Here is a 72,089-nt window from a genome sequence, read left to right as displayed (position 1 = left end):
GCAGAAAACCCATGCCAAAGTGGAACTGCTTACCTGTTGAGTAAGACAGTTCAGATCTTTCTGGTTGTATGAGAAACCAGGAACAGCAAACTGCTGAACAGTGCAGAGGAAGGACTGTACTAATGACCTACAGGATGTATACTGGAATGCAGCGCCAACCTTTCATCATCCTCTTCTTTGACCTTCCTCCTCTCTGATACTATGAGTAGAAAACAAATACCCTAATGTGGGAATATACAAGGGTTGTTTGGCTAATATTCAGCGATCTAGTTAACAGCTAGGGCAGTGAGTTGGCTCCTACCTTAAACTATGTTCCTGATGGGTTGCTAGCTTGGAATTATGGATGTGTGATAAAGTTTCACATTTTTCTAAGTGCTTGTGGCCTCATCCTCAGCCTAGCAAGCCCCCTGACATTTCATCTGTGATTCATTCTCACACGAAATGTTGGTTTTTTTGATGTTGCTAGTGACGGATGAAAGTGGCATGAAAAAAAACTAACCCAAAAACCTAAGAATCATTCAAATAGACTGAGCAAGAGAGGATTAGAAACGACCAGCCAGCTGAAATTTAATTGGCAGTCTTTGGTCAATAGAAGTAAACTTGCCAAGATTTAGTCTTCTGTTAGGTCATCTGTTTCCTCCTAACTAAACATATCTTGGATATTTATAGACATAAATGAATTATTATTCCTTACCATCTCCAAAACTTGTCATTTCTGGTATTTAAATGTCAGTCATGAGTGAAAATAAGGAAAACTCAAATGTAATCTCCTGACATCCGATGGAAAAATGTGAAGGGAAAACATTTTCTGTTTTGCTTTTCCAGAGGAAAATAAAGTTTAACAACCTTCCTTCCTATTTTACATTAAAAAAAACCAACCCCAAAAACCTTTACAGAGACATATTTCACGCTGTTAAATGTTAATGAGGTATTATGCATTGCTAAACTCAGCTGTATGAAAATATGTTGTGTCAGTACAGAAAAATCTGTAGTGGGGGAAGTTGCTTGCTTTACTTGGGCTGAAGGAAAATCTACCTAAGTGCTACTTACTTACAGAAGAAAGCTTATAGTCTTGTTCTGTTTCCAGTCTGCAGGTTAAATATGCTAAGCAAACAGTTATTTTTACTGTACTCATTCTTGTGGAACATTTGGACCATTTGAATCATTTGCTTTTTGTCCAGATCCAGCTTCTAGTCTTTTATGAGTAGAGGCCCAATAAAGCAAGCAAGGGTTTTGCCAATGAATTTAATGGTTGCCAAATTAATTTCATATACTGAATCATACTGGTTATGCCGTATTAAATTACACTGGTTATTCTTTACATTGGCTATATTGAAGACCATTAGAAATTACTAGTCAATTCATTGAGAGTTTGGTCATCTTTATTGTTTTAAATAAATATATAACTGGTTAAAGTTGATCAGTTACAATTAAATTGGGGGCAGGACGTCCCTTCTGTTGTAGTGTTCATTGGAATATGTGACTACAGTAAATATGCCAAACTACAAACCTTTCATAAGAATCATTCATGTTTTTCTTTATTTTCTTCCCTATCCACTCCAAAGTTTACCCATTTCTTTCTTTGGAGGACCCACATGAGAGTCTTAGGAGTATTCCCTGATATCTTAATGCATTTTGCTTTCTTGCTGTGGTGCTGTTCTTAAAGTTGCACTCCATTTCTGTACAGGAGACAAACAGGCACACTACTGAAAACAGTTCCCTTCCTCTAGTACCTTATGTTGCCTAGAATCAGAACATTATCTACCAACAAAATGTATATTATGAATTGCAAAGCTTTAATATATGAAGGTATGTAAATAATATTGCAGCTTTCTGTCTTAGATGCTTTAGGGCCTTGCAGGTAAGTTAAGGGTATATTAGCCTCAGTCGAAGGACAGTTTCAAGGTACTTAAAGACTTCTCGTAGAAATTATCCTGGCCATTAGTTCTCAAAAATACTGAAATTGAAACCTGAACGTGGAGTGGTGTCTGAGACTTTCTTCTGTGTGCTGGCCGTTTGTAACATATGTTTAATGGGTTTTACAAAATGTGTAAACAGCTACACTGACCTTTGCAGGAGGGAGGGACAGATGAAAGCGGAATATTAGGCCAAATATTTATCCTGTCAGTGTTGCTACATGTCCCTTTTATAATGAACCGAACTTGCTTAAGTTTAGGATAACAAATGACCATACAAACCAACAGAGGTCAAATGAAAAAAAAAAAAGATTCAGATATTCTGGTAAATAAGGTATTGCCTGTAAGGTATTCCTTTACTTATCTTGGAGCAGCTTCTCTTTCTTCTTTTGATTTATTCTCAGCATCATATCTGTGCACAATGTTTCTGCACCAACAGACAGAACAGTGGCCCAGACTGCACCTCTATTGATTACTGTCCTCCTAGCCTCAGGAGAACCGCTTGTCACCTTGTACAGACTATGATGTTTACTGCTGCAGAGGAAAAAATCTCAGCTGTTGCAAAACAGTTTCCATTGATTTAAGGCTATAGCATTCTAGCAGCTCACTGTTAAATTAACTGTGGGGCTTTTCCCTTTGAATTTTCAGGATGTGCTCCCAAATTATCGGTATACAGTACAGACCCCTTCTCTTAACCATTTCTCGTTTTGCTGGCTTTGCTGGTGACATTACCAGAGAAGAAGACTTGTCATACTGCTGGAACAGCACTGCCATTTCTACCCAATGAAAGCTACAGTCCTTCTTTAAATGGATAGCGTTTCAGATGCTGTCAGCAAGAGAGGTGGTGTTTGCTTGTTTGTACATGTGCTGTTAAGTCCACCACCATTGAGTCCTACTGTTCTCTACAAAGACTGAAATTTAAAAAGAGGCAAGAAGTAACAATTCCTCCCACCCTCACCCTGAAAACTCACCAAAAAAAAAAAAAAAATATACACCCCTTCCAGCTTTAAAAGTACAGTTCTGTACTGGAAACAAACAATTCTCCCCCTTCGTGTTTCTCTAACGAAAAGAAACATTACATGTTTGAGTAGATAAAAAGAGGTACTGTTAAAATACAGAAAATTGAAAACTGAGACTGCAATAAAATTGCAGACACAGGGGAATTAGTAATAGCTTCTCCATGTTTTAGTAGAATACTTCCTTTTTATTCACCCAGCAAACAGTGTTCACAAACAACAGTGAAGAACAAAAGCTGTGATTTATATATATATGGACAGGTATACACGCACCCCTGACCTCCTGCCACCTTCCTCGCCCTCAGCACCAGAAGCAATTTATGGAGACCAGTCTAAATAAACATTAAAGAGTCAAGGCCACAAACTGACAGCAAGGAAAATCAATGGCTCCAGAAACCAGCTAGTAGGATCAATAAAAGAGATTAGGCACCACAAGCTAGTGTGGGGCACTTACAGGTAAATGTGCCTTACACTTCATCTGACAGGGCTCTCTCAGCATCGGGATAAAAACTGTCATAGAAACAGAAGCACCCTGAGTAGCCAGTGGAAGCTGCTCCTTAGCTGCAAACACTAAATGCTGACCTCTGAATGAAAGGGATTTATACTGAGGCCACAGGGAATTTCCAATTGCTTTTCCAGAGTCATCTCACACACCTGTGCCTTTGCCCATAGGAATTGTTTCAGATATACGTTTGGAGAAATCTCCAGTTTTTCTTCGTTTATTTTGCTTTCCTGGATTGTTTTTCAAAACCTTTCCTTGCAACCCCTCAGTGAGTTCCATCTCCCTCCATAACCTGCACAGTTCCAGGCTATGCTAGGGTAGGAAGCTTCAGCTGAAATCAGTTCAATGCCTTCAGTTTCTACAGCTCTAGCTCGGGATCCTGAAATCTCTCATAGCATTGTGCAGCTCTGGACTCAGCAGTGGCATCTTTCACCTCAGTCTACTTTCTGTCTCAGCTGTATTGGGTGCATAGCTGGACCTAGATGAATGCAGAGACATCCTTCTCATCATCAAGCCAGAGCATGGCTACTTTTTCATGCTCTGGGGTACTGCCTTTTAGCAGACCATAAATGTTAATGTTTTATTATCTATGATCATTCAGTCACCAGCATGAATCTAAAGCTGATTGATAGCAGCAGCCTGTGTTCTTTTATTCTATAAAGACCTCTGACCACAACAGTATTTAATATTGTGCTCAAGGCTCCCAGCTTATGCCAAGTTTTGTCTGACTTTCCTTTCTAGGTATTTTACAAATGGGTACACACTTTCTGTTTCTTCAGAAACCCACTATGAAACCTTTAGTTTAGTTTTAGTAAACTTTATGCTACCTCTGAAAGGTAACCATGAAGAGACTGTAGAAGCTGCCTCAGACCAATTTGAATGTAGACTTCCAGGTTAGGCTACAAAGGCTATCTAAACTACTTGCTCTCCCTAATAAAAAGGTGGGGGGAGGGGGAAGAGAGGAGACACCCTTTCCACCAAATCTTCCTACCTTCCTTACTCCCTCCCATCCTCCCTTCCTCCCTTCCTTCCTTCCTCCCTCCCTCCCTCCCTCCCTCCCTTCCTCCCTTCCTTCCTTCCTTCCTTCCTTCCTTCCTTCCTTCCTTCCTTCCTTCCTTCCTTCCTTCCTACCTTCCTTCCTTCCTTCCTTCCTTCCAAAAACTTCTAGGCTCCAAAACACCCAGAACCATGCATTCTAATAGAACAAAATAAGGTACTACAGGTCAAAAAAAGTCTTAAGCTTCGTTTAGATTCAATCATCCATCAGTGTCACTCATAGGTCAATGACTGTCAGGGACGTAACATCACTTCACAAATAGGTAGATTCTGCACCAGCTTCAGTTTGAATTTGATATAAGATAGCCTCCTATGGGATGCATTGTAAGTGGCTTGTTGTGAAATGAGAAAGATACAGATGACATTAACAGGTGCCAAGTCAGAAAACACAGCCATTGCTCCGATATAAAGTATTACGTGCAGCTTATGATAGGACCACATAAAAAACCTGGGAGCTCAGTAACAAGTAGGGTGCACATATCTTTGTATTATAGAGGACCTGTATAATCTTTCCTACCTGTCACTTTTTCCAATCTGTTAGGATTGCTTGTATTTTATCTGGTTTAGTTTTCACCATCCAGATCCCAACTTATACTATACTTCAACATGTTTGACATTTGAAAGGAAATGTGTGTGCATTTCCTCTGTTAAGAAGAGTGACCTGACAAACATGTCTTCATGCCTCTTAGCAGCATGTCAAAAATAAGCTCACTGAGACCACAGTGCATCCATTCTGTCATATTAATGAAATCCCCAATAGTATCAATCTTCATCTTTGGCTTAGATTCAAAGGAAATAAATAACTCACAAGAGAAGAGAAAGACGCACATCCTTATTATGATTTGGTATCTCCATCGAGGTTATGTATGCCAGTCACAATGAACTTTTCAGTGCTGGAGGAACTGGAAAACAATAGGAATTTAGTGTCTAATTACTCTGGAAGATCTGCATCATAGTTGCTACTTCAAGATGAGAGTAGTATTTAGTTTTCTTGAGTCACATTTAAGTGAGCTGCCACAAGAATTAGTAGCAGCCTTGCTATGATAACATGGCCCTCTGCACAAGTTAGCTCCTCATCCAAGTGGTTATCCTCCCCGATGACATTTGCAGGCCTTCCTGGATTCCCTGCTGCTGTGACTGTAGGGATAATACTGTTTGAAAAAATAGTGCACGTTTTCACCCTGTACCATACATGACAATAAAATCTGGGACATTTTTATGTTATGTGATGATAATTACAGGAAACAAGACTCTAAAGTAAAGACCAATAGACCTTAATGAGAAGGCAAGGTGACAGGTGCCACCACTGACCTATCCTTATAGTAAGGTTTGGGACAATTTAACAAAAATTGGTTTTGGTGTACAAAGTTTATGATAGGACATACAGAAGGGGAAAGAAGAGAAAGACAGGGGAGGACTGAGTCAGTAAACCATTCAGGAGTTAGGGCAATGAGGAAAGCATTTCAAAGACAGTAGAGCTATGGAAGGGTGGAATTCAGTGTTCCTGCAGCAGCGTGGAGAAGAAACTAGCTGTAACTGCAATTTGAAGTTATTTTCTCTATCTCTGTCTAGAGTGGTATGTAATTTTGACTGAGATTTGGCTCTATTTTGATAACAAATTATTTAGTCAATTTTTACAGTAGCATGGTTGAAAAAGGTGTAAGAATTGTGCAAGACATTACACTGACTTTGGAACAGGATTCAGACTCATTCAAGGAAACTCTTTCCACTAGATGCCAGAGGACAGTGTCTTTGTCAAAGCTCTCTTTTTATTTTGCTACAGCGACATCGCTGCCAGCAAAGTGAGACCATGCACTACAAACTGGAGCAGAGAAGCAGAAATGAATTTATCCTTGATTTCTCCTTGACTGCCATTAAGTCTATGGTTCCATCTTAATTGTCTGGTACCTCGGTTGCTCAAATACAAGTACTTATTATTCTGTGCTGAATGCCAGATTGGTTAAAAAATTATCTCTCTGCACTGGAGAATGATGACACAATGAGAGGGGCAGCATGAGGTGGAAGTGAGTAATTGGGACAGAGAGGGAAACAGATGTTTTAAGCCGTATTTCTTTTAAACTAAGAAAATTAACAACTATTGCCTGAGTTTACTTCTCAGTGAGGTTTAGACTGAAGAAATTAAAACTGTAGATTAAGCCCAGATAGAAAAAAAAAAAAAAAAAAAAAAAAGGCTTACGAGAAAGAGACTCTCTTGGAGTAGTGATAGCCTTCATCTGCAGAACTCAGTGGCCTGATTCATATTTAAGTATTTAAAGCACGGAGGCAGAGCAGAAGTATGACTGAGTCTTTGATATTTAGGCAAGTGATCTGACTACTGGGCTTTTTCTTACTCAAGGGTATTGGTTTCCCTTGAACTTTCATCTAGTTTTGTAAAATTTGTCTTCTGGTCAAAACTGCTATGTTAACACTGATTTTTTTTCCATTTCAGTGAGTCAGCAATTTCCTAACAAAACCTTCTTCTCTTGACTCAGATCTGTTCTGGATCCCAGAGCAGCAGGCAATTTGTACTTGACGCTGGAGAGCTGATCATAACACTGACCCACTGAACAGCAAACAGTTCATTCCTGTCATTGGAAGCCAATCACTAACACCCTGATGGGGTTTTGCTCATTTTATGTAAATAGGCAAATGATTCATTTGAGGAAGGGTGGTTCTCCCCATCATCTGAGGCCTTGAAGTTCAGAGTCAATCCAAAGCTGACCAGTAAGGCTGAGTTTAAATTTAAAATTCTGGGGAAGCATTTGACTAGGAATTTGTTTTTCTTTTAAACACTATTACCTTGTATTTTCATGATTGTTTTAGGTTGATATTGCTACCAAAGAAACAGGCTTTCTTCCTTCCTGTCAATGATTGCTTACTCCTGTTGTCATGCCCCTCCCTCATCTGTTTGAGTACAAATACTGCTGTAGTCTTCAGGCACACTGTTTCAGACTGTTCATCCACATTGAAACTAGACCCTTTTTTTGCTGGCTTAGTTTTAAACTGGATCAGTTTCCCAAGTCACAGTATGATTGATGAGTATGAACAGGGTGTCCCACTGTCTGATGCTTCTCTGTGAGTCTTCCATTCTTCTATTTTCAGTTTCTTCACTAATACAGAAGCCATCAGAATTGTTTGCTTTTGAGATGCTGCCGTCTCTGGCAGCTGCTCGGTTGATGGTCATCTGTGATTCGCTGAAATATCTGCATTTTGAAAAATACATCAAAAACTGAAAATGACCAAGATATTTCATATATCAAAAACTAATATCCACAAAAAGTTGCAGCTACTCTATCTGAGCAACACACAGTCTTAGCACCTTTTCTCTGCAAATGCCTCTGAAGAAAGCCATAAATCAGGGTGAACTCATTAAAGAAAGTTCACTTTGATTCCTTTAAGTGAGAATAAAGGAGTATGCTCTAGGTTTATCAAGATCCTTAAAAAAAAAAAATGCATAGCCTGAGACTGAACTAGAAAAGCAACCCCAAGGATATGTATTAAAAGTGATGTAAGTAGAATTTAAAGCAGGAATTAATATGGATCAGATCTCATCTAAATTTAATATCCATTTGCATTTGCACATTGTTGTAGGGAGAATAAAATGGACTCAAAATGTTCAATTGCCTGATACCTGATATTCTATGGCCATGACTTCTAAGTATCTCTGGTGGTTGCTCATCTCAGCAGCATCAGAGGAGGACTTTACAGTCCTAAAGTCCTAGATGCCTTGACCCTGCTGGAACTATGTAAGGAGGTCATACCTAAGTTGAAGTGATAACGAGGTTATTATTCTATTTATGCCTACATAATATGAGTATGAAGTGCTGCTTAATCAGAATGGTAGAACTGTAAAGCCTCTTAAATGAAGATGTGAGATAAATGCACAATGATCACGCAGTGCAAGATGAAAATGTAAAATGAACATGCAAGATGGGGCATTCGGTATTTCCACAGTGGTATGTGAAGCATAGCCAAACCTAGTTAGGATCATAATGAGAAGAGCTAAACTAAAGTCATAAATATTTCCACACCTCTGAAAGTAGTTTGAATGTGGTTTGATTTTCATTACAGGAGAGTTGAGGATTGCTTCTGTCTTCAGTTGTGAGAGCTGATTCTCCTTTGCATTAAAGGACCATCATACTGATTTGACAGTGAGAGAAATGGGCTGCGTGTGCTTTATGACCACTAAAAAAAACACTGCATTTTTATGACATTTGATGGCTTCTGCTCAGTCTTCCTTGGGCTTTAGAAACAAGACTGCATCTTGAAAATTGTTACTACCCTGAACTTGCCAATAGTTTTGATCTACCTTTGTACAGTATGTGGTGCAATAGAATTTTGGACCATTTCTCTTGTTACTGCAGTACAAAATTTGTCATGATGTGTCTTTGTCTAAAAGGCTAACTTCCGGTTATGACACATTAATGTGGTAACTCTGTTTGCAAATTTGTTTTTCTCCTGTCCCACAGAGAAGATGGGGACAGGGATGCTACTTACTGTGAGAAAAAGAAAAATCATCATTTCACCCTGTTTGAAATTTAATTAAATAAAATATCTCTTTTCACATGTAAATGTTCTAACCTGTGCAAGTGCATCCTGAATTTCTTCCATGCATCTATTTGCATATATTTACAAGTACCAAATCTTATTGCTTGATTGTAAGTAGATTTATTTTCATATGGATCTCTGTGCCCTAACTTCTGAAAATCTACCCGCAAAACCAAATTTCTTTCAGAGGACAGGAAAATATTAAAAAGCTTTGGTTTGTTTTGAAGGTTTTTGTTGTTTTGGTTTTTCTTTTTATTTTAATTCTTTGAAATATACATCTGTTCCAAGATACATAGTAAGTGTAGTGTGTCAGATATATTCCTGTGGCCAGATGCCCTCTGCACAAAATTATGTAGCACTTGTCTTTTCCAAAGGCTAGCTTTTTGATTTCTGCTGTTGGACCTCGATGTGGGTTATTTATTTTGAGACAAGTGTTTGTGCTGAAAGTCCCCTCTATCTTGATGTGTTTGATTACTTGTTTCTGGGGCTTTGATGTTGGTTTTATCCATATGGCTGTCTCTAAAGTGGACATTGTGTAACAAATTATTCACCCTTACAGGTCTATTATGCAGCAAAATAATCAGATCACATGTTTATTACACAAAATTGCAGCCTCATATCCATGTAATAAATATGACAACACTTTAGAGTTATCACCTGGGAAGGCTCTATTCCCATACAAGTTCAGCTGACAAAAGTAGCACAGGTTCAATTATTGCTTGGTAAAGGCCTGGTTTGGAATGGTTCTTGACATCCAGGGGGCTTTGTGGAGATTTACTGGGAGCACTCAGAGCATTCCCATAATGATAAAAATGCAGCTGTGCCACATTGTTGAAACTTTTGCTGGAAAGTGATTGAAACTGTACAATTCAGCACAGCTTTGCGCTTAGTTAAAGCAAGTGAAGCATGGCTAGTTCAAGGCAGCTTTGCTATAAAAGGGAAACTGCCTTTCTTGCTCCAAGAAGGAGCAGAGACCTGATTGCTTCTGGCATAGAAAGAAAGTGAGACAAGAGCTGAGGGAAAGTGAGGGAAAGAGCTTTGGAGAGCAGAGTAAGCAGCTTCTACCTTTGCCTGGGGAAGAACAGAAATATGGAAGACTGTGAAGGCATCTTTGGCAAGGATGCACCACTCTAACATCCTAGACCTTCTCAAAGCCATAACAACACCCAGTCCAGTTTTCCACGGCCCTGGCACAGGAAATGTAAGTAGTGGTGCCAAGGCTATTTTCTGGCCCCTGAATTTTGCGGACATAAGCAACTGCTTACTTAGGTTGTACCTAGAGCCAGTCCTGGAAGGTAGTCCATAAGTTGTAAACTGAACAAAACAAAAATTCCTGCTGCCAGAATTGATATGTTTTAAGTTGTATGTTCATTTGAGGTCTTCAAATGCTGTTGAAATGAATGAGTGTCTCTCTTGCTTCCAGAGCAGCTGGATCAGGCTCTGCTTTGCAGGGGTGTATAAATGATTCGCAAGAAGTGAAGCAGTAACCAGAGAACATTTGGAAATAACCAGAAATGTGTTTAAATACACTTAATTTTTATCGTAATGTGCATACATGGAAATAATGCTTACTCAAAAACTTGTTTTTACCCAAATGATTATAAGGTTTTTATTAAATAATTTGTTTCTATTTTTCCTTCTGTTTTCTTCCTTCCTGTTTCTGAGGAGCTTTTTTCCCCTGCTTGTTCTGTAGGTCGACTTGGGAATTATTTTCTCAGCAGAAAGCAGTGTGTATGTCTCATGCACATTTAGCTTATTATAAATGCACCCCCCTCAGCAGCAGGAAAGCAAATGATCAACATGCACAAATTGAATGGAGAAAATAATGGGAATCCTAACCAAAACCACAGGTAAGACAAAATACTGTAATGCTGAGGCATCCTAAGAAGCTCTGTTAGGAGTGTCCTGATCATTCCCTCAATGTATATCTCTGGCTGCACCTTGTTACAAGATTGCAATAAACTGAACTCAGATTAAGAAGTTTTCCATGTCAGCCCCTTAGGGCAGCTGATTATAGGTTTGACCTTTTGAGATACTGTGTATTTCCCACTTAATCAGTGCTGGAATGAGTTGCCGCTAAGTAGGATCTATGGGAACCCTATGGGAAAAGTGAAACCATCTAAAAATAATGAGTCTCTTTCCCCCTCCATCACCTCCTCTCATTTTGAGCTCTATTAGGCCATGATAACAGTCTTAATCTAGACTACACAAAAGCATAATATGGCATGTGATGTTTGCATTATATTGAGAAAAAGAGGTCTGGGAAGGGCTTTTGGCTGCCTGGAATGTAAATGAAACTTTACAACGTTGTTAAAAAATGCTTCACTTTCCCCTCCCCCACCCCTTTTTTCTTTTTCATGCTAAGATTTGTTTGGTTGAGCTAAGGCCTTGTGAACCTTTTAAAATCCAGTACCTAAGATTTCGACAGAGTAATTGGTTCTTTCTTGCCTGGGCAATAATACAAAATTGAAACCATCTCAATTTTGTCTTGTTACAGTAACACACTTGGTGGTTTAGATATAATCTCACATAGTAGTCAGTTCAGTCATCAGTTCATTTCTCAATAGTTACTGTCTGTGGGTTTTTTTCCTGCCATACACTTTGGTTTCTTCTTCTCCTCCCCCTCTCCCCTGCCCTGGTCCCCCTCCTCCTTTCATGTCCTCCTCCCCTCAATAACCGTCTGTGAAACTGAACAGCATAATAGATGTAATTAGACCTTCAGTAATAGGACTGAATGGAGCAAGCAATGAGACTCCTTCTCGGGAAGCAATCAGTGCATTAGGTCCCCGGGACTGAAACTGCATTTAACAAGGTTTGGGGCTTAGGGATTGTCAGTCTAGGATTCTGCTGCTTCCCCAGGAGAAAGCTCTACCCAGAATGCAAATCTTCATTTATTATTGCTACAAAAGGGAGGAAAAGAACATTAGCCACTTTATTACACACATAATGAAGCAAGCCGTATCTGTTAATATATTTTTTTCCTTAGCAGTAAATCAACTGTTCAAAAGTGTTAGTAAGTATAAATATATATTTCATCTGCGCTTTCAAACCATTTCCTGGGTTTTCCTCATCCATCCTTGGAAGAAGAAAGCTTTGAATAGTGTCAAATCAAAATATACTTTGTCGAACTGACACTAGCATGTTTCCATGCATATTCAAAGATTAGTCTAATAAAGTTATTGAAGACACAGTTACTTTCAAGGGGAATGTAGATGTGGCAAAATTTACATGTGGTCTGTTGATTTCTGTTCCAAACTGTGTAGGTTAGCATTCACAAGAAAAAATTACCTTTTTGAAATTAAATCCTTTCATCGTTCATGTCTTATCACTGTGTAACTGGACCGTCTACCTTCATCCAGTTTCCCTTCCGTAACAAGATGTGGTATGTACTCTCATGTGTGTTCCTCAGTTGTCATTTGTATCAGCTTGTGCTTCCTTATTTCTATCATCTGTTACTCAGACCTTGACATATATGGAGAGTGAGGAGAAGAGTTTGGTCCTCATTCAGGGTCAGATCTTCTGCATGACCTGGCACACTGACAGGGAGAAGGGGATAAAGTCAGAGACATGCAAATGTGGAGGGATGTTTCTGAGGTCACTGTTCACAGAGTGGGAGGAGAGAGAAAGGCTTATAAAACCTGAAGAAACCCTCAGCCCCATATCATGTCACATGTATTGAAGGTAGGTAGAGAAGGTCAGTACACTGCACTGATCTTGACCAGAAACCTTTTGCACATTCAGGAGCCAGAGACCCACAGCACAGCTAACCTGGGCAGGCACTGCACGCCCAGCACGGCCTTCAGGCAGTGCTGTGCCATGCTGTGCTGTACCATGTTGTGCAGCATGCATCCCTTAGCTGTGGGACAGACCCAGCTTGTGCATGGTGCTGGAGGATCCTGACGGCAGCTCCTGCTCGGCACTGTAATTACACCTCCTGCATGGCCTTCCCTTTGTCTAACAGTGAGCTAAGGAGTTCTCATGAGAACATCTTTTAGGAATAGAGTTGTTTTCTTGTGAGGAAATTATACACGACCTCAAACGACTGAAAGGGAGATTTTCTCCATACAGATAGGATCTACTCTGTGCAGCATGTCACGGGAAATTCCATCGGGGCTCCATCTAATGCTGTATGAACACCAGCATCTGAGGGGCTATAAGAAGTTACTCACTATCTATGTTCCTCTTCTCATTCTGTCTTATTAGAGCAGTTATCTTATTAAGCTATTTGTTGTTGGGCCTTTCTTACTGATATCCAGAAAGATCCCTGCACCAGCTCACTCTCATCTCACCTCTCCTCAGCCCCTGCCCCCCTGGTGCAGAATGTACACTTAGTGTTATAATATTTTCCAGTCTTTCCTCCTCTGTGAAAAAAGAGTTGTGAGATATCTTCTGCCAGCAAAGCTGACTTCTTAACCAAAGTCATTTCTTAAACTCATTCCTCTAATGGGTCTTTCCTTCCTCTGACATAGGCTTTTAAAATCTTTGTATTCTTCTACCATGAAACAGTACTTCTCACTTCTCCACCTGCAAATTCCTATTTCCTCTGCATTTCCACAAACCATCTCTTCACACTGCCACACATAATGTGGGCTGTATTTTTTCAGATGATATGTTTTTTTCAGACACAATATTAGCAATTTACAAGCTTTCTTTTTTCTTGCAAATTTTTTTTCAACCCAAGTACATTCTTTAACAGAAGATATTTAGAGATGAATTATTTTATTCGCTCCAAACTTTCACCAGAATTCTGTTAACAGATAGATTCAAAATGACGGTGATTATGTACCTATTATATATAATACATCTTGCATTTACTTCTGGATTAAGTCATGGGTTTAAAGCAATCATTTTTATTTTTTTTTATTTTGGCTAATTCTTAGATTAATTTAATAAATATTTCCCTCCTTTTCTAAGATACTGTCTGTGTAAACTTTAACATTATGTGATACAATGTTTTCAAACCCCATAACAGAACTGTGAAATATTTCAAAGTTTACTCTTACAGTGATGATAAGCAATAATTTAAATGTTAGGTTGCATGCAAATGCAAGACTTAAAGATATTTTTTCTCACCTTTATTTAAAAAGGTCATAAATGTGAGGTTAGAACGAAAAACTGCACAAATTCTTATAGAAGGTGGGCCAGGAAAGGAGATTTTGTGGTGAAATTTTGGGGGAGATCTTGATAATTCAAAATAGCTTTCATATCAGGAGTCACAAAATAATCTCAGCCCAATGTCTTCCCATTTTTCTACAGTACTTCCATTAGGCTCTTAGATCAATACAAACTAGCTGTGCTTCTTTGACACAAAATCAGGTTTCAAACCTTGCATGTATTTTTAGGTCTTAACTATGGGGTTATTTCGTGGTTATCTTTGATCCTTCTCAGTCACTGAGTAAATCCACAGCTGGCTAAGTTTGAAGCTCTACTGATCAACCCATCCTTGTGATACCCTGCAAAACTAACTTGAAAGTTATCTTATATCTATACAGCAACTTGCCTGGGCCCCATGGGTGCAGAGGCCTAATTGAAAGGAAGGGGATAATCAAACCATTGGCTTTGACTACAGATAATGAGCAGTGCTATGGGAGAAAATCTATTACCAAACTAATCCCGAGAGGTTTGAAACAGAGTAGCCTCATTTTACACAATTAAAAGCTTTTTTCAGATCCAGAGGACACATCTCATCCAGACATGTCAGAATTACAAAGGTACTTCTAAAGCTATGGTCAGTCAACAACACTGATATTAAGTCCCTGAATGTATGTTGCCTGTATGAAATTAATCTTTACAGGATCAAAGAGAGAAATGCTTTCCAAATTACTAAACCATTGAAATATCAGCTTTTGTAGTGAAGCAAGATCTCAAATACTACAAAAATTTCAAATACTACATAAAGCTCATAGTTGAAGATGCAAGTATTTTTATATGAGTTCAGAGCGATAGTTCACCTTTTGCTTGTTGACAGCCAATATTGAATACTTGAGGAATCTGGGAAACTACATCATAGGTCATCCTCTCAGCTACTGAAATATGAGTTGACAATATCAGAATTGCTAGTTGTTTGCAATCAGAGCTAACTAATGTGCAATTGAGACTTTCCCTGCCCTCCTCTCTTAGCCTTCCCTTAAATTTTGTGAACCTGGATTAAAATCCAGAGTTTTAGTCTTTTTTTTTTTTAAATACATATATAGAAACAACATGCTTCCAAGAATGAAAATTTAATCCAATGCTGGATGCAATGACCAAAGGGAGCCTCATTTTAGCTCTGGGACAGAGTCTGTTTGTGAACAGCCGGATTTTATTTTCTCTTCCAGGTGAATTGTGAATGTGCCTTGAGTTTTTTGTGCGATGGTGAACTATACTTATTGGTTAAATCTGTTATAAGCATCACTTTATTGCATTTTTAGATTACATGTATGGTGTCTTACATATGACATGATTCAATATTTCCATGTGGATCACTTTACAGACATGTTAAGGATGTTCATGTCATCACAATAACAATTCAATGTACCTTCAAGTGCAGAAATCTGGCATAACATTACATCTGGCAGTAATTTTCAAATACAACTGTGATGGATTCACCTTGGCTGGCTGTCAGGTGCCCACCAAGCTGATTTATCACTCCCCCTCCTCAGCAGGACAGGGGCAGAAAATACAATGAAAGGCTCGTGAGCTGAGATAAGCACAGGGAGATCACTCACCAATTACCATCACAGGCAAAACAGACTCAACTTGGGGAAAATAATTTAATTCATTGCCAGTCAAATCAGAGTAGGGTAATGAGATATAAGAATAAATCTAAAAAATACCTTCCCCCACCCCTACCTTCGTCCCAGGCTCAACTTCACTCCTGACCTCTCTACCTCCTGCCCCCAAGTGACGCAGGGGGAGAGGAGTTGGGGTTGTGGTCAGTTCATCACATGTTGTCTCTGCTGCTCCCTGCTCCTCACATTCTTCCTCTGCTCCAGCGTGGGGTCCCTCCCACAGGATACAGTCCTTCAAGAACTTCTCCAATGTGGGTCCTCCCACTGGCTGCAGTTCTTCATACACTGCTCCAGTGTGTGTCCCTTCCACAGGGTGCAGTTCTTCAGGAACAGACTGCTCCAGCATGGGTCCTTTCCACAAGGTGCAGCCCTTCAGGAATGGATTGCTGCAGCCTGGGTTTCCTGCGGGTCCATAGCTCCTGCCAGTAGCCTGCTCCAGCATGGGGTCTCCACAAGGTTACAGCTTCCTTCAGGGCACATCCACGTGCTCCAGCATGGGGTCCTCCGCACTCTGCAGTGTGGATATCTGCTCCACCATGGTGCACCATGGTGGAGGTTCCCCCTCCTGCAGGGGGACAACCTACCTCACCATGGTCTTCACCATGGGCTGCAGAGGAATCTCTGCTCCAGCGCCTGGAGCACCTCCTCCCCTTCTGTCTTCACTGACCTTGGTGTCTGCAGGGCTGTTTCTCTCATTCTCACTCCTTTCTCCCAGCTGCTGTTGCAGAGCAGTTTTTACCCTTTCTTAAATATGTTGTCACAAAGGCACTACCAACATCACTGATTGGTGCAGGTTTAGCCAGCAGCAGGTCCATGTTGGAGCTGACTCCATCTGACATGGCTGAAACTTCTGGCATCTTCTCACAGAAGCCACCCCTGCAGCCTCCCCAGCTATGAAAACCTTGTCACATGAACCAAATACAACAACAAAATCTCAAACTTCTTTCTGAGATCTATGAATGTACTTTTATCTAGGGCTTTTCCATAGTTGGGCAAGAATTACTGGGACATTATTAATGAAATCATTATACTGTAAATTTGCCTACCTACTACTTAAAGTTATAGAGTGAACCAGTCTCTTATTTATAATAGATAAAATTAAAAGTAAGTCACAACTCTTTTGTGTACCTGCTGTATTATTTTCAGAGGATTTGTCTGAAGAAAAGAGTAAATAGAACAATTATCATAAAAGGTCATGTTCACTTGACTTCTATAGTTGTTAGAAATGAAATTGTTCTGCCCTTCAGCAGATCTCTGCTTTGTCCAAATGTGTCTGACTTTTCATTGTACGTAAAGACTTACACTAGATAATATATTTTATGTGTCAAAATAACAATGTAGTTTCAGAGCTGAGATCTGGAAAAATTTATCACCTAAAAAAAAGGCAAAGCCTTTTGGTCAAACTTTGAGCAGTACATTTGCTACATTTCACTGGTTTAATAAACATTCATAAAGCTTTTCTTTACAGGTGTTTGCACTTCTCAGGCTGGGTTTAAAAACCTGAGGCTTAATTGTGGACACAAATTTGTGTACCTAAGCCTGTAAATGCACCGCTGCCAGAATCAAGTGTTATCTAGCCAGACTTGCTAGAATTTGTAGTACAATTGAACATAAATGTTCAGATAGGCATTTCATTAAATTTTCACAGAAAACCAGGAATTTCAGCCCTCCTCCTAGCTTTGAGGTAAAGACATGTTAAAAATGTCTTTAACTGGATTTGTACTTTCTAAGTTTATATTGATCCAGTGTTGTTAGCACTTTTTCACTCACTCTGGGCTTTTTGTTCATACAGTCTATAACCCAGAAAAAATTTACTCTTGCAGAATATGCTGAGGCTTGCAATGAAGCTTTAAGTAATAACTTTAAGTTCTATGTAATAAACCCTATTCTTGTGCTGCTGCTAGCAGCAGCTTTCCACCTGACCTAGAGCGTTTTTTCCATGACTAGAACCACTCTCTGCAGGTGTCTTTCAGTTCCACAGAGCAACTGCAGAACAGCTTCCTGAGATTTGAAAGCTCTCCTGCAAGCTCAGCCTAGCAGAGACAAGGATGTTATCAGAAGTTGCCAGAAAAAAAACAACCCTCAACTCTAAATCGAACTCCAGAACTCTGTTCAGTAACAAGAAAATCTCCAATATTCTGCTGATAAGAGTTCTGCTCATCACATAGTTCAGTTCTATATTTTGAAATATATGTGATTATTCCTTGGCAACCCTACTCAGAATTGTAAGGGAATTGACCACTGTGTGAGGTCAAGGCCACTAAAACAGGCACTTGAAATAGAAAAGCATGCACGTTATTTCTCCTTGTTGTGCCTTGTTACTCCTTCTGACTCACAGCACTGTGACAGGCAGCAACCAACAACAAAGTGGAAGAAAGAGGTACAGGTTCTTCCTGCCACTTGATTATTGGGTTAGAAATCATAAGCTTCAGGAGCAATAATCTGAACAGACAGCAACAATGACTGTAGAGGGAGAATTATATTAATGAGGAAATAGCACAATTAACAGACACCTTAGTGTGTGAAGAGCAGAAGTGGAGAATGCAAGAGGCAGAAGAGATTAGGATGGCAAAAATAAAGGCATGAGAAGAAAAAATTAGAGAGGAATAGGCAAAGGCAAAGAAAAAAACACTGAACATAAGATTACGGAGAAGTCAGTTAATTTGGAAAATAAAAACTCTTGGTTTTAAATTATTTTTAAAAATCAAGAAAATTCTTTTAAGAAAAAGAAGAAAAAAACCATAAGAAATAATCCACAAAAAATTGCATTACAATTTACTGCAGACTTTGTTGAATGCTTAGAACTAAGATTTACCAAGATATTATGTAATGTTATAGCTCACATCAGGGTATCTGAGTGTGGTTTGCCACTTATCTCAGCCTTCACAGTGAAAAATCACTTCTAAAATCAATTCTGATTGTCTTAGTTGTCTTTTAAATATCAACCCTGCAAATTAAAAAGAAGACCTCAGGGTTCCTTAAATAACCACGTTTTATTTCTTATTAACTATATGCAGACATCAAATGCAATTATGCAATTATAAATTGGGTTTGCTTGCTGAGAAAAATAGTACACTGGTACAGTCTGGTGAATTATAACTAGCCAGATCCTGGATCAGCATGTCACTTGCTTCTGATGCCTGTATTTCAAGGGTGCTTTTATGGATTTTACCTGCGTAGATAGACAGGTCTCAACCCTAGACTTGTGCCTACAGTTATGCTGTGAATTACAAGGGGAGTTTATGGTAGGGCTATAGGTGGGAGAGAGGGAGGAAGGACACCTTGAAGATTATTACCTCCCATTCAGGAGACATGGGCATGCTTCTCAGATGAATGAGTAACTTGTGGCTTGTCACTTTCTATTATTTCATGGATACATTCTGAAAAACTACCAGACTTGCACCATGTTTTCCTTAACTGGGTGGCATTCAAACACAGAGCAGAAGAAGCCTCGCATGTAGTTACCATGCTGCTGTGTGAAGAGTGGGGATCTGAGCCAACAATCAATCAAGCGGTAGGCTGGGTAGACAGCTTGAAGGTTTTCAATCCCTAAGAACTTCACTGAAGGCAGAAGTGCAGTGTTCTTCCAGCATTTGCTGGATGTTGGGGAAATGCTCCCTTATGAGGACTCTGTGGGTTGTGCCTCAGTGCTCATCTTTGCACACTGAGACAGTGGATAACATTCAGAACCTACCAGAGTTAATTGGAAATTTGTCATTGATGTCAAGAAAGGCTGGATTACTGCCATGATTTCCACTTGTTTACTGAGCTTTTGTGGTTGGTAAGGCTGCAAAGTACCAGACGCTTTTGTGGAAGAACTGTATTTTGCCCAGAGACAATGAGAGAGTTGTTAACAAGCCTTGCAGCCTCTTGTGTTCCTGGAACAAAAGAGTGCATAAGTTTTCTCTGCAAATGAAGAACAGAAATACCCTTTTATCATTAACAGACTGCAAATGAAAAACCAAAATCCCAGAGTTGCCCCTCTCTTAAATAGTTTTAGTGTTCCCATAAGGTTACATAATATTTCATACACTGGTACTTTTAATAGTTCTCTCAGAACAAAAAAAAAAAGAAAGAATTGTTTGACTTTTTAGAAGCTCTGAAAAGGAAAATGTTCCAAATTGGAATATAAGTTAATTAGTCCAAGGTTCAAAGATTCAGTTTAAATAATGAGCTGCAAATCCTTAAGAAATTAGTGCCACATGCTTTTACTTGTTCTTGTGATCATCTTACTCCAAAACTGCTGATTTTCATCATTAGAAAAACATAATGCTATAAATTCAAATCCCCAAGTAACATTTTGGGCCAGAGCCTCAGTTTCTGTTCATGTCTTGAAGGCGTGCTGTTTACACCAGAAGAAACACTGTTCTTACAAGAGAAATTTTCATCCTATGATTAGATAATATACATTGACAATAGAAGTGTCATTATCCAAAATGTAAACAAGATGTCTGTATTGAATTATGATTTACTTATAGCAAAGGACTTTCCCTAATTAGGTACTATTTAAACAGATAGATTTTTTTAAAAGTTTTAGATATTTTGAGCCATAATTTAATTTAATTCACTTTAATGTTTTTAATTATGTACGTTGCTATATGCAAGTTACTATATCTGTTAATTTTATAGAAAATCAAGAAAACTGCTGCCATTTCCTTATGGTAATGGGTCAGTTTGATAATTTTGTGTCTGGAATAAATGGGGAAAAGATGAGGTAGCAACAGGGACAGCAAGTCAGCAAATAAAGCAGAATCTGCCTGAAAAGCATAGAAGTCTGGGGCAAGCAAATAGAAGACGGCAATATGAAGTTAAAGAATACATAATAAAAAATACAGCTCTTTGGTAAATGTGGTTGATTATGGGTATTACATATATGAATGTTACCAGTGAGTGCTGGTACTATTCACACAGCAAAATGCTTGGATACAGTTGATTCTCACAAGAGACTGTACGAAGCCTTCTGTGTTCAGTGAACAGACTACTTCTTCAGAGTCCTCAAGGATATTCATTTCAGACTCTTAAGAAAGGCTAAACGATGTTTCTAATATAATAGAGTCCATGCAAACTTGTGTATCATTATTCATTTACTAAAATTGTAAAAGTATGAAGAGCTTCCTTAGGTGATAATTTTAAAACTAAGAAAGCAGAGGAAGAAAGTGAAAGAAAGTGCCATAAAGATAACTTTATATAAAGTTTATTTTATCTGTTGTAGTGATAGTATTTCAGCAATCTTTCTCTCTCAATATCAAAGTAAAAAGGAATGTAATAGAGGAAAAGAAAGTAGAAGAAACCAAAGATAATTGATAGATATGGTGATGATGTTTGATGTTTTATCTAATGAATTCACCTTTGCTATTATTTATTTTAAGTCTGTTTTCTACCTTCAACTGAGAACTGTGGGCAAGTTTTTCTCAATGTGGTTATATTAATGCAACCAATGACTGGCGGATGCCAGAACAACGCAGTCTCTCATAGCTTTGTTCTGATTCTTTTTATGGATATAGACATATGTTTTAGAATTCCAGTTCTTCTAAGAAGGGCTTATTGCTTTTTTTTCTTTCTAAGGTGCTCAGTGCAAGAAGTCTTGTTACCAGTGGGGACACTTGATTGCTATTTTAATATAAATAGTTACTAAAATAGCCATTCTAAGCTGTTTATCCTGATCTTTGAACATTGTTATCCTGATTCTTGAAAATCACTTGAAATACCTCCCCAACTTAATGAATATCTGAACATTAAATTCTGCACAGCAAATTCCAGCCTCAGTAGGTGGCCAAGTTTTTATACAACTAAAAACACTATTTACCGACTGAAGAGTTGAGCAGTCTTATGTAATGCCTGCTCTGCTAGTTGTATTAAAAGTTCCCTTTAATTTGATTTGTACAAGACTGGGTGCTGTCAAAACCTCACTGTAATTACTGACAATAAATAGTATTTATTATAAGTATAGGTTTTTGTTTTTGTTTTTTTTTTTTTTAAAAAACACTTCACTGTAAACCATGCTTGCAAATTGTTGTTTGCAAAACTCATGACCTTGACCTTCAACAACTTTAAATGAACAGTTCCATAATTCTCAAACATTCATATGTCTCTGTTTTTAATGGAAAATTTTTTGTGGGGTTTTATTCCCCAGTTCAAATCAAACGTAAAAAGAAAATTCGCCTTTGTAATTTTAGTATGCTGATGATGTGCAGTGAATTGTGTTCATACAAATTTTCGGAGGCTTCAAGTGCACTAGCCTTCTCTACACTTCTGCATTAATCATTATCTGAGTCATTTGTCCTTTGAGATGTGCATACAGATGTTCATGCTATATGATCTCTGGTATCTCAATTACAGCAAGATTTCTTAGTTAGCTATACTGTAACATCAAAACCTAATTTGTGTTTCAGAAGACTGAGGGGTAATTCCATTAGCGTACTTACTCATACCTTTTCAGAGCAAGGAAAATTGTATGGTATTTGTGGCCAAGCATGTCTTACGATTTTAAAAAGCAAATCCATATTTTAGTTATGACTTCAACCTTGACCTCAGAGTTAAACCCAGTGTTTTATCCATTTGCTCTCTGAAGCCTGAAACAGGATGCACATGTGAAATTGGTATTTAGAAGTAGTTTTGTCTGATTTGCATACTGCCATATTTGTAATTATTTTTGTTTGACATGGTACAACTGCAACTAGCATAAAATCAAAGGCAGTAAACCAGTAAATTGTTTTGCTGCTTGCCTGTTAGCAGCATGCTAAGAATGCTAGAGTACATCACTAGGAAAACTAACAAGAATTTTAAGCTCCAAGTCTGAAAACAAATCTTCTTTATTCTCCCCCCTCGCTTTTTTCTTGTTTAATGTAGACACTATATTGCATGCCTTCTTTTTCCTTCTTTGAAATTAGTTGATCCCATTTAATATACTTTGGAAATGGTTTGCTAGCTTGTCAAAAGATTTGTAAGACATGGACAAAAAGTCAAGTCTGTTGACTTCTGCAGCAATTAACAGAATCACAGATAGCCTATTTCTTGACATATTTTCTCAGTCCAGCCATCACTGTAATTATCCACATTAGAAAAATTTTCTCATATAGAAAAGAGGGTCTCAAGTCCAAGAAAGCTAAAGTTCACTTCAGGAAATATAACTGTTTGGTTTTAATGCTTCTTCATCAGCCACTCCCAAGACTATCAGAAAAGGTAGTTTCTGTCAGTATCTTGAAATACTTAAGTATCTTTGTAGTCCTGGAGAAACTCTCAGAAGGGAGTATTTTGGTGTTTAGTATCTACTTTTTAATTTTTAAGCTGCTTGTCCAAAATTAATACAAAACCTAAAACATTCTTTTTCCAACATGCATAGATAGGCTTTTTTGCAGAACGATGTTAACTTTCAGGGGATTTTACTTAATATACCTTTTAATTTCAATATATACTTCCCCACTGAGATAATGTATCCACCATTAGTACTGTAACATTGTCTTAGCTTCACTGCACAATAAACAAGCCTTTTTTATGCTGGGCAAGCAGTCCAATCTACTTTTAGATTAGATTTTTAGATTTTATTTTTTCCCTTTTTCTTCAACTGTGGTAGATCAGCTAGAGGAAAGCTTTAGAGGGCAGAAAGCAAACAAGATTTTTCATTGTTCCTAATAATGGAGTGCAACAAACTTGTGACCAGCTTCAGAAGAATTTGATAGCTTCTTACACAAGTTTCCACTTCATATAACAAGTCTGTTCCTGAAGTTTTAAATGAAGACTGTGCTTAAATCAGACTGAAGATGCTTAAGAATATAACAACTCATATCACTGCTGCTGGGCTCCTTAGGTCATATGTTTCTTAAGTGAGATAATACATTTCAAACAGTAACAATTATTTGCATTAAAAAATAGGGCAGAGTTATAGAGGGGAGTAGGGCTAACTGCTCAAGCCCTCAGTCTTTCTTTTAATATTAAGCCCCTTTTTCTCAGTGAAGATGAAAGGTATGATAAAAGTTGAGGGTAAACTAAATTGTAGTCAAGATTAGCACAGTTCTTAAATTACTAGAGTTAACACATCCATCCAACCTTGGTCATTTAAGTATATAATGTAATATGTACTTAATGAGAGGTTTAATCAGAAATTTAAAAATCTCCTGTTTTCCCAGTTCAAGATGGTGATTTATACTGAACAACAGAAAAGATTGACCATAAACTAGAATGTGACCAAAATAACTCTGGATATTACCTCTTGCCACCTTGCTAAAGAAAACACTATTTGAAGAGACAGTTGAACAGATTCTGGTTTAAGCAAGTTAGGAGATGAAATTATTATAAATTTTCACTAGCATTACTAGTATTTTATATTCACTACCTCTTCCTTGGATCAACATGAACACGTTGCATTTAAAATGCAAATTGAGGTGCATATCAACATTCCACAATTCCTAGTGAAACAGTAACTATTTAAATTTGTGTTGTTTTTGACATAGTTTCCCTCTTCTGTCATCTTCTGAACTCCATCTCATTTTCAATGTCCAGTAGTATAGGTGTTATCCCAAAATGACTTTTTTATTACTATTATTTTATTTTTAATTTGACTGGTAAGAGTCGGTGTGATTTAGCTGCTTCTTTGATCTGCAAATTGAAAACTACAAGTCCATTTCTGAGGATGAATTGGTGAAAAGGTTACTGTGCGTTTCCATATTTTATCATCATTTATTAACAGCAGATTGAATTGACTAATTTGTAAAGTAAGAGAAGTATGTTGTTAATTTCTTTCTATGACAATCTAACTAAGTGGCATTGATCTAGCATTTTTATTATTTAACAACCAAAGATGAAGTGATGATTTCACACATATATCAACTCATACCTGTGGAACTGCACATAAGTGTAACAACTGGCCTAGTTTCAAGAGAGCCATATTACAAAAATAACATGGAGCACATGCATTTGCTTATGGATTAAAGTGAGGATCTAAAAGACATATTTTCCATGTTGTAGAAATTTCACATTTTATTAATTAATAAAATTAATCCATTTTTCCAATCCAAAATGGAAGAAAATGAAGTAGTTCCAAAATTTCACATGAAAAATAATTTTGAAAATAAACACATTTTGTTTTGATCAGATGAAAATTTCTACATAGGTTTTTACCTAAAAAACCAATTTCCTACAATATTTTAAAAAATAAGTAAATCACTTCAAAACAACTGTCAGAACGTTCAATCCATTTTGTTTTTAAATGAAATTTTTTTTAACCTTTGATGACTAGACATTTCCAACTGCACCACAGAAAGTTTAGTGCTAATGAAAGCACCTGAGAATTTCTACCCTAAATGTATTTTCATGGCCTACAGTGGCTTTTCAATAATAGAAATAAAGAAGAAAAATGGGGGAATAAATGTACTGATATTGACTATGACAAAAAAAAACCCACAAATTAACCTCAACAATAGGTTACTATGTTTCAAATGGACTGCATTTGAAGACAATTTTTTTAAAAAACCCGAAACATTACATTTGGACTTGCAATGACAAACACTGTGGCATGTTTATTTCAGTTAACTCTGTTGGTGAGATGTCGTACAGTTTAACTATCTGTAATCTTTGGCCTCTCTACTCATTCAGGGTAAATTAATTATATAAGCCCAGGAACACCTCTAAGACTTTCACACCAACACCAGAGAGCCCCAGTTTCAACAGAAACAGTCTTACTAGTGTGGTTCTCACATTCTTCTGCAAAATATTTCTGTCTAATAAAACAATATAAACTCCCTGAGGTTTATGGGTGATTTAATATTTCTCTCTTATTTGCTACATATTTTTCTCTGCTGAGCACTACCTGTTCACTGACCACTGATGTACTTAGCAGCTGTTATTCTGTGTAGCTCTTCCAGCTGTTCTCCCTGGCACTAGGCTACCATATTGTCATGCCATTTGGAATCCCATTTCTTTGCTGCATTGATAATATACATTTAGTCTTTTTTTTGCTACTGTGAACTGAAAGAATTCATTAAGATCATCTAAAAGAAAGAAAATTACTTTAAATATTCTTCACAAGTTGGAACCACGCTACACACTAGTGTAGACCAAAGAGGTTATATAGATATGTTTTAAAAATAAGATAACATGTTGGTGCATTTTACTTCGTAAATTTCTGCTACATTGAGAAATTCAGGAACACAATCCTGCTTTCTTGGCTTGGCAGAAGACTTGTGTGTTTCAAAGGCAGTGAAAAATGTGCCAGGATGATTTCATTGGAAATAAATTAAATAAGACAGGCCAAAATACAGACCTAAAACCACTGTCACTTATGTCCCTGCTTCAGATTTGTGCAATAATCCAACTGCTTCCTTATAAAACATTAATTTGTATGTATGGCTACACATGCACACAAAGCAGTCAGGTCATCATACAGAGTGATAGGCTGCAGTACAGTTCAGGGTGTCATACATGCATGATAACAATGGTAATAAATACAAAACCAAAAGAAGGATTCATCTGAATGTAATTCAGACAAACTGCATACTTCCAAGGAAAGCTGCAAGGCGGTCCTTTTTTATAAGGTAAAGGAAAGGAAAAGGGAAGGGAAGGGAATGAACAAAGGAAAAATGCTTGGAAATGTTAAGAATCAAGTAAAAGGGATAGAATCCTTACTCTTCTTAAAAAGAAGATTCATGTTTAAGAATATCCAAGACACGACCACCATCTGAAGAAATAGAGAAGCTATCAGCTGTTAGTTATGTCCCTTTAATTATGCCTGTGTTGCTATAGCTTCAGTGGCAAGAAGCTGTGATAACAAGCTACAACTATTTCACTTTTGACTGCAGTTCCAAGAGAATTCACAAGATGACAAAGACTAAAGGGTTCTTTAACCTCCAGATATCTCTTGTTTGCCCTCTTTCAACATACTTTAGAGAACAATGGGATAATTTAGTTTGGAAGAGACAGGAGTAAGATTTGCTTTGATCTCATGATCAGACCATGTCACTCAGAACTTTATCCAGATGATATCTGAAGACCTTAGGGATGGATACGGCATGACCTCTCCACACCTCTGTTGCAGTCTTGGACTGTCCTTTTCAGGAAAACCTTTCTCCTGATACACAGTCTAAACCTTTCTTGTTTCAGTTTATGTCTGTTGTCTCTTGTCCTCCTGCTATAAATAGGTGTGAAGAACCTAGCTGTGCCTCCTTGATCTCCTCCCCAGCGGTGCTGATGGTAAGCACCTCTGAAGTCATCCCTTCTCCAGGCTGAACAAGTCCCGATCCCACGTTGTCTCCCTGCCGGGTCTGTTCTCCAGCCCCTATCCATCTATTTGCCCTCCACAGGACTCTGTCCAGTTCATCAATGTCTTTCATGTATGGGTGGGCCCAAATTGGACACAGCATCTAAATGTGGTCTAGTGAGCACTAAGTAGAGGGAGATAGCCACTCCTCTCAACTTATTGGCCTTGCTCCTGTTCATACACCCCAAGATGGTCTTGGCCTTCTCTATTGCCAGAGCACACTGCTAGCTCATGTTCAGCTCACTGTCTTTATTTTAATATTGAGAGAAAAAATCAAATTATTATAAAAGTGAGGTTAATAATGTGATTTGATGTATTGTTGAACTTCAGTAATAAAGAGGAAGATCAAGTTTGACTGTGTACGTTTGACTGTGTGTGTATCTTATCATGCTGTCTTGTTTATAAATGACAAATGGATACAATATTATTATGAAATGGTCTGTCTGCCTGAGGGACAATAACTTCTGGTCTTATATTCCAGAAATTTTGAAGTTATTTTGTCCTGAGATTAGTCTTCAAATAGGAAGGTTGTTGAATGTTACATGAATTGCAATCATTAAATATCAGCTCAGTCTGAAAGATTTTAAATGCAATGTATCAAAAGGAATATACCCTAATACCACATTTTGAAAGGTACATCTTTACTTCCTTCAGGTTAGCCAGGATATGGAATAATTTGTTACTTATGTTGAAAACAATTTGACTATTCTTGTCTCAACCAAAAGTAATATGAAAAAAAAATTATGTAAAGCCATGAACTAAATGCTGTTTTAATGATCTTGGTTCTGTCAGAACTAAATTTACTTTCCAGCTCTTAACACTACATAGAAACTGGGAGTATAATTTAACTCCAGGAACAACAGTGAATGCTGCCATAAAGTGTTCTAATGTGAGTGACAATAAGGTCAAAGCCCATTTGAAAACAATTCTCATTTTAGATCCCTTTCCAATGAGTGAGGACCAGAGCTTTCTAATTTTATATTTCTTCTGTGTGTGTATTTCTGTGTGTACATGTACTTATTGTGTGCATTTAGTGTACATACATATAGTGTATGTATGTAATTCACTGTGTGGTAGCTGTTCATTGTTTTCATACTCTTAAACAAAAGGTACAGTGGAAAGGATTAGTGTAAATAAAAATGTACAGATTCCTGAAATACACGGAAAAAATTTGCATTTTTTTTTTGTAAAAAAACCTCTTTTCCACAGTGTGCTTATGGGTTAACATAGAGGGTTATTGCCTAACAACCACACAGCAGTCAAATCTCATCACCTTCAGCAGGAATAATTTATGGTTTAATCTTACATGCAGGCGTATTAAATTAGTATTACTCATCAGAACTCACTTATTAATAAAACAAGCTGAATTAGCCACCAGAGAATCATATTTGGAAATTCAATGACAATTTTACATTTTTAATAAAGGCTCAGAAATATTATTGCAGAGCAGGTGGTATGAAGAAATGTGGTCAAATTTGACATTCATTAATAATTGAAGTGTGGAACGTGACAGAGGTGAAAATCGATATTGATTTTTTCCCCTCTAATATTTGGATGAGTTCTGAAAAGTAAATAAAATGAGATAACAAGACATATCAAGTCACTCTGATTTCTTTGATCACCCCTCCCTGTATGCACACATATATATCACTATTTTCCCTATCATGTTTTTGAATAATTCAACACCCATAGTCTTTCCAGTTCAATGCATTATAAAACACACTCAAGCTGAGTTTCAATCATATTAGACTGAAAGCTGAATTTTTTATGAAGGATTATTTAAAACAAAATGTGTCTTGGGCCCTACAGTCTCTGAAACCAAACAATCCTGAGAGTTCAGTGAAGAAATGTCAACACTGTGGAGAATTTTTCGATTCAAAAAATTAAAGGAGTCCTGTTTGATGTATATTAACCATATCAATATTAACAACCTTCTGCTGGATTTCAGAAGTGATATGAGAGTGGCAGTATTATCAGGCTTGTATTTTAACTAGTTGTGAAAGCTCTGAAATACTTGTACTCATGCTGAACTTGACCTGCCTTTGGGACAGCTGCAGCAGCACTCCTGCTGATTTCAGTAATGCCAATCTGCAGACTCGGTTGAAGTTAGCCTCTTTAGCCTCATTGAACTCCAAGCATGCAAGGAGGGCCACCGACCTCTGCTGACCAAACTCCAGTGCACCGTAGACATCTCCATGGGGTATTTTCTGCAGGATTTACATGATTATTCGAGGTCTGTAGTACACTCAATCATGCATGTGAGTTTGTTTCAGCATTTCTCACCTATTTCTGTACTCACCTTGAATAGGCTTGTGATCAGGATCTTCATTACAAGGCATCTCTTGGTTTACATTCTTCATCTACTTGAATGACTGGGTTGCCCTGTCTTGGCCCAGTACTGGTGATAGCAATAGGGGAAACTCACTGATAATGAGCTGGGGCCTTCCTTTCCTATATGTTTACAAAAGTAAATTCCTTGCTTCTGAAGGAAATCATCTACTCACACATTCTGGCTGTAGGTGAAAATGTTGTGGAGAAAATAAAGGAAAAAATCACCTTCTCTAACGTTCACTGCAGAGGATTTCAACCTCAGCCTGTCTGTCTTCCATTTGAAACTTTGACATAGCCATATACATATCCACACTTCAGGTTCTTTGCAATACCACCATCCTTCCTTCTGTACAGTCTCCTATAAGCTTGCCTAGAACTGCAAGAAAATCCTGTTCTCATGGAATTTATCACAGTCGTCTTCTGGATTTCACGTTATGCAACTTAGCTAGATAATCAGTCCACAGAGTATTGTTTAATAGATTTAACAATCTTCTCAGCAGAATTAGCTCTCTAGAGTTCATCTATGGGACAGGAGGAGATCAAGGAGTCTTCTCTTATATTGTCTGTAAAAAAAACGAAGGCATCTCTAACAATGACAAAGAAGCAGAACATTCAGAAAAAATATAAACAATCAGGAGTTAAGAAGAAGGGATGAAGTAGAAAAGTTCAAAAGCAGGAGAGAGAATGTGTGTCAACTGATTAGATTTCCTTCAGTTTTTTTTTTTTTAAGGATGCTTTCATGTTTTGAGATGAGCATCTCTGTTCCAAGATATTGAACACAAATAATATTGATTGACTGCAGTTATTTTATGCTCTCGTGCCTTCTGTCTACTGCAGACTATTTGCAGGTCCTGTTGACTGTGTTAGCAGAGCAAATGGATGATGCTCTAGGTCTCATTTTGCAAGAATGAATTTATATTGACTTCAATAGCTAGAATTAATGAAATCTAGTCAAATAACTGAAAAGGTATTCCACTAGGTATTTTGCTTTAATTAGTGAGAAGTACTGCAGAAAATCTGAGTCATCTGAGGTTTTTAAACATAACGATATATTATTCTCCATTCATATCTGTCATATATTAATGTTGGAAACATAACTCCAAATTTTGAATTGTGAGCTATTTGGAATTTGTGTGCCATTTCTTGGGTTTTTATATTATTATGTGTAGGTTTTCATGAGACAGAAAATATAATAATTAAAAAAATGTTACTATTTTAATTAAACAGCTTAATCGGTAACAATAAGCAGCCACTACTGGGCAAGTTAAATTGTTCTTATGTGACAAGGTGAAAAGAGGAGTATGTTCCCTTACACAAAAATCGTAGTTAGTTGGTCAACAAAAAGATCATGCATATTGAAGTATTTTTTTGTCTGTGACAGGTGCCAACTTTTGATGTACTCTTCTATCACAAAAAGCAGATTTGATAAGCATAAGGAAAAGTAAACAGTAATGAAAGAGGTGGGAGCACCTGGTTTAAGTTGATTGATTGCAGTATTTGGAAAAAAAGTGTCCTTTTGAATTCAGGCCACTGTAGGCTACAATGTGTTTCTTCTCCACAGTTAAAACCTTAGCCAATTCTTACTGAACCAAAAATTCTCCAAGTACCGAGTATTACACTTCAGTCGTCTGAAGGACTGAGCACTCCAAAAAGTGAAGTTTTTATACACCTCTCAGATCAGATTCCTATAATTTTGACTGGATTAGCAGCCTTGTGATACTATGGAATCATTTGAGAAACAACATATGGCTTTCCCTCCTGAGTTTTGACAGCTTTTTTTTTTTTTTTCTCCATGTTTCTGGAAGTGGCTGGGGAATTTCAGGCCTTGTCATACTTTTCTGTCCCATGTTTCACAAGGTCATGTTAAGTCAGAGATCACAGCTGTGTTTTTGGAGGATCTGTTTGTTCTATGCTCTTCTTCTGAGGGAAAACATGTCAACAGTTTAAGTATGTGGTTGGTAGAAAAGTTATGAAGAAAATTCCTTTTACTGAAATCACTTTCACCCAGTTGCAACATTTTTCTTTCCTCTGACAAGATTCTGAATACAAATATGAAAACAATTGGAGACCTCAGATTTCTGCAGTGTGCTTTGCTGTGATGTTAAGTGTTTTGTCCTCCATATCCTGGATGTACCATTAGTTTTGTCCATTATTACGCTACACATATTGCATATATAATCACACACAAGTTTAGAGAGTTGTATGTAAGGCAGACATAGAAAAACTGTGGGAAGCTTCTCAATATCTGAAGCAACTATTTCCCATCCAAAGTCCATAGTAGATGGATATCTGTCTTAAGGTCTGAAAACTTCTACCTTTTCACTTAGGAAAACATGTATTTCTCACCTTTGCTGCCACTAATGCTGAGACAGGGATCGTGCTCTGGGTGATAAGACATTTTTCCAAAAACATGGCACCTGTAACTCTTCCCTACTTGCTAAGGAGTTGCTTGTTAACTGCCAAAAATTGCCAGCTTGTATCTGTACCAGCCCATTGAACCTGAACTACCAATTAATACCTCAGGCTATAGTTTGTTTGAAACTCCTAGAAAACAAGTCATAAATTTCATTGACAAAGAATTTGTGCAATGAATCCTGGAAGGCTGCCTCTACCTTATTTGAAACCTTGAATTCAGACCACTTAGCTGCACTTATTTTCTTCTGCCTGACCATGCTTAATTGATTCACTTGTGTTTAAAAATTATTGTTCTAACTTAGGAGTTAACGTACTATCCAAAGGGAGATGAAAATGAGTAGTTTAGGAATAATAACTAGCTTTCTCCCTTTCTGGAAACCTGCCATTTATATAGAAGGTTACTCCTCTCCTGTAAATCTAGGAACTGACTCTTATTCTTTTATTACAAGAAGACTACTTGATTAAAGAATTGTGTTAGTTAACTGTTATGAAGATTTAAAAAAATGCTTCTTTTCTTATTTTAACCATTGGAAGAAAGATGTGGATACTTGCTAGGAGGGCATCCTGTGATATATATATATAGTTATATAATTCTTCATGTGTTACATAGCTCATTTTACTATAGATATCATTCCACTGATTCCTCCACTAGTGAGCCAGAAAAATGGATATCAGGTTTGTAGTTCTGTATCCAAGAGAAATCTTAGACTTTTGTGACATACAACAGAATATAAGTGAACAATAACTTAAATTTCCACTGCCAGGCAGAGCTATGCCTTGTGGAAAATTATGCCTACTGATTATAATTCTTCTGGATCCAGAGCCCACCAGTGCCCATTATTAAGGACCATGGAGTCATGTACATGAATCACAGTGCACTTGCTGTTAGGCTGATCATGTTGTCAATCAGCCTCTAAGGATCTTAGGAATGGCTTTCAGTGATCACTGAATATATTTATTTGAGTTCATGAGAGACCTGGTTTGAGCCACCTCTTTCATTCAATATTTGAGGAGACACTGCGTATTTCTGTGTGCTAGACATGATGTTAATCCCAAATTTTGGGCAACTGATTCTGGAAAGGAAATACGAAATTGATGGAGAATGAATAATTACACATATTATTAACTCTGTAGGAGCCAAGAAGTCAAATCCTTCAGAAATATTTCGGCCAAAAATTGTACAAAATTAATTTTGATTAAATGAGTGGCCAAATACACAATGTGTTTGGAACCACTTAGAGATCACTGACCACATATGAAATTCAGAAAAGCAAATTTCTTTCTTGAGTTCAGAATTTTTTCCTTAAGGCAAAGAGAAAAAAAGCATCCACACCATTCACAAAGGGGCAAAGAATTATACTAGTTGATTTTTAAAAATATGTTTTAGTGAGATGCAGTTCACTATTTAGCTGAAAAATATTTTATTCCAAGGAAAAGAAGGAGGTGGCATTATGATCTGCATGGGGATAAATGATCATTTTATGAAGTCTGGAGTAACTTGGTGGTAATACACAAGGCACAGTCTTTTAAATGCTAGTTCCATGTTTCTCTGAAACAAAGATTGATACATTGTTCATGATTTGGCACAAGCTGCTCTACATAACTGTCAAGAAAAACATATATGATGATAAAAATAGAGGTTGCAAATATATCTGGTGGTGTTACTTTCAGACTAAGAAAGGGATATTGTTCTATTTCCTGTTCTTTCATGTTGCTGTTTGTCTGTAGTCCTGGCTTCCTCTGATTGCTCTTCTTAAAAGATGAAAGGCATTCCTCTTCATTTAGAAGAAGAAATTTTACAAGACACTATGAACCGCAATCCAGGAGGTACTCTTTACAGATGTCGTCTTGAAAATGTTTTCTGGAGAACAATGAACTGAAGTTCTGATCTCAGAACATCTCCATATAGCAAGATCTCTGTGCTTCCTTTGGGGAGAAAAATGACAACATTATTTCCACCTGGTGATAGATAATGCCAGCAGGAAGAACAGATAATACGAGTACAGGTACAATCTATAGCTCTTTACATTGTGTTTAGACTACATCATAATCTAAAATTATCATGGCAAGAAACACTCATTTTACATGGCAATCAGAACACTGTACAGATCTGACTTTTTTTTTAAGAAAGAAGAAAGGTTAGAAAGTAATAGCCTCTAAAATACTCAAAATAAAAATACAAAATCATACATGCATTCCCAGTGCCCATACATATTTTCACAATTCTTGTGAGAACAGTAACTTCATTTTGATTTTCCAACACTTAACTTGGTTAGCTCATATCAAAAAATGAACTTTCTTAGCGTAGCTAAAGCTGTTAATTGTTGATTTGTAGATAGAGAGGTTACAGTAATGATGGTAATACGTCTATTTGCTTTTTGTATATATGAATAGCAAGGGCTGCAGTGACCTCTGTCCTGGCCAATATCACCTGGTATCACCGTCTCTTTCCTATTTTTCAAATTACATGTTATTTTTATTATGAGATTAATATCTATGTATGAGCGATATCTGACAGTGAATTACAGTCATAAACATTATGTGTAGGCATAAAAGAGTATTGATTAAGTGGTGACGCCTGTATGAAGAGATATTTCTATGGGATGTAACAGGCAAAGTGTACAACAAAGCAGACAAGACTTCATAAACTGCTGTGGTGTGTTGACCCTGGCTGGATGCCAGGTGCCCACCAAAGCTGCACTATCACTGCCCCCTGCCAGTGGCAGAGAGGGATGGGGAATGGGGGTTGTGGTCAGTTCATCACACATTGTTTGTGCCTTTTCTTCCTCCTCAAGGGGAGGACTCCTCACACTCTTCCCCTCCTCCAGCATGGGGTCCCTCCCACGGGACAAGTCCTCCACAAACTTCTCCAACATGAGTCCCTCCCACGGGCTGCAGTTCTTCACAAACTGCTCCAGTATGGGTTCTTTCTGCGTGTCTTTTCCACAGGGTGCAGTCCTTCAGGAACAGACTGTTCCAGCATGGGTCCTTTCCATGGGGTCACAAATCCTGCCAACAAACCTGCTCCAGTGTGGGCTCCTCTCTCCACAGGTCCACAGGTCCTGCCAGGAGCTTGCTCCAGCTCAGGATTCCCATGGGGTCACAGACTCCTTCAGGCATCCACCTGCTCTGCCGTGGGGTCCTCCACAGGCTGCAGCTGGATATCTGCTCCACCATGGACCTCCATGGGCTGCAGGGGGACAGCGTGCCTCACCATGGTCTTCACCATGGGCTGCAGGGGAATCTCTGCTCTGATGCCTGGAGCACCTCCTCCCCCTCCTTCTTCATTGACCTTGGTGTCTGCAGAGTTGTTTCTCTCACATATTCTCAATCCTCTCTCCAGCTGCAATTGTACAGTTTGTTTCCCCCCATCCCCCTTCTTGAATACGTTATCACAGAGACACTACCACGATCACTGATGGGCTCAACCTTGGCCAGTAGCAGGTCCATCTTGGAGCCAGCTGGCATTGGCTCTATTGGACATAGGCGAAGCTTCTAGCATCTTCTCACAGAAGCCCTGTAGCCCTCCCACTACCAAAACTTTGCCACACAAACCCAATACAACTGCACTCACTCACTAATAATTTTCACTGTCTTGAACAATCGAAGTGGCAGAGGAATTACCCATCCTGTGATAAATGCTTTGTTCTCCTTGTAGACAGTCTGACTACAGGGAGCACTGTTGTATCATGGTGCAGAAAAGCATGGGCTTTGGCATACCTGCCAGTAACCTGAACACAAAAATGAGATGGCTAATTTGCATATGTGGACATACTTTGCATAAGAACGGAAACAACTGAGAGATGGACAGGGAAAAAAAAAATAAGAGAAAATGACCTATCCACTCCTTTATATTTTCTTTGAGAGGGCAAGGCCCTTTCTCACAACAGTTCATAATTTTGTTCCAGCTTTGTGCATTCCTAGTCTTGCTCTCCCTGAATGAATTGATTTTCATTCTCCATTCTGTTTCAAGTCAATCAACCTATTTTTTCATCCATTTTTACATAAAATTACCTGCATTGAGTCAGATCAAAGGTCTACCTACTGTAGCATCCTGCTACTGACAGGGGGCCTAGGGAGGAGTATAAATGCAGGGCAAGCACAGAATGATAGTTCCCTAGAATAATCTCCTTCCTTCTGGTGATTTATGATGCAGAGGCCTGAACTAGATGTGGCATATTTCTATGCACTTGTGTTCAATATATTTTTCTTCCATGAGTTTTTCTGTTCATTTTCTGATCCCAAACAGACATTTAGCATCGACAACATCCTGTGGCAAGGAAAATCACAGACAAAACCACAGAATACTGAAAGCCTGTCCTCCTTTGCCTGGAGCAGTGCTGTTTACCTCTCCTGTTCATCCTGCTCACTTGTGGAGAAAAGATGCAAGATAGCTCTCCTGCCAGTACCTCAGAATAAGAACCAACACACAAATCAACAAACAACACTTCACAATGTGTCCATGACCTAGCCACTGAACTGAAGTTCACAAAAGTGGAGCTGCCTCTCTTCATGTCTAGAAGTACCTGCATGTGTATGGTTGGGACCCTCTCCCCTAGTTGTCCTACATGTAAGATGGGAGTAATAGCTCCTCTTTTTCTAACAGGACTTTTGTGTGGACAAATGCATCAGAGAGTTTCATGTACCTAGCCACCATGTTTGTATTACTGTAATGAGGAAAAGCAGTTTTGCCAAAATCCCATCATTTCCACTAGAAATTTTATCCAAGAAGAAAGATGATACACAAAGAATAAGTTACATTAAATTAAAAATAAAACAAAAATATACTGTTAAAGTAAGGGTGATAAATGGTGATGGAAGAAAAAATGTTAAAAATATTCTTTTGGGTTTTGTTTGTTTGTTTGTTTCTTTTAAATCCATGATACCTAGTCTAATAATCATATCCATTTGCAGGGCTATGTGTGAAAATAATGGTCATGTCATGACAATATATTCCTGGAATTTATATGAAAATATACACAGCACATCTTTTCTGCATAAATACTTATTCTCTATAATTTGTCAAATGCTGTATGGCCTGTTGTAAGGTCATATATTATGAAGTGAGACTTCTTTTTTATGTTAAATAAGCACTTGTTTACTTGCCATACTCCAAATTCTTGCCCCACACACGGTTTGCTATCCTATTGCAGTTAGCTAAAAATACAATTTGAATAACTATATTGTCCCTACTTCCAGCTCTTGTCAAAATAAATGAAAAGAAAATATACATATCCATGCATTCACACTTATGTTGTTTTATATGCATTATGGACCTCATTAATCAGCATTAGAGATAAAACATTTCTTCACTTGCTTTGGAATTTCTCAATTTTCAACGTAGGGTTAACAGACCTCTTCACTGTTGTATAGCTGAAGGTATATTTTAATACTGCTCCCCAGTAAGGACTTCTTTCAAAGCATCAATGGTCCTCCAAGTGTTTCCATTCACATGATGGATATGAGGTGACTTTTCCTGTCTTTCTCCAAATTAGGCTTGCTCATTATTTTCCTCCTCTTCTTTGGTCCACTGAGTGGAATAAGAGCATTCTTGTCTTACTCTTTGTTTATTATTTTGGAAGTCCACTATAACTGAGTTCTTGTGTAATTTTCAGGCATTATTCTCTTTGGCTGAGTCAGTAACCGGTGGGGAGAGGCTTTTTCTCCTCTCCCAGCCAATAACCTTTTCTTGAAGAGTCCTGATTTATCAGTCCTTTATTTCTAGCTCATGCTAGCAGATGAGGCTGTGAAATCTCTTTTTGGCATTGCAATTGTGCAGTAACAGGCAGTCATAGGACAACCATCTATTCATCCTCTTCAGTCCTTCCTAGGGTACAGATCTTCAGTTTTGCTTTTTCAACACTTTGTCCAGTGAAAGCTAATTGCTCAAGCAATAGAATGTGTATGGAGAAAAACACCTTATCAGGGAAGAGAAGGAATAACCTATCCAAATCTATGTAAGTTTGTTGGCAGTCTAGTCACTGTCAGATAAACACCTTTCTACTCTACCTTGCCCCAAGGGCCAAATAATCCCTTCTGCAGATCAGACTTCACACCTAGAAACCCTCACACAAAAGGACTGCTTACACTCCTTAATCCCTATCAGAAATGCCTTTGCCACATTATGGTCCAATCTGCATTAAATTGGTGATGTATGCATTTATCTCAGCGATAGGCCTGTAACATTATCTTTGTTTGCTAGCCTTTGAGTTCATGAACATTTCTACCTTCATTGTTTGGAATGTATGCATTCACTCTTGGAAATGAAACATTTTCCTGCTCTCTGAAGCTACTTGCTTCGTCTCTGACATTCCTCAGATGTCAGTTAACTGTCAGTTAACTGTCAGTTTGTTAACTCTTTGATTTCCAGATATTCTTCTGTGCATGCATATCTACAGAAAAAAAATCTTACAATAAGCAAATGACATCAGTAACCAGCTTTTGCCTGGGCCATCTATGTTTAAAAGATGAGTAAATATGTTGTGATGTGGCAGTTTCTACATGTAAATAAAATATCTCAAAGCTTCTTTAGCTGTCTTGCCTCCCCACCCTGTAATTGGGAAGAGCCACTCCAAAGGATGTCTGCTTCAGGAGCTGCATTTGGTTTGCCTTTTCCCAGAATTAGGGATTTGGATTAGGCAGTGGTTTGCAGGGCTCAGCCATGGGAGCCTCATTTGAACTGCCCATGAGATATATGTGACAAAATCTAATATACCTGCAAGTATTTTAAAAATAATACGTGTTCTTATAGCATTGATATACACGTTTGTCCAGACAGTTGGTCATAGGACGTGACAAAGTCTTACTGAACCTCTGAGGGATGTATTTTCACTGCTTCTGCCTCTCATAGCCTTGATGAGGGTTAAGGGATCCTATACTCTGGATATTTTTACATAGGGAGTTGAATAGTCTGGCATGACAAGAAGAGAAGGCAAGAAATTTTTGTTGGCTAATTTTGCAGTTTGGGGGTTCCTTCCTGTAGTGGTTTAACCCCAGCCAGCAACTATGCACCACACAGCCGCTCGCTCACTCCCCCCGCCCCCACTCGGATGGGGGAGAGAATTGGAAGGGTAAAAGTGAGAAAACTTGTGGGTTGAGATAAGAACAGTTTAATAATTGAAGTAAAATAAAATAGCATAGTAGTAGTAGTTGTAATAATAATAATAATAATAGTAATAATAATAATAAAATAATACAATAATACAATAATAATATACAAAGCAAGTGATACACTATACAATTTCTCACCACTCACTGACCGATGCCCAGCATGTCCCCAAGCAGTGATCGCTGTCCCCCGGACAACTCCCCCAACTTATATACTGAGCATGACGCCATAGGGTATGGCATAGCCCTTTGGCCAGTCTGGGTCAGCTGTCCTGGCTGTGCCCCCTCCCAGCTTCTTGTGCACCTGGCAGAGCATGGGAAGCTGAAAAGTCCTTGACTAGTGTAAGCACTATTTAGGAACAACTAAATCATCAGTGTGTTATCAACTTTATTCTCATACTAAATCCAAAACACAGCACTATACCAGCTACTAGGAAGAAAATTAACTCTATCCCAGCTGAAACCACGACACTTCCTTAACCTAAGAGGATAAAAAATATGTATATATAGCGCAGTAAAGAGGAGGAAATAATAAGACTCAAAGATTGTCTTATTTAACACTAAAGCATTTAATAATACTAGATGTCATTAAAATTATTATACTGCAGGTTACTAAGAGCACCATGTCTTTCATCATGCTTTATGTTGCAAGTGGTACTGTTAACAACATGAGATTTTGGCCTTACATGGCATGTCTTGCATCTCTTTAAGTACTTTATTTTCACACTGTTGGCACCTTAATACTGCAAGTCACATCTTATCAAGCAGCTCTACACTATAAGTGTGCCAAGACATTTAACTTCATTAACCTTTTATTCTTTCCAGATTACTGAAAGAAGAGTGAGAAATGAAAAACCGAATGTAATGTTGTTTGCAGTTCCTTACACTATGCAGAAATTGAAATGAAGCAGTGAAAATAACGGATTGTGTAGTTCTGATATAGCTGGCTATCTAAATGTGTGTACATTAATTCATGTTACAAGCCAGTTGTTCAACTGATGTAAGTCAGTGTACCTCTAGTGATGTCAGTGGTGTTACGATAACTTAAAATCTCTGCAGATATGAATATCTATTGCAGTGTCTGTATTGCTGCCCATATCTGTCTTCTCAAACTCTTTGGAGCTAACCTCTTTGTTAGAGAAATCAGTGTTAGCTCCAGGGAAATAAATGGATATTGTTATAAATCCTGATTCAAGGCTCTCAGCACCTACGTAACATTTTATTTGACTTGTTCTAAAGTCTACCCTACAGATTCCAGTACAGCAAGGATGTTCAGATATTTCCGGGACTGTACATAATTTGTGATGACAATGGACATGTGATGCTTTGTTTACTTGTTATTCCCCCCTGCCCCCTGACGCTGTTTGCCCATATTAGTAAGCATGTGTGCAATAATGACTCTGTGAAGACACCAGCAAAATGAGTATTTGATTAACGACCCTAAGACCCTTATACTGTGTGAGAATATAATGTTGTATACAGAATTACATTTTCAGATGCAACAGGAAGTCAGCAAATCTGGTTTGTATTCAAAAAGTTTTAATGTCTTTTTTAAAGATGTGTTTGAGTGGCACAAGAAAACCTGAAGCTGTACCCTGACGATTTTTCAACCACCTTCGTATTGTATTTGCAGATTATTAATAACACAAGAGAATTAGACTTGGAATTAGTGACAGTTCACAAAATATGTGAATCTCTCAGATTATTGTTCATCTCTGTTGACTTGTCCTCCATTGCCATGTCCTTACCAATATCCCTTACACCTGGTCTAAGAGATATACAATGATATGAATCAGAGTACTAGTGTTTCAAATTTGCTAATTGATTATCCAGACTGCAGGTCGGTGGAGAATCCCCCCTCATCTCCTCTTCAATATTTACGTAGTCAAACTAACATAAGAAAAAAGTCAACACAATAAAAATACTGACTGCAGTCGCCATAGCACAAAACGACAGTATACCACAACAGTGCAAAGGATGTTAGTTATATATAATCAAAGCACAAAGACTATCAAATGTCTTAACATGAGCTTGACACATGGACTCAGCCAACAGGCATTGGTTTTATTTCTCAACATTGCTAAAATATAGTTTGTAGTCTGCTGATTGCTGTTACAAATAAATGCTGTTTGATACAAATTTCAAATTTTACTTCAGTCCAGGAAATAACCACCTAATATTGTATTAGTTCAAGGAGGGAGTGGCCACCTACTAGTATTTGCTGCAGCAAGGCTTCCTATTCTACTCTGAATACATATGGAAGAGTCAATCATCAGCTCTACTTATGATTCAGCTTAAGTGTCTGACATAGTCACAGGCTGAGTTATTTAGTTCTTTTATGTCATTACCCTTGTCTTAAAGAAAGGTTGAGATCTTAGTCAAAAAGTACAGTTGGGTTTTAAGGCTCAATATCTGTATGCTTTGTAGGATAGGACAGTTTTTAAAGTCTGTGCTTTTAACAATTTCAAGTACATTAAATAACGCCTTCTTAAACGGATTTTTCTATGTTTTTTTTTTGATTGAAAGTGTGAAAAAAGTAACTTCTGGCTGCTGCACCTGCCAACAAGATAATAAGTTAGCATCCTTGTATAAAATAAGGAGTGATTACTCTCCTGTGCAGCTCAGAGAGGAAGCCAACTTAAAATCTCTTGCAGGTGTCACCTAAAGAGGACCAAGAAGGCAGGAAACACACAGAATGGTTGTCTCAGGGATTCTGAATGGTTCATGTTTCACATACATGTGTTGGTGTCTTTATAAATAAATGTGTATATATATATATATCATTTATGTTTAAACATATCTATATACATACACACATGAATGTAGAAGATATAAATATAGTTATACACATGCACATGCAGACAAGATATGTATCTGTGCAAATGTGTAGTGTGCTGAGAGGTACACATATACATTTCATTTCTGCATGTTTATTTATATATATTTGCATGCCATACCCTTTTTGTATGTCTATTGTATTCAGGTTTACAAACACATAAGTAGCAATGCCTTTCCAATTTTTTTCTTTCTCACAGCTTTCATGGCCACTGTACATGGGAATATAAATCACAGATATATATAATGAAAGCATTCACAAATGTACGTGTAGTCACACACATAGATACACATTAGGTCTATATGTGGGTGGGGAGAGAATGGGATGAATGCAGAGAGAAAGTGGGAACGAGTCTGCATTCTGTGTGTTTCCCATGCATACACATATGCACGTGAGCATGCACACAACACACACAGACTCCACTACCTGTTTTCCTACGTAACATAAACAAGGCCTCTGTTTATCCCAGGGGATTGATTTGGTAAGACTTTGATACATCACTTTATGCCTCATGTTAATATTTTACTCCAAATGCCATATCATCTTTTATCTTTTATTTATGGTGATCTTCATATTAATTTCTCAACCAAGGCAGTCACTGCAGGCAGAGATGGAATTGATCTTTAATTTTTTTATTTTCCCTTTGTATTGCATACTTTTGGCCCTTAAGAAAAAAGACAGACTGTGAAAAAGAGAAAAAAAGATAGGGGGGAAGGAAAAAAACCTCATACTTTGGGAATTCTTTCTAGGAAGTTGAACAAAACCCAGCCTTTTTCACCAACTAGGAAATGTGGCTGTAAATCATAGAATCATAGAATCGTTAAGGTTGGAAAAGACCCTTAAGATCATTGAGTCCAACCGTTAACATAGCACTGCCAAGTCCATCACTAAATCATGTCCTTGAGCACCACATCTATCCATTCTTTAAATACCTCTAGGGATGGAGACTCAACCACTTCCCTGAGCAGCCTGTTCCAATGCTTGTCAACCCTTTCGGTGAAGAAGTTTTTCCTAATATCTAACCTAAACCTCCCCTGGCGCAGCTTGAGGCCATTTCCTCTCATCCTATCACTCGTTAGTAGGGAGAAGAGACCAACCCCCACCTCACTACAGCCTCCTTTCAGGTAGTTGTACAGAGCAATGAGGTCTCCCCTCGGCCTCCTCTTCTCCAGACTAAACAACCCCAGTTCCCTCAGCCGCTGCTCGTAAGACTTGTGCTCTAGACCCTTCACCAACTTCGTTGCCCTTCTCTGGACACGCTCCAGCACCTCGATGTCCTTCTTGAAGTGAGGGGCCCAAAACTGAACACAGCACTCGAGGTGCGGCCTCACCAGTGCCGAGTACAGGGTCAGTATCACCTCCCTGGTCCTGCTGGCCACACTATTCCTGATACAGGCCAGGATGTTACTGGCCCTCTTGGCCACCTGAGCACACTGCTGGCTCATGTTCAGGCAGCTGTCAACCAATACTCCCAGGTCCTTTTCTGCCAGGCAGCTCTCCAGCCACTCCTCCCCCAGCCTGTAGCGTTGCATGGGGTTGTTGTGAACCAAGTGCAGGACCCGGCACTGAGCCTTTTTGAATCTCATACAGTTGGCCCTGGCCCAATGATCCAGCCTGTCCAGGTCCCTAGGTTCATAAGAAACAAGTTTCATGAATTTGCCTTTAGGTGGGACATAACTTGTGTATTACTTTTGAACTGAACCCTGAATGTGAAAAAGCGGGCAGAGAAGAAACATGGAAGATATGAGTTTGGAAATATGAATAGCAAAGCTCTTTGCATAAACTTTCAATAAATTTACCTGCAGCCCTAATAGACTGACCTATCAGATACATGATTGCTATTTAAAGAGTTAGAATCCTTGTTATTTTTTTTCCTTTGAATAGTAGCCATCTGGAGCTGTGAATCAAGGTCTATGTTCTGTCTAGTGTAATACTGTCACTGAATAATCAATTTTCCTTCTGCCAATACAAATGGACACGAAAGATTGTCTAAACAAAGATTTCAGGAATGTCTAAACAAAGATTTCAGGAATATCTTGCTTTTTTTCCAATCTCAAACAAGTATTATATAAATTCTGAAAAGTCTGAATTCCTAGCAAAAAGTTATTAAGACTCTTTTAATGTGTCATTTTCTTTCAATATTCCATCTCTTCACTTCAGTGAAACCTGATCTTTTCTTCTCAATCATAGTTTTATTTACATAGTGTGTGTGTGCACATGTGTGCATGCATACACGTGTGCTGGTTTTGGCTGGGATATTTTCTTTATAGCAGCCAGTATGGGGCTATGTTTTGGATTTGTGCTGAAAACAGTGTTGATTGATTACACAGGAATGTTTTCTTTATTACTGAGCATTGCCTACACAGAGTCAAGGCCTTTTCTACTCACACCATCCCACCAGTGAGCAGGCTGAGGCTGCACAAGAAGTTGGGAGGGGACACAGCTCAGACAGCTGACCCCAGCTGACCAAAGGGCTATTCCATACCATATGACATCATGGTCAGCATATACAGCTGGGGGAAGAAGAAGGAAGGGAGGGGGGGAATTTGGAGTAATGGCGTTTGTCTTCCCAAGTAACCATTATGCATGATGGAGCCCTGCTTTCCTGGAAATGGCTCTAAACACCTGCCTGCCAATGGAAAGTAGTGAATGAATTCCTTGTTCTGCTTTGCTTGCGTGCGTGGTTTTTGCTTTATTTGTTAAGCTGTCTCTATCTCAACCCACAAGTTTTCTCACTTTTACTCTTCTGATTCTCTCCCCCATCCCACTAGGAGGGAGTGAGCGAGCGGCTGTGTGGTGCTTAGTTGCTGTCTGGGGTTAAACCACGAAAGCGTGTGTATAAGCTTCTAATGGCACTGCATTCTGAAACATGGACACAACTTGCTTGCCTCATCCTGCTTTGTTGTCTTGGGAAATCCTCAGATTTGATATTCTGTCCAAATGGTCTACTGAAATCATATATGTTATGGGAAATTCTCTAGTCAACACCAAATGACTGAAATGTCATTCCTCTGAAATTTTGAAAAGAAATGTTAAATCAGTCTGCTCAGTAAAACCTGTTGAATCCCAATTTGGATATCAGCATGGACAAAAATTCCAATAGTAGCTGGAGAGAAGTAAGAGTGGGACAAGTCATGACAAGAAGTTTATTGAGACTTCATACAAATTCATGCTGACAGGCTTCTCTGCACTCAATAATCTGCTAGTCATTTTTATGCATCATTCAGACTGCAGTATGGAACCACTGTCATGGACAGGGGTACATGTAATGGTACATCACATTGGACTTAGTCCCAGCTTTAGGATGGTTGCGTGAATACACATGATAATAAAGAAGAATTTGACTACTCCACAGGTGCAATTTATTCAGTCATTTCCACATTCAGGTGATTTGAAGAGCAGAGGTCTAGATAGTCCCCATTACCTTCCATTCATTCTGTGTTCACCAGAGGCAATCTGGTCCCAATGAATACTCTATTCTACCATACAAGTGTCTTGTGTATTTAAGGAAATCATTAACCTACTCAGTAAGAAACATATTCAGCTGCTCTTTTTTGTCTTGATGCATGCAGCTATGTCTTGAGTGATGGGAAGCTGTGTGTGTGTGAAGATGGGAAAGACACACTTGGAAAGAATCAGTTATTCCTAAAATGCATGTGCAATGCGTTATGTCATCATCAAGAAAAAAATGAATCCTGTTCTGGCTATTGCATGTTTTCCAGGGAATAAAAGTATGATATCACAGTCCATAAAAGTTAGGTTTTGATTCAGAAGCACAAAAAATGCTCTGTTGAAGCCAGACCACATCCCATATGGGTTATGCTTGATTATGTGAAAAGAATTTGACTCAAAATGAAGTTACTGTAATACCTAAGCAGTTTAAATGAAAATATAAATAAGGTCTGAATATAAATCAGAATTCCATCCTACTCATTTCCTTATGTGAACACAATTGTGGACAATACAAAGCTGAAACTCTGAGTAAAGTGGAGTTTAAATCCCTGAACTTCTTCAGGCATTTTTGTGGAGTTTCACTCACGATTTAGTGAATTAAAATTTTTTTTTTATAACTCAGGGAAGTGACTGTCTTAAGTGTTCTGGAGAAATTAAATGTCTCTGAATGATGAGCAAACTTACAAGAACACAGAAAGAACATAACCTGATTTTGAAGGTGCTTCTTACGGGGCACCCCCTTATGGGGCACATACGTCTCTCATCTGACTGGATGCTTATGTAATAACTGGGATTGCCCCATGCATCCTAACTACTCTGGTGAGAAAGACAGCTCCAATGGGAGATTCAAACTATTTAAGATTTGAATCTACCTACCTGAATCTCTAGTAATTACAAAGGGAAGTCCCATCTGGCTCCCAGATGAAGGGAAATAATGTTCAGTATTAGTCACCTCTGTTAGTTGCCCAAATTAGATGGGATGTGCCTGAGCCATAGACCTTTCCTTCACACTGTTGAGAAGTATTCCACACATAGTGAATTTGCTGTGAGGTCGTTATTTTTATGTAAAGAGGAAGTAGATCTAATGCCTGAAGCTTAGATAACAGGTCCTGGAAACAGCAACCTCATCCGAATCTGAACTCCTGGGCCACATTGTGGGGAAACTGGGCCCAGCTCCTTTGTGATATTTAGCCACTCAGCTTTATCCAGTGGGAGTTAGTCATTAAGGTACTTGTGGGGAGTTGAGGCCTAAGGGCAAGATCCCTTTACTTCCCAGTAACTTTCACTACAACTGAAGTGCTCCCATTTCACCCCCACTCTGCAAGGGGTCTGAACTGCTTTCTCCAGTAAATTCCAGTTCTTTTTTTATTCTAGATGCTCAGCACCTATTGAAACCAATGTATGTTAGGTCCATAAATAGCCTGAAAATTCATCCCTTCAAAAACTGTATATCATTATTAAATGCATGTCATCTGCTCTCCCAGAATTATGCTACCAAACACATAATAGTTTACAACTTCACTATCTGTTTTTAGTAAACTAAATCATGGCTAAAGACTGTTTCTTGCAATATCTAATGTTGTGGTCCATTTTGATAAATCTCCATGTTTTTTTAAAGAGCTATTAGAGACAACTTTTCTACTTGCTAGCCTGCTCTTTACCACATATCCACAAAGGCAGCGGATACTCTTATGGGGTTAATTTTCTTAGCTTTTGGGTTTAAATTCATAGAACACATTGTGTCCAACCTTAATATTTTACACTGTAAGCCATATCATCTTTTATGTTTTATTTATAGTGAGCCTCATATTAATTTCTCAATAGCAGCTGGAACAGTGGGAGGGACATGGCATTGATCTTCCAGTTTATCCACTACTCTTACATATCCTGAGGTCGAAGCAGCCTAGAGAGATTGATGGAGCTCTGGCATCAGTCCAGCAGCTGTGTGTTTCTCATGCATGAAAATCAACAACAGGAAACCGAAATTTGACAATTGGCAGTAATATCACCAACCTCTGTAATAAATATAACAGCATGGTCTTCAATAATTTAATGGAATATTGGGTATTCCATAATGAAAAATCAGCCATGTGAGAGTATGTGTATATAGCTTTGTGAGATTCTGTATATGTGTGCTCAGTGTGTACACATATAGCTGCAAACACCAATATACAATTTATTTTATTTACAGATAAGAAAGTTATAAAAGCTATCTGTGATGAGATTAGTTGTATTATTTCTCTGCTAGTTCAGGAAAAGTAGTAAAATTAAAGGGCTGTCATGTTTGCAACAGTTAGGTAAGAATACAAACACACACACACATGTACACGTGTGTATTTCCTCTAACCTTACAGTATGAGTCACAGGGCCTCACTCTAAGTTGTGACTAATATCTTAGAATCATTCATACAGCCTACTAGGGACAGGCCTCTGAAGGATGACACAAAGAGAAGATTTTCTTACTCTTAATCATTATATTGTTTGTAGTTGCAGAACAGGGTTTGACATCTCCTCCTGTATCACTTCCACTTTTTATCTTTTTAAAAACAAGCAGTTGATCTGCATTGTTAGCAGTTACGAACCACAGATTAATCCTACTTTCCGACAACAGTCCTATCTCCTATACCTGGTCATATGCAGTAAGAGAGAATGCTAACCATCTAATGTTTACTCTTAGTTGAATCTGTCTACTGTAGGCAAGTTACAGGGCCTTGTAAACAATTTTTAATACAAACTTTATCAGCTCTCTCTACTGATTGCATCTAAACATAGAAATGCTGTCCTACTCGAAGCTAAAAGTATCTATCTAAAACTTGGTTAGCTAAGACATACAAAAGCGAAGCTGACTCATGAAAGCACTCAGTAGCAGTTATTGTGCAAGCACACACTATAAAAAGCTACAGGTAAAACTGCAGCTTGTGCTCCTAATTTTGCAACATACTGGAAATGTTAAAGGCAATGTTATGTTCACTGCCATTTCTTCTATGTGGCTTTAGCTGTCTGGGTTCATTTATCTTCCTCCTTTACTTGCTACCTTCCAATTACCCAGAAAAACAGTAATAATTCATGCAGTCCCACCACAGTGCTGGAGCTTTCTGGCTCCTCAACCCATGACTCAGATGGAGGGATCTGGGAGTGTTTGATGACACCAAAACTGAGGTGTTTAGATGCAAAACCAGCACTCTAGCTGGTGACCAAATAACTCTACAGAGAGAGAAATGCTCCACAACATGGCCTGCACACAAGGCAGGGGGACATACTAAGACTGAAAAAATCCACCTTGTACATGGAGCCATTGCATATGCTCTGAAGGTGTGATTACAAATATCAGACCTGAGTTAGACTTAGGAGCACTCTGGAATTGCGTGTCATGGTTGTAATTATGGGGCTTCTGGGGAGACCTCTGTTCACTTTGGAGCTGCATCCACTGCTGGCAGTACTCAGCTACATATTACTTCTGAAATAAAAATAAATCTCATCCCCTATAGGTCTTAAGAAATTAAAAAGAAGAGAGGAGTGGAGTACCTTTCTGCCAGACACTTTAAAAGCTGCAGAAGAAAAACTCCTCTATTACTCAAGATGTTCTTTGGTATCTTAGGAAGACCATGCATGGTTTGAGGCACAGACTCATTCTCTTTAACTGTCCATGATGCAGTGTTTGTATAAAAGATTCCATGTGACCTGTTGAGCTTTATGTTGTAATGCAGCTGCTTTAAAAAAGCTCACAGTTTTAATGGCCACAGTAAACAGAATATCTTACACAAAGCTCATAGCAAAAGGCTGTGAGGGGCTTTAAAGTACAGCAAAGAAATTGCAAGAAACTACTGCAAGCTATTTTTCTATTTTAAAGCTTTTTGTGACTATGAAGACCCTTTATTCTCAGAAATTCAGTCTCTTGTAACGAAACCCTGCTTGTGAAGTGTGTTTACTAAGAAAGGATAAGAAGCCTTTGAGCATTTACTCAAATCTAGGGACATGCTTAGGCTGTTTTTTGTCAAGTTTTTTGAAAATTTTTGAATATATTATTTTTCACTCCTGGCTTCAGCTGGAACTATAACAGGAAATGCTGATAAAATGAGAGAGGCTCTTCTCATGGTATTTCTGGACATAAACAGTAATAGAAGTGCCAGAGATTTCACAGGAGAGACTGCTTTTATGATATTTCCTTCTCAATTTTATTATTTTATGGAGTTCAATAATGTCCTGGGTGCTTCAAGTACTGGTAAGATGAATAGTGCATAAAATACCAAAAGTGGCTTCTGTCCCAAGATACTTCCAATCTGATTTCATGCAATGGCAAGAAGAAAGAGAATAACAAAATGGAATGAAATGGGAAAAGACAGAGACTAGATAATTATGAATGTCTAATAGTTCAGGGATGACATATGTGCTTCATAGTAGTTAACTGCAAACCCACAAATTCTCCTGTAAAGTATGTGTAGGTTCTGAGAAAAAAAAAAGAAGAAAAAAAAAAGCTTTACATTTTTGGGGGGGTTTGCATTCAATTACACTTCTGTCTTTACAGTTTACCTCTAAACACAGGATGCTCAGATCTGCCAAGAATGCGCAGCAATTTCTACTGAAGTGGGCTTGGAAAAGAGACTCCTGCATCACTAATATCAGTCATCTCATTTGACACATAACCAGTTTATTAGGAGCTCTCACAAACATCTTGGAATTAATAAGGGTTTCCACAGAAAGGCTTGTCTGCAATATTATTCCTCTTATAATCAGAAAAGACCTTCTGTTTTCCATACCCAGAACTAGCCATGGATACATTCAGACTCTTCTTATATATCTTTTCCATTCCATAGCCTCTCCAATTGTCTGATCATCCTATTAGTGTGAATTGCCCAAAATTCTAGGTAGGGGATTAGCATGCATATCCAATACCATTAGTGTTTCTTTGTTTGTGCTCATGTTATGTCCAAAGATACCTGTAGTGAAATCAAACTCTTACTGAATAGCTAACAACCTGCAGATCATCAAAAATTAATATACAGATGCCTTTTCCACACCTATGACACTGCCAATTTATTGCTCCAGTTCTTAAGATCATTCAGCTCTTCCCTTACAATGTTCTGATCAACCTCTACCCTTGGCATTTCCCTCCCATTGAATGTCATCAGTGAATTTCTTTAACAATGACTTTTTTTTTTTGGGGGAACTCATTACTGGAAATCTTAAGTAAGATAACATTTTTCTTAAGATTCTTGAAAAATTCCCCATGTAACATCGCATCTAAAACACTCTGTGCTCTGTTTCAAAGAATTTCTCAATGGAAGTGCAAAACTTTTACAAGTCTGAAATCACATTAGTTAATTACTAACGTGAAAATGTCTAAGTAACTGTAAAAAAAATAGAATTTTTTTTTTTTTTTTTTAAATTTAACCAACAACCAAATCTCTAAAGAAGACACTACAGCCTTGCACTCTGGCAGCGTGCTGTTCTCAAATAGGAAAAAAACTCTTGTTAATACCACCATATTCCATGCGCCAGGTCAGGGCAGCACCTTGTAATAACAACATAATGGGGGCATAATATGGGGAATTGTGACAGTGGACCTGGGGGAAATAAGTTAGAATGACAGGATAGGCTTTATATATATATATATATATATATATATATATATATATATATTTACCAACAGCTTTGCCTGAGGGAGAGTGTTTCTGTCAAAACCAAAAATGCATTTTCATTTTTCTAACTCATTCTTTTTCTTGTTATCTGTTTTTTTTCAAGAATGTTACAGCTTTTCAGGACACTGAGACAGTGCATATAACAAGTAGAGGGAAAATAGTGACATTATGAAAATATTTTAGTGTGACAGTTTTTGCTAGCAAAGAAACAAACTGTAAAGAGACAATTCTATTTTCACAGCTAATTTTAACTTTCCAAACTTGGAAAGTTTCAGAACTTCTGCGCTTTACTTCTATGGTCCTCTGCTTTGCCATATACAACTCAGATGTTCTTCAGATTGCATCTCTCTAAGACTTTTGAAGTTTTGCCTAATTATTCTTGTCCTCCTCCAGAGGCTTTCATTCAAAACATTTTTGTATAAATATGGAGAATAAGAACCGTGTATACATGCGTGTGGATGTGCATGTGTCTTAATGTCATTGACAGTTGATAACATATTGTCAGCTACAAAGAATTAAACTGCAGGGGGTGTTACGGAGAAAATGGGACAATAGCAGTGCCCCATGCCTTCATGGGGCCCTTGGGCAAATGCTCGGCACGGTTTCTGACACCATGCAACCATAGCACCAGGGAGAAGGCAGAAGTCTCACAAGAAAGTGTTATCAAGGAGCATGGAGCACCAGGTCGTTCTACTCCCTGGGGCCAAGCCCTGCCCCTACAGTGCTTTGACACTTCCAGAGAACGAAGCCATATAGTTGTTACAAAGACTTGGACCTAGCTTATTACAGCTGGTAACTAGAGGAAAAGCAGTATAAAATGAATAAGAGTAGCAGGACCTGATGTTTCTCAGAAAGCAGTGGAGGTAGTAAAATAGATAAAAAGAGGACAAAATATGGCTTGCCGTGCTATTTGGAAGACAGCTGAATACATTATTTGGGTACTCCTGGGTTTCAGTGGTAATGCCTCTTTTTTTGGTCCAGACCAAGGAGGACCAAGGAGGTAGGGTTTGAACTTGGACATGATAGCTAATTCAGGAATTTTCCGTTTCTCCAGGTGTGAGTCCATGTACTGCACTCCTCGCCATACCGTATGAGGACCTGCAACGTTGCATTAAACTGTGCCAGCCTAATGGCGTCCGTTCTCTCTCCATCTGCCTCTTTACTGGGTTAGAAAACATATCTGCACTGGATGAACTTGCTTTAAGAGAGAGAGAGAGATAAATATATAAAAATAGATACACATATCTTTATAGACAGTTGAATTTTGCATTTGAGGAGAAAGATGGTGAGCTCTATTTATAATGCTTGTATTTCTCTAGAGTTTTGATTCTAGCATTTTTGGGCTATCTCTTGAGAGACTTACATACATCATATTGCAGTAGGAGTAAAAGGAAGCATTTTCTGGACAAAAAAAATACTAAACTATATAACAGATATTCCTTCGGCTGGGGCTGCACGGCTAGAAGGTGCGTCCCCTGGGTGGTGGATAGGGGATCCCTCTCTGGAGGGCGCATCGGATAAAATTGAAGAAGGTGCCGCGAACCAACGCAGCCTAAGGGAAGGCCACCCTGACAGAAGAACCACTGGCCCTCCAAGTCATGGGGGTTGGGCAGGAGGCCAACTACCTCCTCCTGGAAAAAAAAAAAAAAAGTTGCAGAAACGACGAGCATCAACTCGGAGATGGAGAAAATCAGTAATGAAGTGAGGAGGAGGAGATGGACCTGGATCGGTCATGTCTTGAGGAAAAAACCAACAGAAGACTGCGCTGTGGCCCTTGGGACTCCAGAGCACGCAGCCGCAGACCGATCGAAGTGGAAGAACGATGTTCGCGCCTTGTGTGCCTCCTGGCACTGAGAGAATTCAGATCAGATATGACAGATATATGGCCCAGAGAGGAAAGTACTGCACCTGTGGCTAGTGTCACTAACTTCAAAAAGACTCCTTTTATGAGTAGTAGTATCAGTTAAGGGCCTTGCTGTAGTCAAAGTGCAGAGAGCTTATTGTACTCTAACTGTATGCAGTTCTGCACAACAGTTGATCTCCATTAGGCTGTAGAGACAGATTAATATCCTAACTTACAAAGATATAACAACATCCATTTCTTTACGAAATCTGTTGCATATTCCACAACAAAAATTTCATGCATACATATAGAGCAAAACCAGAAAAAAATTTAGACTCGGAAAAAAGGACAGATGAAAGGGGTCTGTGGCTGCTGGTGGACAGTCGGCTCAATGTGAGCCAGCAGTGTGCCCTGGCAGCCAGGGGGCAAACCACATCCTGGGGTGCATCACACATAACCAGCCAGTCAAGAGAGGTGATTATCCCACTGTATTAACAAATGGTGTGGCCTCGCCTTCAGTATTGTGTGCATTTCTGGGTGTCACAGTTTAAGAAGGATGTGAAGGTACTCGAATGTGTCCAGAGGAGGGCAACAAAGCTGGTGAAAGGGCTGGAAGGCATGTCCTATGAGGAGCGGCTAAGAACATTGGGTTTGTCTAGCTTGGGAAAAAGGAGTCTGAGGGGCATCCTCATTGCTCCCCACAGCTTCCTGAGAAGGGGAAGTGGAGAGGGAGGTGCTGACCTCTTCGCCCTGATATTCAGTGGTGGGATGTGTGAGAAGGCTCAAAACTGCATCAGGGGAGGTTCAGGCTTGACATTAGGAAACATTTCTTTACCAAGAGGGTAGTCAAATACTGGAACAGGATTCCTCGAGAGGTGGCCGATGCCCCATGTTTGTCAGTGCCTTAAAAAGAAGCATTTGGAAAATGGCCTTCATAATATTCTTTAAGTTTTGGTCAGCCCTTGAAGTGGTCAGGCAATTGGACTAGATGGTTGTTGTAGGTCCCTTCCAACTCAAACTATTCTATTCTCTTCTAAATAAATGTTTGTGAAAGCTGCTGAACCAAATGGAACCCAAAAGTGGTGTTCTGACATTGCAGATTCTGGAAGCTGTTGCACCTTTAGAAACCTTTGCTACATTTCCACCGGCAATGTTTTCTTATCTGGGACTTCAGAGGGCATCCCTTCACGGGCTTGTGACAGTTGTTCTCTGGGTCATGGCCACTCATTTCTTGAAAACCTCCAGGCTCAGATATCCCTCAACCTCCCTGGGCAACCCCCTCCAGTGCTTAATGATCCTCACGGTGATTTTGCCTTTTCTTCCTTATCTCTAGTCTGAACCTCTTTAGTTTCAGGAGATGTCACTCACTCCCACCCTCCTGCCTTGCACTGCTGGGAAGATCCTGTCCCCATCCCCTTGGTGCCTTCCCCATAGGCACCAGGGTGTGCTGTGAGGTGCCCTGATGCCTTCTTTGGTCCATGCTGAACCAGCCTCAGCTCCACAGACCCTCCTTGCCTCCCCTGAGCCTCTCTGGTTTGTTGACCTCTCTCTCCTGTCCAGGACCTAAAAAGGACATAGTGCCTGGATGAGGCCTGATGGTTGCTGAGCAGAGGTGATCACCTTTGTGCTCTCTGACTAGAGGAGAAAGATAGGAGAAAACCCACAAGAGTGATCCAAGTGCAGCAATTAACTTTCAATCAGCCCTGAACTGGTCAGGCAGTTGGACTAGATGACCATTGTAGGTCCCTTCCAACTGATACTATTCTGTTCTGTTCTGTTCTATTCTATCCTATACTACTCTATATATACCATTGGGAGGAAAGAGGAATCAAAATGTTGTTCTGCTGTACCTGTTTAGGCTAAAACTACTCTTTTCTTTCCTGTAATGGCAACTACAAAATTGTGGACTGTATTTCTCAAAGAAACAAAAAGTACCTTGAATATGTTACTGATCAGTATTGTAAAATGTACAAACAATATAAATGTTGTAACATTCTGTTTAGGAAATTTTGCAGAATTTTTCATATTATTTGATGTTCCTAAAAGTTTTCCACTATTTTCTAGCTTGATTGGGCTTCAAATTCTGTATGGAAAATCTATACAATGGTATGGTATTTTGACACTTAAGTTTTGAAGTCCCATTTAAACCCTGCATGGAAATAGAGTGTAAAGATAATATAATTTTCTACAAACATACACATTATTGTCAAATATATTTATTGCCAATAAATGATGGAAGTCTCAGGGTTAGATTTTGGCTCTCCCTACTCCTTTGAAAGAGCTTTATTGCATCAGCTAAAGAAAGCAAGCTCCAGCTTTATGTATTGCTGCATGTTACTATGTTCCCCAAGAGAACAAGCCATAAAAGAATTGCATCACGTATATGACTAAGTTAGCATCCTGTTACATAGTCTAAGGAAAATTTCTTTAAGTAGTTGTAGTAACAGTTTTCTTAGGGTTTGTTGAAGCTTGTAAATATCTTACACTGGAATATTAATGTCCCAGCAGCACAAAAAATAAAAATATTAATTTCCTTTTTAAAAATTCCCTTTTGACTCTTTAACATAGAATTTGCAAACATACTTCCTTCACAGTAATTTTTCTTCTTGATCCTGTATCTCTGATCTAAAACTATAAATATAAGATAATTTTAAAAATGTTGTTCAAGCATTTTTGTTAATTTACTACTGGTGTGACTGTGTTCATTTAATAATCTCTAGGTACATCCTACAGAAAACCTGGGAACAAATTCTGGTGATAAGAATGTTCAGAAGGAGCTGTTTGACAAAGAACAGGAATGACTGAAAAATATGTGATATAAACCCCAAAATTTTTATAAAAAATTCTTCTTTTCAGATCAATTTGATAAATATTGTTGATCTCAAACAAAGAGTATTATATGGACCTCGAGATAAAATGTGATGGTGTTGAATTCTTGTAAACAGTTTAGAAGTTACTCATGATCAAAAAAGAGTGGGTTTTTCTGGATTATGTGTGAGGTCTGTATTCAAATACAGAAAACTTGTTTGTCAACTACTAAATGTAAAGAAGTGTTTATCATTTTCAGATTTAAATCAGAAATTAAATATAAAGATTTCAGTCCTATTTATATACATAAGTGTGTTGTCTTTCTCTTGTTCTTACTCATGCCTTTTCTTTCTGCTATTCCTTTCCCTCTCATTATGCTATTTTTTACTCTTTTTCTTTCTCCATCCCATTTTTTACTTCTGTCTTTTTGGATCTCTTACTTACGTCTACAGTTCTTTTTATCTGAAGGCTTGTTTCACTCTATTCTCTCCTCCTTATTCTCCTCCAAAACTGCATTTTCTGTCAAGGCTCTGAACCAGAAGCCCTATGCATCTATGCCCAACTCTCATTCACCCGCATGCAGCACCTTTTCCCATCATCCCTTCCCATCTGTTGATGTTAGCTCCATGCGCTACTGTCAGTCACCTTGCCGCCTCTTCGCTATCCAGCTGCTCAGCAAAATTTATCATAGCATTCTTTCTTTACCTACCCAAACTATTGGCAGGGAAAATTGCTGCAGTCTGGTAACTGATAAGTTATCACATTCCTCTTGCTCAGTAGGAGGTAGCTGCAATCATAAAAATACAGCAATCTAAGACAACAATGAGGGAGTAGGTGATGAAGTGAAGCAGGGGAGCAAGGAAGAGAAAAAGCACAGAAGAGTCATAGGGCATCCCTATCTGTGAAATGCTAGCATTTTGGCCTGAAGAATGCTGTATGAAGACTTGGACTGATTGCAGAGCCCTCCAGATCAAGTCCTCACTTTTTCAAATTGAAATGTTGCTTCTACACAATGGATACTTCCTGCTGTGTAGCTCTGTCAAGCAGGAGATGTGGCAGAAACAAAGGTATAATTCTGGGTTTTACTTTGTTTTACTGAGCATCCTGAGGAAATCAGTATCCTCATCAGTAAGATGGGAATGATAATACTTATCCACCTTTGACAAGTGCATCATGATCTAAGGATCAAAGTGCTATGTACAACTAAGTATTTTTATTATTACTACTTTGATGTGTAAATCACAGACACAATTGGCTGTAACTGTCTTTGAAGTTGTTCTGAAAAGTCATATCATATTCCACTTCAGCAGTGATTTAATTTGTGGATTAGTGACATGACAGACCATAAGAGGCTATTTGGAAGTCTTCCAATTGGTTTTCTCAATGTGGCTGCTGTGAACATGCACTTAGTGTTCAGTAGGCAGAAAACGTCCTGAAATTATTATTACTGATTGCATCATTTTCTCAGTGAAAGAATTTGAGTAATTATAAATCTTCTTTTTGTTAATATGATTAATTTTATGATCTGGCTCAATTACCATAAATTATATTTACAGAAACAAAGCTGTTAGTCATGCAACCTAGCTACTCCTACCTTCAGATTGGTTTAGTAAGGATGCAGTTCCCCTTGGAACTAGGCAGGTGTGCTAGAGGCCAGCAGACTATTGAGACCTACTTTTCATCAGAAAATCCAGTCAGTAGTCCTTTGACCATCCAGTGAACTGAACTTAACTGGTTGGACAGTCCTACATCATCTTTCAAAAGGCAAATTCTAAAAGAGGCATGATCTCTTTGTCTTGCCATTCTGGTACAACTCCTTTCCCTGTATGGAGAGCTACGTAAATGGCTTAAAATCTTGTGTTAACTGAAAGTTTTGTTATTCATTAATCAATAAATTACTTTTCATCCTTCCATGTTGTGAATCTGATAGAGTGACTTAAAAAAAAATGCATTCCAAAAAAGCCTCACATTTATGGAGTAGTACTTACACAAACCATTTGCAAGACCAAATGACAAGTCAAAGACAAAGCAGAACTGATGCTGCATCCTAGTTTGATAAAGGAAAACTTAGAGATCATGGTACTTCAGGGCTATTCAATGATTGCACAGAGAGTGTTAGGATGTTCAGACACTTTGCAAATCAAAGTATTTTTTACAGGATGAACCATGGCAGGGTGATTTTCAATAAGAATGATGCATTAGACTCTGCTTTTTCAAAATCTTTTGCTTTGTTATTTAAAATACAAATACGTATTTTGGACTGTTAAATCTTCTTAAACACTATCCCACTATTGTAATACTATCACAATATTAAATTCTAGTTTGTAAGAAAATACTTAAAATGTTGCTAAATCAAACAATTTTCTGAGTCAAACAATAAAATAAGGTTGTCTCTCTTTCCAGATTTTCTCTTGACTTTCCGTATAGAAATATGGTTTTACAAAAAGTTATTTCAGTCCAAAGCTTAAGAAGTTATGAATATCCAAAACCCATTTTCCTTACAATAGATGCTTTAAAATTGCAATATTTGACTTGCAAACTGCTGAGCCAGTTGTCTCTATCAAGGCTTATTCTGCCGTTCCTATCAGACTTAAAGCAAGACAATACTGACAGTTTGTGTTGTATGTATTGCAATAAATGAGAGCCAATGTTTGGCAAACAAGGACAATTATAAACTAAAAATGAGAGTCACAATTGAGATTTCAATAGAGAAAATGATACTTCGACTTCAGAAATCTTAATTCTTCAGTGGTAATTTTGCATCAACATTTTACTACATGTACTTAAAACAAAATCCTCCAGTTCTTAAAAGGAACACTTAATTTCTTATTCATATTGATACCTCTGGTCACCTTTCTCCTGGAAATGATTTTTAAAAAAAACACAGGAGAGCTATTATCAAAGGAGATAAGAACTGTCATATAAATGATTGAAATAGGCAAGGTAATAAGTTATCAACAGACAGATTTTATACTCATTGTCTGCTACGGAGAAACTAGTGACAAAAAGGACCTTTTAATTATCTAATCTATCATCCTGCCAATGTTTATTCTTAACTTTTCCAATGTTTTGAGAAGTTTGGGATAATTCAGGTGAATTTTCTATCACAGTGAAATGCTATGGCTAAACACTCCTGATGTCTTCCACTGCATATTCAATTACTTAACATTACCCTATTATTTGTAACACTACCTTATGCTATTCTAACCTATATTTCTTTTTGATGTTGGATTATTCAGTCCATGAGAAATTCAAGTACATGTGTAGGCAGGTATTTTTGAATCGAGAGAGGCATGAAAACATTGGAAAGTATCCACAGAATGATAATTTGATTTTAAAATGTTGAATTATTCCATTTCAGTGTCTGTTTGAGTAGCTACAGTGTCTAATGGAAGTGGAAGTGCAATGGTTCAGCCAGAGGGAACACTGTTTTATAATGAGTGATGTAGAATGAACTATGAGTTTAAGTTATAGAGAAGAAGGTAGACACTATAGTTCTTAAAGTACCACTGTAATGGTAAAGCATTATACTTCAGCGAGGTTGTGACTGCCCAGATGACACAGAAGAAAATAATAGCATTTAATTTGAAAAAACTGTGATACTCTGATGTGGACTCACTTGATCCCAGGTAAATTATACCTGAGAAAACTTTTAAGGAATATGTGCATTTTGTGGAAAAGCTGCTTTGGTACAAGCATATTTTGGTAGGACCCTTGACTAATAGCACCACTGTCAGTAGCTCTTCATGCCTCAGTGACTCCCTCAGGTTTGTCATGCATCTGCACTTCCGCTGGTTGAGGACCAGGAATTCCAAACTTGTGTCTCAAGGTCCTGTGCCTAAAATTTTATGTGATGACTTCTGCTTTGAAGCACCTGTTGGAGAACATTTATTGAAAAAAGAGCCACCTAAACTCTTTGTAAGATTCGTCTATACATCTGCTAAAGATGTGTTCCTTCCATTGACTTTTTCCTTGATAAACACATCTTTATTGGTAACCCTGTCTCAGCATCTACCTTTTGGTGAGGAGGATTCTTTTTGTAGAACCAATTGCTTTCTCTCTTGTCTATCATATTTCCAGTCATCCACATAAGAATATCACTAAGGAAGATTTCCTAAGTGGTGGGTGTATTGTGAATTACACTTAATGTCTGTTGTGCTCAAACCATGGGCTTTCATCTACTTATCATTGAATGACCCTATGTTTCAGGACACATGTTAAGAACTTTAAGGTTATGGTAATCTTTACTTGCTAACTTTCAAGAAATTTCTTTATGACATGGGAAAGACATTCCTAAAAAGGAGCTTGTGGTCCAAGAAGAATATTTAATGGGCTCTTAATCTTGCTGTTGATATATATGATACAGTCTTAGGAGACATAACAAGTACTTAAATGTCTATTTTTCATTTCACTCAAAAAGAATTTCAACAAGGAGAGTCACTTAATATTGTTTGAGTAATGGTTTTTCTTAGCACAGAATCTCAGAATTTAATAGCTTTAGATTTGTTTAGAAATTAAGACCAAGGTGGGGCTTTGTTCCACCAGTTTAATAACCAGACTTCCACTCCTGATGAATTTAGACCCTTTTATGCTAACCTAAGACTATCCTTGACATAGAAGGGATAGAGTGTGTTTTTATTCCAACAATATCAGAATATGCTATTTAAATCAAATGTCATTTTCACTGGGCTGATGGCTCTCTAAAATTAAAAAGTCAAATTTAAATTAAAAAAGGTTAATTTGTTGACCTCAACTTTGTTTAATTGTTACTAATGCATTTTATGTTAATTAAGAATGCTTTCTCAATAATTATAGGAGGGAACAACAAAGCTTTTAAGGCTCCTACTAATCTAACACCCTGTGGTTGCATGCTTCTAATTCTTTCATTTTAATGTACCAATTATATGCATTATACAAATAAATATGTCATAAAGAATCTATCATTTCAGCAACTCTTGAAGTGCAAATGCTTTAAATCATATTAAAAAATATAAAGCAGTATCACTCCTCAAAAGTGTCAAAAGGAAGAGCTGACTAAAACATTATCTGCATTTTCTGATGATGAGACCTTAAAGGCTCCAAATCAGTTGACCACGTATAATAGTAAATATAATATTTAGGAGGTACAGAGTTACTGTACTTAAGGAATGTGTTTTAGTCCTTACACGTGATTTGTCATTTTGAACTTGCAGTGTTTCACTTTTAAACTTTTATAGTGGGCTTAAAATTTAGTCCTACTCAACTATACAGCAGCTCTCCTCCTATTTTGCAACTGCATGTCAGTTCTCTGAATAAACAGCAAAGACCAAGCCTATTAAAGTGATAGAAATTACTATATTAGAAACTTTTCTTTGGGCCTGCTGTTTGGGAAGAAAGTTTGACATCCTGAAACTGCACTACAGGTCTCAGTGTATTTTATAACAGAATAACTGTGTAATTACCTATATCTTTTTGAGATAGTGTAACTGATTGACTGAGACAGTTTTAGTATGTAAAGGCAGGTTTACAATGACTTAGTCTGGACCAGAATTTAATGCTCTGCATATCACATGGTGTAGCTTTCTAGTACCAATATTATCTCTGAACATAGAATTGGAGATGGGTAGCAGCACTTCAAAACCTCCAGCACAGCAAAGACTCTAGCGATTTTTTCCAAAGTATACATTCTCAGTATCACTTGTATGCTATTGTTATGGAAAGTCTCATACTTTAACCAACAGAAAAAAGTAATTTCTATAGTGACAGTTCTAAATGCAGAAAAGAAAGATTGAAAACTGCAGGCTTATTTGTTTCTTTTTTTGTTTTTCTTCTTCTGGGTTATTTTACTATTTAAAAAAAATCTTATCATCGATAGTTTTGATGTTTTCCACAGTGTTACATTAAACAAAAAGCTCTTTTCCTCTTAAAAATGTTAATTTTAGAAAAAAGTTGAAAGATCAAAGAAGGACAGATGATATTTTCATTTCTGTATTTTTCTACAGTATCTGCTGGAGTACATAAATAGATATCATCACATAATACATTGGAATATGGTATTTTATGTTTATACTCGCCTATGAACCTATGACATAAAATAAATAGAAATAAATACTCCTCTGAAATAAAACTAATTTTTTTCTGATTTGCCTGATTTTTTTCAAACAAGAAAATCCTTTTAGTTGTTTTGATTTAAAGTGAAGATGACTTCTGAAATTCCAGAAGAAACAGATGAAAATTAATTCAAGTCTACCTGTATTATCATATACATGTGATTTTTCCCAAACATCAGCTCTGAAAAGTAGTTGAGAGAAATTAAATGCAAATGTAATTACATGTGTTTCCCCCTTTATAAAGCCCATAAGCAAATGAAAATTACCCTTTTTATGAACCAGAGCCCACTCCCTAATCAGACTAGAAAAAAGACCAATTCTGATGTATATTATACATAAACTGTGACATAATAGCACTATCAAATTTTTGTCAGGCAATTAAACTTTATGCCAAGCTAATTCAATTTTGCTGTTGTTTTATTAACTCCTATGAAAAAAACTAAATCTGTTCTCTTCAGTAAATCACAAGTTTCACAAAGCATTTCCTAACTCAGACTCCTTGTTCTGCTATTTTGATATATTAAATACCCAGGAAAGAATTTCCAGGGTCATAAATCTAGAGTGATAAAATTAATCCTATTGCTGAAGTGAAATAAATATTTTATTGCAGTTTTATGAGCTTTTCTTCCCTTTTCACTTGCAAGTAGGTGTTGTTTAGTGGTACAAAGACATTTTGCTGTTGAAAAATGTATTAGAAACAGTACAACAGTAATAGAATTCATATGTACAAAGCTGTTCGCTTCTCAGAATGAAGGTTCAAGAATATCCTAAGGAAAACTTAAAAGACAATATTGTCAGTAACAATACAACACTGAATATTCTTCTAACATTTTAAACTTTAGGAATTATTTTACTGTTATTAGTAATTTTACAATAGAAATTTTCTGAAATTGCACCTGAACAATATCTATACTATCATATTTACTAAATGCAAATGGAACAGGCAACCTCAGAAATCAGAAATGTTAATCTAGTTAGACCTTCATTTTATTTCAATTTTTTTTTCTTTCTCTAGGAATACAAGGAAATTATAAGATTAAAGATGTTCATGCCTTGATTTTCCTTGGTCTGAGGTGCTAAACATTTACAGTAGTGATTCAGTTTATTCAAGCCTGGCACAACATACACTGCATTTTGAATCTATATTATCTGAAATACAATCAATGTGGGTGAGGGCCTCAGGGGTCCTGAATATTGTTTGTTGCAATTAAGAAATGGGTTAGGGACAGGGGACTATAAAGGTAGGAATTTCCATCGGAGTAGAGACAAATGCACAGTGATGGCAAGGTCTGGTCCTATATATTATGCAGAGGGAGTTGCTTTCATCAAAGTACTGTTGCAGATAAATAAAGTGGTACAGTTCTCTGCTGTGATTGCATATTGTACAAACATTCACAAATATCTAGAATGAGTCTAAATGCTCCATTCTGGTTTGGTAAAGGTTTACCTGGAATTTGCACAGGCTGTATTGTCTGGAACGCCCTCCAACTCAGTTACTTAGTCCAGCAGTTTTGTGTACTGCTTAAAAATTTCTGCAGAACAACAAAGGAAAGTGGTAGTGTGGCTAAATCCGAAGAAGAGATGACCCATAATGTCTTGACAACACACTGTAACCAGAAAAATGTATCTGTCCTCAAAAACGCACAGAAACACTATAAAGCATCAGACAGGTACAAAACACTCTGTTTTTTCCACTTTTTGTGAGCTACTAAGTTAGTTTGTTAAGTTTTTCTGTAAAAATCTGATACTTTTTAGTGAACACTGTTGATGTTAAAATTTGGAATATATGACAATTTTTCATTTTGTCATAGTTACCAAATAGAATGGCAGATTACTAATTCACAGCTGCAAGTGACAAAGCTTTAGTCCAGGAAGACTGTACAACTGCAAGTAGAAACTTAAAACAAGTATTAAATATACAGAAAGTCAACAAAAGTTTTCAAAATTAGATAATTTTGTGGAGAGATATGGAAAACTTTAGGAAGAGAAATGTTATCAGGGTAGACTATGATTCACTCTTTAGGCTCACACACAGAGACCTTCAAATGTATTCTGGGGTCCACTAAAATAAAGAGGGGAAACACATGTAAAATGTTCCTTATAGCTGATTTACTTAATGATTTATGTGTTCTCCTCTGTCAAATTTTACATTAAATCCATATCAGATATCTGAATCTGCTTTTCTGCTTTTAGGGTTTATCAGGAAAAGAGAAGCTGAAGTAAAGGATGTGCATAGAGCAAAATAATATTGCAGGCCGCTAGTGTTGAGGAAAATACTCTTGAGCTCAGAAGGATGGAGCAGCAATATGCAAAAAAGATCAAGTTTACCAGTTAAAAGTTTTTTTTTTAATATTAAATATTTAAATGTACTTTAATGAAAGACCTTGAGCAGATGTTACGAATCACCAACCGGGTATGCAGCCTAGGGCTAGACTAGATCTCCTTTTTCTGTCTTGTAACAATGAATATACAGTTATTTCATGAAACATGAAAGGAAAAAAAATGTTAGAGTGGCATCATGGATAAATAGACTCAACACAGGGCAAGTCTGACAAGGGGATAAGCTGCGGAGGAGGTCACGACAGTCTATTTACTGGAGGTGAAGGAGTCTTATTTACAGGATGGAAGTGACTATAACAGGCTGAGCTCTGTAGGCACCCAACAGTTCAAAAGCAGTTTAAGTAGTACCAGTGGACTATTTTGTTTCACTCCAACATGCAAAACTACTGTAGAACAAGGGTGAACTGCGGTTAATGTTGACATACTTTACTGATCACACTCCAGCACTTGGATAGCCAACCATTAACACTTCTATTCCAGCAGGGAGGTTAGATTTGGACAATGCCTACTATCTCTGACCACCACTACCTTTGTCAAGAAACTTATTTCCTGCACACTGCTCGCTGCTCAGTCCTGTGTAACAGGGAAGAGTATTGTCTTTGAAATCTCAATAGTAGAAGTAGTGAAATTTAGCAAACAACTCCAATAATATTTCTTTTTCTGGTAGTCCCAAATGTGCCTTTATTCTTACCGAGAGGTACTATCATATTTTTGCATTCATTTCTTAGGGCTGAAACCTCTATTGCGCTACATATTGCCATTGAATACCTGCAGCAGCTGTCTTTTCAATGCACGGCTTGCAGCCTTCCTTTTCTTGGAGTGAATGTAGGGGTGTTTTGCTCTTTATCTTTTCCCACTATGGTGATAGGGAAGTTCTTCAATACAGAAGAATCAAGCATTTCTAAAATAAAATGGTACTGACTTGGTAAGCAACTGTTTCTGACAGAAGGTAGCATGGAAAATGGAAACTGGTGCAAGGAAAAATATGTTATGGAAAGCAATAGGGTAACTGTGGCATATTTTTAATGATGTGAAATGGAAAAGATTATAGAATAATTATGCTCCTGGTTTATGGCAGATCACACCAATCACTGCTCCTCCTTGTTCTTTTAAGTCTGGAGATGAATAGAATTTGGCATTTTTTTCTTTAGTATTTTTCTTTAGTAATTTATGAAAAACAATGGATGGTTAAGTAAACTTAACATCTTTCCCTAATGTCTGTGAAATATTTAATAGCTTAGAAAGTGTGACAGAGCTAGTTACGTATTAATATTATTTAGCAGATCAGGGTGTTACTATTGGTTCTTATGGGTCTACTTCATCATTTCTAGCCTGTGGCTCCTTTACAAATGAGGAAACTAAGAAAAACAAAAGATTCCCTACAGTGTTTATCTGATTATGTCAAATTAGACCATCACCTGCAGTCATCCTCAGCAAATGAGTGAGTTAGCTTGACACTTTAACTTGGTTATTCAGTGAGATGCTTTTAAAATCTAAGCAAGTTAATAAAAATAGCTTTTTCAAGTGTTTGGGTATTTTTATTTTTATTCCTTAACAATGAAACCATCTATTTTTACCCTTCTGTTCAAAGGCAAAAGGGACAGTTGTATTTCAAACTCTCAGCCCCCATTAGTCCATGTCCTAGACAGCAGCAAGTGCAGTAAGACAGCTCAGGTTCTCAGCTGTCAAATCAGACAAAATCCTTCTCTGGCTAACATGTATGAAGTCAGGAATTAATACTTCCTAGAAATAAGTGTTGAAATCTTACCAAGGATTTGTTTATTCTGGCTTTTTAAGGGAGGAGGCAAGTTGTAAATTTTTTTTTAACCTTTTACCACTTTACTCAACTAGAAGCTCCCAAATCCATCTGGATCTGCAAAAGCAAGCAAAAGCATGAACGTGTAAGAGGGCATATATACCTTGAAATGTGCAATTTTTTTAATGCTTTGTTATTTTGTTCTCATGAAACTCATTGTGAAGGCTTTCCAAGGGAAACAGAGACACTGTGCTGGTAAGCACAGAGAGGGAGTTAAAATACTCATATTGACTTCCTCCCTTTTCTTTCCCCTGTGCCCCTGGCTACTCCTATCATAAAATGTAGTGCAGGGGTTTTGATTATTAAAGAAGGATTTTTTGGCGATGTGAAGGGAGATTAGTTCTGTGGAATATGTGGAATAATAATTATTATTAGGCAGTACAGCATTATAAAATCTGCAAGTTCTCAAAACGAAGACTCTGCTGAAGTGGTGGAAGTGACCATTCTGTTAGTGTCTTTCACTCAGTGGATTGTATTGCACCTCATCAAATGTTAAAGATGAGCATTGCCCTTCCAGGATGTCAGCAGATGCAGAGAAAATCATTGTTATAAAACCCAGAACTCCATCTCGGGTGTATTTTTTATAAATTATTTTATATAATAAAACCTTCAAAGCACATTTTTTTTTACTGATCGAACTTATGTAATGAATGGCTACAGGTAAGAATCTCAGCTCTGTATGAATGTATAATCCCCAGCACAAATAAACTGCTGGCTACTGGCATGGTACCCAGCAGAAAATGATTACGAAAGTTTATGACAACAAATCCTGTCATAAAAAAGTCACTATGGTTTTTATTTGAAACAATATTGCCACAAAAACACATTTCAGCCCTTTAAAAAACCTCTTTACAAGATTTAACATGTCCAGTGTAAGTTCTACAGCAAAGTCTAAGAAACCGCAAACTCTTAGTAGCTGAGCTGAATTTAACTTCTACATTCAACAATAATGGATGTATTGGTAACCAAGAACAATTTTATCATTAGGGAGAGTAATGATTTGATGATGGATCTAGAGGTGTATTTCGGTTTTATTTAAATCTGTAAAAAACTTCAAAAAAATATTTTACTTGTTAAGGGAATTGTGGCATCCCTGTTAAAAGAATCAGCTTAGTTTTATACTTTCATTAAATTTATAATAGAGATTTAAATAATTCACTTTGAAAGAGGACTTTTCTTTTGGTACAGTTTTGCCAAGTTCTACCCATTCACTGAAACTTCTTTTAACAAGCAGAAGCTAAGAAGCAATGTGTTATCAGAAATAGAATAAGTCAGGATTATGTGAGATTTTTTTTTTCTTCAGATACTCTTTTAGGCTTTTTGTTGATAGGAGTAGTTTGGCCACCCTGCTTTCCTCCTCGACAGCTAAAATGACACTGATGGACAGAGAGCACTTGAAACACCTCAAAGGTGTTGCACAGATAAGATGTTGTAAAAACAAGTCATTCCCAACACCTTGCCTAATTCCTATTCCCAGAATTCTGGCTTAGGTAACTTGAAAAATATTATGTTTTTCCTTGAATTTTGAATTAACTTGGAATGAAAAGTGTGACTTATTTTTGTTTGCATTAAAAAAAAAAATAGTAAAATTGTTTGAAATGCAAAACAATTTTCCAGGTTTTTTTAGGGAAAAAAGAAAGTCGAACAAATTGATACTTTTTCATTAAAAATGTTTACAAATGTTTGAAACAAAATAATTTCTGCAACACTATGCCCTTTTCTGGCAATGTTCTTTTTCCTGTATAGTGCCATTACATTAAATTGGCATATCTCTTCAGAAATTTCAAATGCACATGATGAACTGAAGAAAAGATTTAAAATCTATTGGAAAATATGTACCTGGCCACAACAGTACATGAGACAGTGATGTTTGCTCCTTCCAAAGTTCAATATGGGTGCTACTGTCTTGTTGCAGAGCCAAGTTGGGTTTTACAGTGCAGACGCACGGATAAATGGTTTATCAAATTTAAGCTTTCCTGTGACTACCAAAAGCAGTATTACACTGAGTGGGGAAAAAACTGACATATGGCCTCATGAGAAATGATTGCAATTGCAAAACACCCAGGAAGCAAATGAATGGTCCTTATATGTAAAAGACACTGCCAGACAAACTTCTAATTGAAACATTCAAGCCATAAGCTCATTACTTTTAAGAATAAGCATCTTGCGAGTAAGAGCTGTGTCCACAGTGAGAGTTGCGACTGAGTATTCCAACTTCTGAGAAATTTACTGAGTAGTTTGAGTGATAGTCTATTGATCTTCAAGTTCAATTTCACATGGGGAACTTTGTGGACCAAAAAGTATAATTTCTTACAAGGGTCCAAAGTCTAGTTTAGTTTCCTTCCTTGACTGCCTTTTTGCTAAGGGAAACTGGTGAACTCAAACCTCATGGCTAGGAGTTGTATCCCCCAGGGGGTGCATGCTGAAGTTTTCAAGCAAGTAGATTGTGCTTGTTATCTGCTGAATGTGTTTGAACAGAAGCAGGCTCTTCACAGAGATATTCTGACAACTAAGCTTTCCTTCTGATCGCAGTGGGGTGCTAAAACAGCTGTGTCCTAAATTTTTCAGGGTTGCTCATAGTTCATATCCAAATCACTGAAGTCAACACAAAAACTCCATCAGGAATCTTTTTGCTTAAGATCTATTTGGGACATGTGAACAGGATTCTGTGTTTTTCATCCTAGAATCACAGAATCATAGAATGGTTTGGGTTGGAAAGGACCTTCAAAGATCATCTAGTTCCAACTCCCTTGCCATGGGCAGAGATACCTTCCACTAGATCAGGTTGCTCAAAACCTCATCCAACCTGGCCTTGAACACTTCCAATCATGAGGCATCCACAGCTTCTCTGGGCAACCTGTTCCAGTGTCTCCCCACCCTCATTGTAAAAAATTTATTCTTTATAGCCAATATAAATCTATCTTCTTTCAGTTTAAAACCAATGTCTCTTGTCCTTTCACTACAGACCCTGGTAAAAAGTCTCTCTCCACCTTTTTTATAAGTCCCCTTTGTATATTGAAAGGCTGCAATAAGGTCTTCCTGGATCCTTCTCTTCTCCAGGCCGAACAACCCCAATTCTCTCAGTCTTTCTTCATAGAAGAGGTGTTCCAGCCCTCTGATCATATTCGTAGCCCTCCTCTGGATTCACTCTACAGGTCAATGTCTTTCTTATACTGGGGACCCCAGTGTACCCAATGTAGTATACAGTCTCTTCTACTCTCAACAATCTATACTATTTAATAGTGTCTTGGACAGTGTGCTCTAGTTTTTTAATTTATTAACAAGTTTCAGAATTATTCTCAGGTTTCAGATCTTGATCCAGAGATTTTTGGGTATGTGTCTCTGCATTACTTACAGGTACCTGTGGTTTCTTCAATATTAAGCAAACTCACTAAAGATGTCCACCACAACCTACAAATCAGCGAGATGTACAGTCCAGTAAGCAGTATCATCATTCACATAGCTATGAGAGTCTAATTATACACCTTCTTGGCTTTTTGCTTATTACAACTGTTTTTAGGATAAGTTAATTTTAAAACATCTGTGTTAAGAGTTGTGGTTGTGCAGCATGTTTGGTAAGCCACAGTCGTTACTCCAGCAACTGTGGAAACATGCTCTAGCACATGCTCTAGCACAAGATTACATGACTAGAAACCACAGACCTGCTTTGTTGTCAGAGCTACTTTCTCCTCTTTTTTGGATATCAGAATTACATTCTGGACAGAATCCTATTAAAACACACAACCAAAGATTAATTTGACTATGTCTAAAAATCTTCTTTCATATACTGAGAGGTTTGGGATTCTGTGAAAAAGTTTTGTTTGCACTAAATTAGCAAATACATATATATATATATATATATATCAGCTTTGCTTTCTAGAACTGTGAAAGGATAAACACTTCATAAAACCTCCTGCCACAGAACCAAACATATTGAAATGGCTTTTTATCAAGATATTGAAACAACAACAAAAAAAAATACACAGGGCTTGTTTCTCCTGAGGGTTCAATTATTTTGAGTGCTGGTAGCAAACTTTGATTGATAAATCTAACCTTTCCTTTCCAGGTAATAGTTTGATCACATAGTGATGAGAAAGAGTTAGAGAATGGAAGAATAATATTTGGATTGCAACAGAATAATGAAAATGCAGAGGATGCCTTTGACTTTTATAAGGTGAGAAATTATTCCCCATTTTGATTGTGTGATGGCAAGAATCTCTTCTAAGACCAGGCAAGTCTGGGCTTTCTATGATTTTCTTAAATTATTTTTCAAAACTTATAAGATTTCTCCAGCTTTCCAACTAGAAATTCATAATACATCCCAAATGTAATTCAAGTATAGTGGCAACATATGTTTTTCATCAGCACAAATGACTGATGGTGTGGTGACCACACATCATATGTGAAATATGAACTAAGAAAGAAAACTCCCCAGCCCACAAGGTAAACCAGGCAGCCTTTCTATCCAAAACAAATTTGTGATGTTTTCCAACTGGGCTTACGCAAATAAACTCAGCAAGGATGTCCATCGTGACCTAATTTGACACCTCTATACATCTTTTTAATTGTCCTTTTACACCATTTTTTTTCACTCTTCCCTTCTAAAATACTTCTTAGCAGCCTGAAATCGTCCATGATTATTTTCATCAAATCTTCTCTTTTCTTTTCATGTAGAAGAAAGAGAGGCTATCAATCAAAAAAAATGAAGATAGACCATTTAGTTTTATTTTATCATCATAAATTCCTTTCCATCTTCACTACAGACAAGGGAGCTATACCTAACCTTGCAAGCAATTCCACTGGAAAAGTGAAAACAGAGAGGGAGAGAAAGCAAAATTTGGCTTTAAAATATAAGCTTGATCATCAAGTTTTATTGTGAAAGTAAATCACTTAATGTTTAAAGCTGTGTTGTTTAAATGTTTTCAAGTTTCCACAAGCAGCCATGGAATATTACTTTGAAATCCCTGAATATTTTTGGAATCCAGTAAAGTAATTGTTTCATTGCCTTTCATTAACACTCTTCTTTTCTGATTCATAAAATATTTTTGAGGTTTGTGAAAACATTTCATAAGTAATTTTAAAAATAAAAATCTTTACTGAAGAATTAGCTACACTATCCAATTCAATCCACCACAATAAGCCAAAATTTGTAGAAAAATGTATTTTATGTATCAGAGTCATAGCACTGCAGAAGACAGAGAAAGCAGACAGATGCATTAGTAACTGGTCTAAAGAAGGTACATTGCAATGCAGCTGTTTTAACCTGAACATTGCAGTTAAGAGTCAAGCATGGACATGAAAACAGTAGCATTTACCAGCTTCCAGATGTGGTGTATCAGAATGCTTAAAGCCAAATTAAAGTTGCTCTTAGCATAGGTATGCTTTTGCAAATGTAGTCTGCCTGCATATGCTCTCTCTGCCCTCGCTCAGCCGTATGGGACAGATGTAGTTTAGTTCTAATGTTTTAGTTAATGAAATCACTGCTACAGCCTATGAACAACTGCAGCAAATGGGTTCAGTGTTAAATAGTACTGCGCTTGCAGGCAAGCGTGGCCAATAGATGAGACACTACATTTCCACCTACTTTTACAGTTCTTTACTGCCTGTTTTTTTTAATATAAAGCTAGTTTTCTGAACCATGGTATGCATGTGCAAAATTTGAAAATGAACAGGTCAAGTCCTAGACAGAGATTGTAACTGTTTGTAGCTCTGAAAAATTTATTTACACTCACTAAACTCTCAATATCTAGTATCCAGACTATCACATTTCATCTCCTTTTTCTTGTTTTACATACTGAAATAAGAAAATACATATTCAGAAATACACTGATGCATACACACCCCACATATATTCTGCTTGCATCTCAGTGATATATTGCAAAAGTAAATTTTTTCTAGCAACTTGGAGAATCTATCTTCCAGCTTCTAAACCATCTCCTTGGATTTACTAATGTCTCAACCTCCAAAAAGTTTCATGTATCTATTTTTTAAAAAAGAGTAATCACCTTTCCCAAGACTTTGGCTCAGTTAAATAATTTTTCCCTTCTAATTACACGTTACTTCTAATCATGACCTTTTGCTCAGTTTCAGCAAAAAAACATTTCAAGCTGATTATAAGAATTCTTGCTTTGCAACTGATGTGCTAACAAAGCTAAGGGTTGCAATTGAGGCACCAAAAGCACAGGTGAAAAATTGCAATTTACTTATGGAAAAGCAAATCATAATCCTCCATAGAAATTCTGTGCAAGCAACACCTGAAATGCACGATGACAGGTGATGACAGGTGAATGTTTCATGGGTTTGTTGATTATCAGATTTTAAACTTCTATAAAAAGAGGAAGTGCATTTTCAGA

Source organism: Platalea leucorodia (assembly GCF_965183815.1).
Source record: "Platalea leucorodia genome assembly, chromosome: Z".
Classification (NCBI taxonomy): Eukaryota; Metazoa; Chordata; class Aves; order Pelecaniformes; family Threskiornithidae; genus Platalea; species Platalea leucorodia.
This window is presented reverse-complemented; position numbering follows the sequence as displayed.